The sequence below is a fragment of the Panthera uncia genome (assembly GCF_023721935.1).
Source record: "Panthera uncia isolate 11264 chromosome A1 unlocalized genomic scaffold, Puncia_PCG_1.0 HiC_scaffold_17, whole genome shotgun sequence".
NCBI classification, from domain to species: domain Eukaryota; kingdom Metazoa; phylum Chordata; class Mammalia; order Carnivora; family Felidae; genus Panthera; species Panthera uncia.
The window spans coordinates 2,238,977-2,311,065 of NW_026057577.1; the positions used below are offsets into that span (position 1 = coordinate 2,238,977).

The window sequence follows — 72,089 nt, forward strand, 5'->3', positions numbered from 1 at the left end:
TACTTCACAATCCTATTTCATGGCCCATAAATTCTTGAATAGATTTTCTGGTAATAGCCTATTCTTCTTCACACATGTTCTCTGCTGAAGTATCCCTACAAAAGACCATGATGGTCATAGGTTGGGCTAGGACAATGTTATTCCCATTCCCCCTCATTATACTCTCTTACCTTCATTTCTTGGTGGCTGTGATGAAAGTAGAATCAACTAAGGAAAACCAGCAACAACAACAAAGACCTCCAAATGTACTTCCCTCATTATTGTGGTGACCATACAGTATGGAACAGGATTGATCACTAACATGAAGCCCAAATCTCTCTATTCATCAGAGGGAGACAAACTGATTTTGTTCTATATGGTCATCAACCTTATGTTGAATCCTTTCATTTGTAGCTTGAGAAACAAGAAAGGGAAGGTAGTTGTGTGAAGTCTTGAGGAAAAAAAAATCTATACATACCTTTAATAAATAAAACAAAGGAAAGTACATATTTATATGGATTATTTGACCACTAGAAGCATTTTTGAAGTTCTAACTTGCACCTTTTATATCATGTGTTCTCTTAGTTTTTTTTTTTTTTTGGTTGTATTCAAATTTTCATATTTTTCAAATTATGTTTCAAATAATTATAATTTATGCTTAATAATTTAATAGTTAATAATTATTTATATTTAAATAATTACATTTTAACTGAGGTTAGTGACAATTAATTAATACTTTGAATAAATAATTTTAAGTAATTTTCCAAATGAAATGTAAATTGTTTAAAAACGATAATAGCATTGTTGAATATTTAGGTAATTTTACACAATATATTTTTTTCCAAATTTGAATGGATTTCTCAGAACTAATGACGATATGGGGCAAATTAGGAAAGCATATATATTTTTAATTTTTTTAAGGTTTATTTATTTTTGAGAGAAAGAGAGAGAGAGAGAGACAGAGTGTGAGCAGAGGAGCGGCAGAGAGAGAGGGAGACATAGAATCTGAAGCAGGCTCCAGGCTGGAGCCCATCACGGGGCTTGAACTCATGAACCGTGAGATCATGACCTGAGTTGATGTTGGATGCTTAACTGACTGAGCCACCCAAGTACCCCTATGAATGCATATATTGATCATACTAAAGAGGGCTTTTTTCCTCTCTACCATGAGCTTTACAGAAATTTTTAAATTTATGCTACTTTCCTTGTATGTGTGCATATACTGATTATTGTGAAACATAATGACAATAGTTATGGATTACAGCTATCTTCACCATAACTATGATTTTTTATGTAACAGAAATATTTCTTCAAATATCAGCTGTATGTTTCATAAGTTAATATTTTTGTAACCAGACACTGTTCTCTACCAAAATTTGTATTCACATTATGAAGCCTAAGAAAATTGTGTATACAACTATCAAATTTAAATTATAATGGGATTCACAATAAAGTCAGAAGTTATACTGGCAATAGAATGAAATTCCTGTGACTTTATTTTATGTACTCAATGAAAAAAAAAAGGAACATTATAAAAATTAATTTAACTTATTTTGTAGTAGATAACATCAGTATATCATTTAACTGCTCTAAAAACTCCATTCCTGAAATTTAAACTGATATATTAATAGATAAGGCATCATTTGCTATCCATGCATAAGGAAATATGGACTATAAATGAGGTAAGTTAATTAAAGAAAGTATTAATTTAAGTAAATCGTCATGCTTTATACAGTTGCATGTAAAATTTTACACACCTGGTAAAATATCATCTTTGGAGTATAGTAACAGTGGCTATATTGAAAAATCTAGTTCTGATTTCCACAAGGATACGATTATGGCAAACTTAATGGTTGATAAATATCAACAAACATGTTTGACAAATTATGTAATGCATACACACTCTTGAAAATCAGAAATTCATTACATATTTATTTAAAGTGTATGTTATGTTTTGAGCTATTGCTATGAAATATGTATTGCCAAAAACCCACATTACAAAGAATAATGTGTGTGTGTGTGTGTGTGTGTGTGTGTGTGTGTGCAGGTTTTTCAAAGACTAAATAAATGCCTAAACCCACTTAACAGAATCATATGTATTATTCAATATAATATGCACCAAGCAGGCATGAGTGCTCAGCCTCTATATACATGTGCAGATTATTATTTTTCTTTTTCTCCTCCTCCTCCTCCCTTCCTCCTTACCTATGTTTTCCTATCCTTTCTACTAAGTCCCCTAACTAGCAGCTGGATAACTTCTGTGATCTAACAAGTGTGGCATGAGCCATGACAATACTGGTTGAAACCCAGTATACTTGGGGTCACCATATTGAGTGCCTTATTTATAATCATTTTATAAATGTACCATACTTAGGACCTTATTTATAAATCATTGTATAAATATAAAATCACACTGATAAAGACAACTGTGTGCTATCATCAAATAATACTCTTAGATATTCTCCATCAATCAAGGGTCAATAAAAGATAGAACTAGTTCCTATCACCTTTTAAAATCTGACCATGTATAAAGATGGAAACCCAATTCCTGCATATTCTTCTCACATGCCACTGGCTAAACTAGTCTGTGAATGAAGTGGGAAATACTAAGTAAAGGTTTAGAAACTGATCTTGGCTTGCTTCACTGCTTACTTAGATGTGGTATTCATCCCTTGAGGTATCCACCACTAAATTACCAGCTGACATCATGTTTCATCTTCTTGAAGAACATTCATTATTATATGTTTCTGCACTGGTACCATTAGCTCAGTTTTTATGTTAAAAAAAAAAACTACCTTTATGAAATTTTTTCGTTTATTTCCTGAAAATTTGATAATATATTCCAGATGTCAAGATATTTTACACATATGTGTGTGTGTGTGTGTGTGTGTATATATATATATATCACCAAGTAGTTACTTAATATATTTCTCTGTATAGTACAAATAACACACACATCAGGCTCAACATTCAGAAAATTTTTTTTTCTTAATACTGAGTCCATAATAAAATTTTCCCAAGTGAGAGCAGAAAGTCATGATAGAAAGGAGATGTATTTTCTATTATCTCAATGTAAAACAATATAAATTAATAAAATATACTTTCCCACTTGTACTGCTTTCATCTCCACATTTTTCCCACTTGTCTGCATGAATAGAGAGGCGTTTCCCTCATGATGAATACTTTGAGCAACTATTGATGTGTCTGTTGTCCATCTGTATCTTCTTTGGAAAAAAAATGTCCATTCATGGCTTCTGCCCATTTTTTAATTGTATTATTCCTTTTTTTCAGGTGTTGAATTGTACAAGTTTTTTATATATTTTGGATAATAACTCTATCACATTCCTCATTTATAGTTATCTTCTCCCATTATGTAGTTGTCTTTTAGTTTTGTTGACTATTCCCTTCACTGTGCAGAAGCTTTTTATTTTGATGAAGTCCCAATAGTTTATTGTAGATTTTGTTTCCCTTGCTTCTGAATACATATCTAGTAAGAATTAGCTATCAGCAGATGTCAAAGAGGTTACTGCCTGCATTCTCCTCTATGATTTTAATGGTTTCATGCCTCACATTTAGGTCTTTCATACATTTAGAATTTATTTTTTATTATGGTGTAAGAAAGTGGTCCAGATTCATTCTTTTGCAGGTTGTTGTCCAATTTTCTCAACACCATTTGTTGAAAAGACTGCCTCTTTTCCGTTGGACATTCTTTCCTGCTTTGTCAAATATTAATTATCCATATAGTCATAGGCTCATTTACAGGTTTTCTATTTTGTTCCATTGATCCATGTGTCTGTTTTGTAAAAGTACCTTACCGTCTTTATGTCTAAAACTTTGTAATATAACTTGATGTTCAGAATTGTGATGCCTTCCACTTTACTTTTCTTTTTCAAGATTACTTTGGCTCCCTGGGGTCTTTTGTGGTTCCATAATTTTAGTATTTTAGGATTGTTAGAAATCTGTGAAAACTGCTGGTGGTATTTTGATAGAGGTTGCATTTAATGTGTAGATTGCTTTGGACAATATAGACATCTTAACAACATTCATTCTTCCAATCCATGAGCATGGATTTTTTTTTCGAATTCTTTGTGTTACCCTCAATCTTTCATCACTGTTTTATAATTTTCATGGTATAGATCTTTTACCTCTTTGGTTAGGTTTATTCCTATGTATCTCATGGTTTTGGTGTAATTGTAAATGGAAGGGATTTCATGATTCCTCTTTCTGCTGCTTCATCAGTGGTGTATAGAAATGTAACAGATTCCTGTACATTGATTTTGTATCCTGTGAGTTTACTGAATTTGTGTATCATTTCTAGCAATTTTTTGGTGAAGTCTTTTGTTCTTTTTATATAGAGTATCATGTCATCTGCAAATAGTTAAAAGTTTGACTTCTTCCTTCCCAATTTGGTTACCTTTTATTTATTTTTGTTGTCTGATTGTTGAGACAAGGATTTCCAGTACTATGTTTTAAATAACAGTGATAAGAATGGACGTCTCTGTCTTGTTTCTGACCATAGAGTAAAACCTCTCAGTTTTTCCCCATTGAGGATAATATTAGCTATGGGCTTTCCATATATGGCCTTTGTAAAGTTGTGGTACGTCCCCTTTAACCTATCTTGTTGAGGGCTTTAAACATGAATAGATGTTGTACTTTATCAAATTATTTTTCAGCATTTACTAAAAGGATTATAGGTTCTTATCTTTTCTTTTATTAATGTGGTATATCTCATTGATTTGCAAATATTGAAATACCCTTGCAGCTTGGGAATAAATCCCACTTGATTGTGGTGAATGATTCTTTTAATTTACTGTTGGATTCAATATCCTAGTATTTTGTTGAGAATTTTTGCATTCATGTTAATCAGACACATTGGCCTGTAGTTCTCTTTTTAGCGGAATTTTTGTCTTGTTTTGGGATCAAGGTAATACTGTCCTCACATAATGAGTTTGGAAGTTTTCTTTCCACTTATATTTTTTTTGTTAGTTTCAGAAGACTAGATATTAACACTTCTTTAAATAATTGGTAGAATTCCCCTGTGAAGCCATATGACCCTGGACTTTTGTTTGTTGGTAGGCTTTTGATTTAGTTTTTCAATTTCTTTGCTGTTTTTTTTGTCTGGTCAAGTTTTCTATTTCTTCCTGTTTCAGTCTTGGTAATTTACATTTATCTAGGAATTTATCCATTTTTTCCAGGTTGTCCATTTTGTTGGCATATAAGTTTTCATAATATTCTCTGATAATTGTGTCTCTGTGGTGTTTTTGTTAGTTCTCCTCTCTGATTTGTGATTTTATTTATTTTGGTCCTTTCTCTTTTCTCTTTGAGAAATATAGATAGAAGTCTATCAATTTTATTCATTTTTTTTTTCCAAAGAACGAGATCCTGGCTTCCTTGATCTGTTCTTTGTTCTTTTTGTTTTTGTTTTTGTTTTTTTGTTTTTGTTTGTTTTTTTTTTTTTTTAGTTTCTACATCATTGATTTCTGCTCTAATATTCATCATTACCCTTCTTCTACTGCCTTTAGGCTTTATTTGTTGTTTTTCTAGTTTCTTTAGGTGTAAGGTCAGGTTGTTTGAGATTTTTCTTGCTTCTTGAAGTATACCTGTATTGCTATATACTTCCCTCTTATGACCCTTTCTTAATCCCAAAGGTTTTGGGTGGTCAACTTTTCATTCTAATTTGTTTCCATGCATTCTAAAAATTTATTCTTTGATTTCATTGTAGACCCATTTATTCTTTAGTTGCACGTTGTTTAACCACCATATATTTGTGGTCTTTCTGAATATTTTCTTGTGGCAAGTTTCATAACATTGTGGTCCAAAAAATATGCATGGTATAATCTCAGTATTTTTGTACTTGGTGAGGCCTGATTAGTGACCTAGTATGTGATCTATTCTGAAAAATGTTCCATGGGTATTTGCAAAGAATTTGTATTCTGCTGCTTTTGGGTGAAATGTTCTGAATATATCTGTTAAGTCCATATGGTCAGTGTGTCTTTGAAAGCCACTTTCTCCTAGTTGATTTTCGCTTAGATGTTCTGTCCATTGTCATAAGTGTGGTGTTAAAGTCCTCTACTATTTTAATACTGTCAGTGAGTTCCTTTATGTTTGTGATTAACTTATTTATATATTTGGGCACTTCAAGTTGGGGCATAAATATTTATAACTGCTAGATCTTCTTATTGGATAGTCCCCTTTATTATGATACAGTGTCCTTCTTTATCTCTTATAGACTTGGTTTAAAATTGAGTTTGTATGATATAAATGTTGCTACTCTGGTTTTTATTTTATGACCATTTGCATGATAAATGTTTCTCTATCCCCTTAATTTCAATCTGCAGGTGTCTTTAGTATCTAAAATGAGTCTCTTATAGGTAGCCTACAGTTGTATCTTCTTTTTGTTTTTGTGTTTTTTTTCCCATTGTGCTACTCTATATCTTTTGATTGGAGCATTTAATCCATTTACATTCAGAGTAATTACTGACAGATATGTATTTAGTGCCATTTTAGTATTTGTTTTGTCATTGTTTTTGGAGATTTTCTCTTTTACTTTCTTGTGTTTGTTACTTTTGGTATTTCCTTTCCACTCAAAGAACCCCCTCTAATATTTCTTGTAGGGCTTGTTTAATGGTCATGAACTCCTTTAGTTTCATGAACTCCTTTAGTTTCTGGAAAACTTTATCTCTCCTTCTATTCTGAAAGATAGCCTTGCTGGATAGAGTATTCTTGGCTACAGATTTTTTCCCCATTCAGCACACTGAATATATCACACCACTGCCTTCCAGCCTGACATGTTTCTGTCGAGAGATCTGCAGCTAGCTTTGTGGGTCTTCCCTTGTCAGTTAAGGACTTATTTTGTCTTTCTGCTTTTAAGATTTTTTCTTTGTCACTATATTTTGTGATTTAATTACAATATATCTTGATGTTGGCCTGCTTTTGTTGATTTTGATGGGAATTCTCTGTGGATGCCTGTTTCATTTTATAGATTAGGTAAATTTTCAGTTATTATTTCCCCAAATAAATTTTCTTTTCCTTTTTCTCTCTTCTCCCTCTTTTGGGACTCCTTTGACATGAATTTTATGATGTTTTATGTAGTCATTGAGTTCCCCAAGTCTATTCTCCTGTTCCATAATTCTTCATTTTCTATTGTTCAGCTTCAATTATATTGTCTTCTATATCACTTATTGCACTGAGTCTGTTTTGAATCTGTTATTGCATTTTTCATTTGTTTTTTCTTAACTATTTTATCTCTGCAGTAAGAGCCTCCCTGAAGTATCCCATTATTTTTTGCAGACTGACAAGTATCCTTATGATTGCTACTTTAAATTATCCATCAGGCATATCACATATCTGTTTTACTTAGATATCTGTCCATGACCTCATCTTATTGTTTTCTTGGGATGAACTCCTATGTCTTGACATTTTGTCTAAGCCTCTGTCTTCTATGTGTTAAAAAAGCCTGTTGCATTTCCTGTTTCTGAGAGTAATGGCTTTATGACGAAGAGGTCTTATAATCTTCAGAGCCTAGTGCTTCAGTGAGTGTCTCTGGTGTTTGCTGTCTGCACTCTGCTGCTGTGTTTTGGTCAGTCATCTGCAGAGGTCAGTGTTTCGACCTTGGGCAGTGTGGTGAGTTTTAAATAGGTGTGCTGTGGTCTGCTTGTTGAGTATTGATGATACTTCCACTAGAACTAAAGCCTTACAGAACTCTCTGGTCACACATGTGTTGTGCATGAGAGTTTCTGCTAGTCTTCTAGGGAAGGATGCACTTCACTGGGACTTAGGCACATTTGCTGAGAAGAGCAGTAGCATCAGAGCACATGAGGGTGGGACTTGGTATAATCAGGTTAGAAAGCCAGTATTGGTGCTGTGTACTGAAGTTGATTTATGCTGGAAGGAGGGGAGGGAAATGCATAAGCCAGCTCCTTTGTCCAGGGTGAGGTATCTCAGCACTTGCTGTTCTTAGGGAAGCACTCCTAGCAGAGATAATAATCTCCCCCTCATGTGTCCCATGCATTTTTCAGATCTCCATTTTCATGTTGTTTGTCTATTGGCTGTTTACCTGGAAGGAGCAACACAGTGCTTGTTGGACTGTATCCCAGCCAAACCTGCTGATCCTTAAAACTCCAAACTCATTGGACATGTTGTGGCAAGGGCCAGTGCTGATCTTCTGGGGGAGGGTTTAATCAGGCTGGGACCAATGCAGGTTTGACCAAGAAGTGAATTTTCACCAGAGTACAGTGGCATGGGACCTCCAGCAAGCAAGCTAGGCATCAGTGTCAGGGTTAGCTGTTCTCAGCAGGTGTTTCTGAATCTATGCTGGGTGGAGGGAAATGGTGCCTGTGGGCTCCTTTGTCTCAGAAAGACATCTCTTTAAATGCCACCTCTCAAATATGTGCTCCAGGAATATGTGAACAATGTCTACCCTGGGAATCTTACACACTTCTCCTTGCCATCTTCCATAGGCTTTCTCTCCAGGAGTAGGGCAGCACCCTCAGGGCTCTATCCAAACCATGTTCACTAACCTTTAAAACTCCAGACTTTAAGCTCATCTGGTTGTCAGACCTCACAAAAATCAGCTCCTCTATTTTCCCAGTCAATGGCTTTGAGGAAATGTTCTCTTTGTGCATTCGGATGCAGACTCTATTCCCTCTTACCCTTCTCCACAACAGCGGTTCCTTCTGATCTGCACACTGGAAATCCATTTTCCCCCTAAAACACATCTCCACACTTCCTATGTCCTACAATGTGTCTTCTTCATTCCCTTTAGTTGTATGGTTTGTTCTGACAGTCTTCAGGTTGATTTCTGGGGTCTTTGGAATGATTTGATAATTATCTAGTTGTGTTAGTGGGAGGAGATGAGCCTAGGGTTCTCCTACCTGGCTGCCATCTTCTCTTCCTAATAAAAAGAATCTTAAATACAGAGAACAAACTGATGGTTACAAGAGGGGAGGTTGGTGGGGTTTGGGTGAAATAGATAAAGGGGATTAGGATTACAATTTTCTTGATGAACGTTGAGAAATGTATAGAATTGGTGAATCAGTATGTTGTACATATGTAACTAATACAACACTATATTTTAATTACATGTGAATAAAAATGAATAAGTAAATAAATAATCAATATCATTAATCATCCAGGATATCATATCAAGACTACAGTGAGAGGAAGATGGTGGTGTAGGAGGACACTGGGCTCAACTCATCCTGCTGATTGCTTAGATTCCACCCACATCTGCCTAAATAACCCAGAAAACTGCCAGAAGACTAGCAGAATGGACTCTTGCAGGCAAGCGTAGAAAAGAGGCCCATGGAAGAGGGTAGGAAAGGCGGAGAGGAGGTGTGTCCTACACAGACTGGCAGGAGGGAGCCAGAGCAGTGAAGAGGCAGCCCACTGGGCAAGGCAGAACCCCTGAAGTCTGGCTTGCAAAAACAGAGGGGCCAGACTCCATGAGTTCTGACAGCCAGTAGGACTTAACATCTGGAATGTTAAAAGTCAATAGCTCTGCTCTCGGAGTGCGGGGAGGGTGAGTGGACAACAGGAGGGAGAGTCGTTGAGCCCTAGAAGACAGAGGTCAGCTCGGCAGGGGAACAAAGGCCCTGAAAAGCTCCATCTCCCTCTCCCATCCCCGGTTGAAATTCCAAAGGGAACCAGTTCCTTTCACCTAACTTGCTTGCACCGCACAAACGCCCAATGCTGGGCTTCTGTGGATCCATCCCTCTGATGGGTCAGCCTCCCTCAAGGTGCTGCAGGGCCCCTCCCCCAGGGGACCACCTACAGCAAAGGGAGCTAAACCTGCCCCTTCTGCTTCTATGCACCTTGTGGATCCACCCTGGCTAATACACCAGATCCCATCAAAGCAGCACCAAAAGCCTTGCAGTCTGCAAGTAGCCCAGACAGGGGCCACACCACTCCACAGTGAGTCCTGCCTGTAGGAGAGGGGAAAATAAGGTACACACCAGTCTGCCTGTGGCCCAAGCAGTGGGCTGGGGGTAGACATCAGGTCTGTGGCTCCACCCACAAACACAAGTTACTCCTGACAGCACAGGGGAAGTACCCTGAAGTTTGGAGCCACCTCAGGGACTACCCAAAATGAAGAAACAGAAGAATGAGGAGAACCTCAAAATAAACTCCAGGAAGTAGCGACAACTAATGAATTGATCAAAAATGATTTAAGCAATATAATGGAACAAGAATTTGGAATAACAGTCATAAAATTAATCACTCTGCTTGAAAAAAGCATACAAGATATCAGAGAATTTATTGCTACAGATATCAAGGGACTAAGAAATAGTCATCAGGAGCTAAAATATGCTATAAATGAGGTGCAAAATAAAATGGAGGCGGCCATAGCACAGATTGAAGAGGCAGGGGAGAGAATAGGTGAATTAGAAGATGAAATTATGGAAAAAGAGGAAACTGAGAAAAAGAGAGTTAAAAAAATCCAGGAGTATGAGGGGAGAATTAGAGAACTAAGTGATGCAATCAAACTGAACAATATCCGTATCATAGAAATTCCAGAAGAGCCCCCAAATATATAAAACAATTAATCACAAACATAAGCAACCTTAGTGATAAGAATGTGGTAATGGTAGGGGACTTTAATACCCCACTTACAACAATAGATAGATCATCTAGTCACAAGATCAATAAAGAAACAAGGGCCCTGAATGATACATTGGATCAGATGGACTTGACAGGTATATTTAGAACTCTGCATCCCAAAGCAACAGAATATACTTTCCTCTCAACTCCACATGGAACATTCTCCAAGATAGATCACACACTGGGTCACAAAACAGCCCTTCATAAGAATAGAATAATTGAGATCATACCATGCACACTTTCAGACCACAATGCTATGAAACTTAAAATCAACCATAGGAAAAAGTTTGGAAAACCTCAAAATCATGGAAGCTAAAGATCACCCTATTTAAGAATGAATGGGTCAACCAGGCAATTAGAGAAGAAATTTAAAAATATATGAAAACAAATGAAAATGAAAATTCAACAATCCAATCACTTTGGGATGCAATGAAGGCAGTCCTGAGAGGAAAATACATTGCAATCCAGGTCTATCTCAAGAAACAAGAAAAATCCAAAATACAGAATCTAACAGCACACCTAAAGGAACTAGAAGCAGAACAGCAAAGACACCGCAAACACAGCAGAAGAAGAGAAATAACAAAGATCAGAGCAGAAATAAACAATATACAATCTAAAAAAACTGTAGAGCAGATCAATGAAACCAAGAGTTGGTTTTCTGAAAAATTAACAAAATTGATAAACCTCTGCCAGGCTTCTCAAAAAGAAAAGGGAGAAGACCCAAATAGATAAAATCATGAATGAAAATGGAATTATTACAACCAATCCCTCAGAAATACAAGCAAATATCAGGGAATGCTATGAAAAACTATATGCCAACACACTGGACAACCTGGTAGAAATGGACAAATTCCTAAGCACCCACACACTTCCAAAACTCAAACAGGAAGAAATAGAATACTTGAACAGACCCATAACCAGCAAAGAAATTGAATCAATTATCAAAAATCTCCCAACAAATAAGAGTCCAGGACCAGAAGGCTTTCCTGGGGAATTCTACAAGACAATTAAAGCACAGATAATACTTAACCTTCCGAAGATGTTCCAAAAAATAGAAAGGGAAGGAAAACTTCCAGACTCATTCTATGAAGCCATCATTACTTTGATTCCTAAACCAGACAGATACCCAGCAAAAAAGAGAACTACAGGCCAATATTCCTGATGAATATGGATGCAAAAATTCTCCATAAGATAGTAGCAAATCAAATTCAACAGCATATAAAAAGAATTATTCACCATGATTAAGTGGGATTCATTCCTGGGCTGCAGAGCTGGTTCAAAATTCACAAATCAATCAATATGATACATCACATTAATAAAAGAAAAGAACCATATGATCCTGTCAATCGATGCAGAAAAAGCATTTGAAAAAATTCAGCATCCTTTCTTAATAAAAACCCTCAAGAAAGTTGGGATAAAAGGAACATACTTAAACATCATAGAAAACATTTATGAAAAGCCCACAGCTAATATCATCCTCAATGGGGAAAAACTGAGAGCTTTCCCTCTGAGATCAGGTACACGACAGGGATGTCCACTCTCACCACTGTGGTTTAACATAGTGTTGGAAGTTCTAGCATCAGCAATCAGACAACAAAAGTAAATCAAAGGCATCAAAATTGGCAAAGATGAAATCAAGCATTCACTGGTTGCAAATGATATGATATTATACACGGAAAAGCAGATAGACTCCACCAAAAGTGTGCTAGAACTGATACATGAATTCAGCAAAGTTGCAGGATACAAAATCAATGTACAGAAATCAGTTGCATTCTTATACACTAATAATGAAGCAGCATAGAGACAAAGAAACTGATCCCATTCACAATGGCACCAAGAATTATAAAATACCTAGGAATAAACCTAACCAAACATGTAAAAGATCTGTATGCTGAAAACTATAGAAAGCTTATGAATGAAGTTGAAGAAGATATAAAGAAATGGAAAAACATTCCATGCTCATGGATTGGAAGAATAAATATTGTTACAATGTCAATACTACTCAAAGCTATCTACACATTCAATGAAATCCCAATCAAAATTGCACCAGCATTTTTCTCGAAGCTAGAACAAGCAATCCTAAAATTTGTATGGAATATCAAAAGACCCCGAATAGCCAAAGTAATATTGAAGAAGACCGATGCAGGAGGCATCACAATCCCAGACTAGAGCCTCTAGTACAAAGCTGTAATCATCAAGAGAGCATGGTATTGGCACAGAAACAGACACATAGACCAATGGAATAGAATACAGACTGCAGAATTGGACCCACAAAAGTATGGCCAACTAACCTTTGACAAATCAGGAAAGAATATCCAATGGAAAAAATGACAGTCTCTTTAACAAATGGTGCTGGGAGAACTGGACAGCAACATAGAGAAGAATGAAACTAGACCACTTTCTTACACCATTCACAAAAATAAACTCAGAATGGATAAAGGAACTGAATGTGAGACAGGAAACCATCAAAACACTAGAGGAGAAAACAAAAACAAAAACAAAAACAAAAACAAACAAAAAAAACAAAACAAAACAAAAAAAACAAAACCTCTCTCACCTCAGCCACAGCAATTGCTTACTTGACATATCTCCAAAGGCAAGGGAATTAAAAGCAATAATGAACTATTGGGACCTCATCAAGATAAAAAGTTTCTGCACTGCAAAGGAAACTATCAATAAAACGAAAAGGCAACCAATGGAATGGGAAAAGATATTTGCAAATGACATATCAGACAAAGGGCTAGTTCCAAAATCTATAAAGAACTCACCAAACTCCACACTCAAAACAAATAATCCAGTGAAGAAATGGGCAGAAAACATGAATAGACACTTCACTAAAGAAGACACCCGGATGGCCAACAGGCACATGAAAAGATGTTCAACGTTGCTCCGTGTCAGGGAAATACAAATCAAAACCACACTGAGATACCACCTCACACCAGTCAGAGTGGCTAAAGTGAACAAATCAGGAGACTATAGATACTGGAGAGGATGTGGAGAATTGGGAACCCTCTTGCATTGTTGGTGGGAATGCAAACTGGTGCAGCCACTCTGGAAAACAGTGTGGAGGTTCCTCAAAACATTAAAAATAGATCTACCCTATGACCCAACAGTAGCACTGCTAGGAATTTACCCAAGGGATACAGAAGTGGTGATGCATAGGGGTTCTTGTACCCCAATGTTTATAGCAGCACTTTCAACAATAGCCAAATTATGGAAAGCACGTAAATGTCCATCAACTGATGAATGGATAAAGAAATTGTGGTTTATATACACAATAAAATACTACTTGGCAATGAGAAAGAATGAAACATGGCCGTTTGTAGCAACGTGGATAGAACTGGAGAGTGTGATGCTAAGTGAAATAAGTCATACAGACAAAGACAGATACCATATTTTTTTTTTTACTCTTATGTGGATCCTGAGAAACTTAACAGAAGACCATGGGGGAGGGGAAGGAAAAAAAAAAGTTAGAGAAGGAGGGAGCCAAACCATAAGAGACTCTTAAAAAGTGAGAATAAACTGACGGTTGATGGGAGTGGGAGGGAGGGGAGGGTGGGTCATAGGCATTAAGGAGGGCACCTGCTGGGATGAGCACTGGATGTTGTATGGAACCGAATTTGACAATAAATTTCATTAAAAAAAATACTACCATGAGATATCACCTTATACCTTTTAGAATGAATCAAATCAAAAAGAAAAGAAATAACAGTTGGCAAGGCTGTGGAAGAAAAGCAGCCCTTGTGCACTATTGTGGGAATGTAAACTGGGGCAGCCACTGGTGGATTCAGTATGGAGGTTCTTCAAAAAATTCAAAATAGGAATACCATATGTTCCATTAATTCCACTGCTGTGTATTTACACAAAGAAAAGTCCTAATTCAAAAAGACAGAGTCACCCTATGTTTGTACAAGCATTATTTATAATACTCAAGAAGTAGGGGTGCTGGATGGCATAGCTGGTTGAGCATCTGACTCTAGATTTCAGCCCAGGTCATGATCCCAGGGTTGTGGGACTGAGTCCCACCTCAGGCTCTGCACTGAGCAGGGAGCTTGCTTAAGATCCTCTCTCTCTCTCTCTCTCTCTCTCACTCTCTTTCTCTCTCTCTCTCCCACCTTTTCCTCTCACTAATACACACTCTCTCTATAAAATAAAAAAATAGTCAAGATATAGAAGCAACCCAACTGTCGACTGATAGATAAATCATAAAGCAGATGTGTGTACATACAGTAGAATATTAGCCATAAAAAAGAATGAGAGCTTCCCATTTGAAAAACATGGATGGATCTAGTATGTATCCTACTAAGTGACTTAACTCAGAAGAGAGAGAGCAAATATCATATGATTCCATTTATATGTGAAATCTAACAAACAAAATAAATGAACAAAGAAACCAAGAAACAAAAGCCAGACTGCTAAAAATAGAGAACTGGTGGTTGCCACTGGGAAGGTGGGGGTGAGGAATGGATAAAATAGATAAAAAGGATTAAGATGTGCAATCTTCCAATCCAGAAGTACTGTACTTAACACAAGTAGGTCAGGGGGATGAAAAGTACGGCATAGGAAATGTAGTCAATGATACTGTATGAACACTGTATGGTGACAGACTATGACTACACGTATTGTGGTGAGCATTGTGTGATGTGGGAATCGTTGCATCAACATGTTGTATTCTTGAAATTCATACAACATTGTATGTTAATTATACTTCATTTAGAATAAATAAAATAATAATAAAAGATAAAAAATTAAAAAAAATCAACCTGGGACTAATTTAGGTTGAATTGCTTAGTATCTCTCTCCCATTGTATTTCAAGGCCAGTGTGTGGGCATGCTTTACTTCTTGTTCTTTTTTTTTTTTTAAGTTTATTTATTTATTTTGAGAGAGAAAGAGACAACATGAGTGGGTAAGGGCAGAGAGAGGGAGACAGAGAGACAATCCCAAGCAGGCTCCGCACTGCCAGCAGAGTCTGACACAGGGTTAGAACCCACAAAATCATAAGATCATAACCTGAACTGAAATCAAGAGTCAGACGTTTAAATGACTGAGCCACCCAGGTGCCCCACTCCTTGTTCTTAATGCTGCTGAGAATATTTTTCTCCCACTCCATTTTGGAAACATCTTTTAAGTTTCATATTAGGGAAGTACAAACTAAATCATCCCTCACTGAGACTATTCACTGAACTACCTAGTCTCCCTTATAGATGACACCTGTGTTTTTGTTTGTTTCTTTGTTTGTTTTATATCTAAGTCTGCCATTTGGTCTCACCAATTTGACAACACATCAGGTCTTTGACTCTTTCCTGTAATGTATTTTTTTTAATCTCACTTGTCCCTAACCATATTTTGCACTTTGTTGTCATCTATAATGGAACCATATGAAATTACAAATTTGGTTAGCCATACTATTAAGTATGACATTGTATCAGTCACTATAGCTCAAAAAGCTATGACAACAGCAATTTTTAATTTTAACTTGTATCTTATTGTTTGCTCTTTGCCATCTGAGACTCTAATATCTGTCACTCCTTTGCCCTTATCTCCAACTACCTGGACAGATCTAACCTGCCTTTCAACATATGTGTCAGATTCCAAACTACAGGCTTAGTGATCTTAAACCAAAGACAAACAGGTAGGACAAGGTCATAATAAGTTGATCATATCCTACTCCCTAGATACTAAATCTGATGCCAAATCCACCTATGACTTTAGTCAGTTGTCAATTCCAATTTTCAAAAGGACTATGAAATGCCTTTGACATATTCTTCAAAACCTATCCTCACTTTTTATAGTAAAAAAATCTGATGGCATTATCCTGGACTTAAAAACTGAAATGTAATCAAGATAAGTTCCCATGTGAGATCTTGCACATTGTCTGGCCTCTATTTCTTTAAATGCTTATCAGATTGCAATGATCCTGTCTTTTTCCCTTCTACAGTAAATGCTTTTCTTATTGAATCTTGATATGTCCAGTTTCCCTAGTTCCCTTCCATTTTAGTCTCAGACTATCAATGATACAGATTTTTGTCCACTAGTGGATGGACACTTCCCACAAGTGTTCAAAGTTACTCAGACAATAAATTTTACTATCTAACAAAAATACACATACCCCATTAACATCCCACCTTTTCTCACCTTTTCACAAATGCTTTTTTCAGGGTAATTTTGCTTTCATGCACAAATGCTTCTCTTTCTTTATAAAACCATTCCCTCCACCGTCATTGTATGGTGTGCACCCTCCTCAGGCCAAAAACTCCACCCTTTCCAGGAAAACACTAACTCTGTGTTGAGAACTTTTACAAAAAATTCTCAGTCCTCACTTTCCATACATAATGCCTCTTCCTTTTGAGACCTCTCTCATCCCTTAGAAGAGTCTGCTTAACCACCTTATAAATGTACTACTTCTGTGACTGTTCTTTCTTATTCCCCCCATCTTTTTTTGTTCCTCTCCCATAACTTAAAATTCATATGTTGAATTCCCTCTGTGCTTGCTCATTTATTTGTGTTATACTCTTTTGCTGAGAAATTTTCTTTATCCGCATATTTTCAAATACCATCTATATGTTAAAATCTTCCACATTTTTAATTTATTTTGGGGAAGAGAGAGAGAGAAAGAGAGAGGTCATGATTAGTGGAGGGAGGGAGGAAGGAAGGGAGGGAGAGAGAGTGAGGGAGGGAGAGAGGAGAGAGAGAGAGAGAGAGAGAGAGAGAGAGAGAATCCCAAGCAGGCTATGCACTGTCAGGGCAGAGCCCAACGTGGGGTTTGATCCCATGAACCATGAGATCATTATCTGAACTGAAATCAAGAGTCAGCCACCCAGACTGAGACACCCAGGCACCCACAATCTTCTAAAAATTTAACTGTAGATCAAGCCACAACTTTAAGCTCCAGATACAAGTATCCAATTGTATTTGATATCATTTTTTGAAGTCTCTCATATGTGTATAAATACTCTTTTTATCTCAATATGCAGAGCCCAGGACTTTCATTACCATAGATGTGCCCAACAATTAACACTAAAGGGAGTATTCTGGTTGAAATGAAAAGATCATAGACAGTAACTGTAGGTCATATGAAGCTATAAAGATCTCCAATAATGAAGAACATTGAACACAGTATTATAATTTTGGTTTTTAACTCTATTTCTTATTTATTCTGACTTAAAGTTTAAGCACATTAAAACAATGTTAAATCTATTTTAAATGGAAGTCAGCATCATGGTGGCATGAGGTGTCCCTCCTTTGCAACTTCCTCTTTATTAACAATAAATAAGACATTCATACATGATCAAAAGTGACTCTGTGGAAGTGGCTGGACCCAACACCAAACTCCAAGGGAGTCACCCGCATGAACATCTGCTTACAGATGTAGGCAGACAGATGTAAGTATGGGCATTGTAAAGAGCTGGATTCAGCAAACCTGCCCCACACCCTCTCAGGTGAAGTTGGGAAAAAACTAGAGTCTGCTGACTTGTACAGATACCCATGGACAAGAAAGAATTTATAGCCACACATCCTCACCAAGAGGACATGCCAAGAACCAAGAAAACTAAATGGAGAAATGTTGTCTTCAACAAATGGTGTTGGGAAAACTAGATAGCCATATATAGAGAAAAATGAATTTGTATTTCTACCTTATATCACTCACAAAAATTCATGTGACATGCGGGGCGCCTGGGTGGCTCAGTCAGTTGAGCGTCCGACTTCGGCTCAGGTCATGATCTCATGGTCCGTGAGTTCAAGCCCCGTGTCGGGCTCTGTGCTGACTGCTCAGAGCCTGCAGCCTGTTTCAGATTCTGTGTCTCCCTCTCTCTCTGACCCTCCCCCGTTCATGCTGTGTCTCTCTCTGTCTCAAAAATAAATAAACATTAAAAAAAAGTCATGTGACATGGATTAAAGATGAACATAAGACCTGAAACCTTAAAACTTCCACAAAAAAAAAAAAAAAAAAAACTAAAAAAAACATGAAAGAAGCTTCTTGACACTGATCTTGACAATGATTTTTTTTTGGATATGACACACAAAAATACAAGCAACAAATGTAAAAATCAACAAGTGGGGCTACAACAAACTAAAAAGCATTTGCACAGCAAAAGAAACAACAAAATAAACACATAACTTATGGAATGGGAGAAAATGTTTGCAATCCATATGTCAGATAAGGAGTTGAGACATATAAATAATCATACAACTGGACAACAACAAACAATCTGATCAAAAACTGAACAGGAACTGATACAGGAACCGAACAGAACTTTTTCCAAAGGAGATATCCAGATAGTCAACAGGTACTTGAAAAGATACTCAACATCACTAATTATCAGGGAAATGCAAATCAAAACCACAATGAGACATCACCTCATACCTGTTGGAATGACTACCATGAAGTAGACAAGACGTGGTCAGTGGTGAGGAGAATGTGGAGAAAATGGAACCCTTGTGTGCTATTGGTAAAATGTAAATTGGTTCACTTAGTATGGAAATCAGTTTGGAAGTTCCTAAAACAATTTAAAAAAAGAAAAAAGAAAAAGAAAAAGGAAAGGAACTACCATATGATCTAATAATCCTACTTCTGGGAATATAACCAAAGAAGATAGAGTCAGTATCTCAAAGAAAATTCTGCACTCTTACATTCAGTGAGGCATTATTCACAGGAGTTAAGATGTTAATGTTTTGTCAATGAATGAATGGATAAAGAATATGTGGTGTTTATGTACAATGGAATATTATTTGGGCACGAAAAGGAAGGCATTTGGGGCATCACTGATGTAACTCTAGGGCATTTTGCTAAGTGAGATAAGTCAGACAGAGTAAGACAAACAATGCATGACATCACTTACATATGAAATCTAAAAAAGCCGCACTCTTAAAAACTGAGAGTGGAATAGTGGTTAACAGGGGCAGGGCAGCAGTAGGGTAGGGACATGCTAAAGGATACAAACTTGTAACGAGTAGTAAGTTTTGGAAAACTAATGCACAAGCAGAAAAAAGGTAAGAATGAAGTATTGAAACCAAGATGAATAAAACAGAGAATGAAGAATAGAGAAGATCAAGGGAGCCAAAAGTGAAATGGGGACACTGGGGCCCAGATCTTAAGATCTCATCCTGCCCTATCGTGCACTTCCGCTAGGTGCGTCTGTGAGGATGATCCAGTGGGGGCTAGGGAACAGCACAGTCAGGACAACTCTCCTCACCAACCCCAAAGAGCCCCAAAGAGTCTGAAGAGTGGTTGGGCAGTTTGACAGATGTAGCCAGAGCCTCCGTTAGGTTCCATCTTTATATTTGTCATTGCTGGGTGACAGGGAGAGCCACGCTTCTGGGATTCACTGTGCACATCCCACGGGGAGTCACTACTTTTCTGCATAGAGTGTTTGCAGTAGGGCTCCACCGGGAGGCTGCTGTCCTCTACACCAGACTGTATGCGTGAATAAACAAAGCCGACCTTAAAGCAGGTTAGTAAATTCTGTTTTCCTTGTTTTCCTGAGGACCAGAGCCACAGAGGACACTTACAGAATGCTGGGAAGAACCGCTGAGACTTGTTAGCTACCGGGCATCGCAAATCCCAGATGGGTGCCCTCAAGCAGTTCTCCAAATACTTGCTCTTCACAAGGAGTAATTTGTTTAGCTTGTAAAAACTAAGGTTTTCTTTTTTTTTTCTTTTTTTAATTTTCATATAGACACTAGAAAGACCCTTAGGTCATCGTAACACACTATGTTCCTATCACACCTTATTGTCGGAAAACACTGCTTGCACGCCTTCACCTAACTGGTTTTCTGGTTCTCCCAGGTTTTGGTGTCTCCTTACCTTACCTGAGATGGTCAGAGAAGGCTGACATCAGCCACCTACTGCAGTTTTGGTGCACAATGAGATGAGACAGAAAGTAGCAGGAAACAGACAGAGACAGGAGCACCTTTCGGGCACCATATTTGTTCCCTCCGTTTTGGTAAAGCCCAGAAGGGTCGCTTTCTTGTTTGCGCTCAGTCTCACCCCACAGAACCCACAACAGTGGGGTCTGTGTGCACATGCGCTCCCGACTGTGGCGTCTGTGTGCACATCCGCTCCTGACCTATGGCTCTCAGAGGCTCCCAGGCTGTGGGTAGACAGTGACTGCGCTTGCGCACCTGCTGGCCTGACCTCAGAGGAGCAGTGTGGGCCGTATTTGCGCATGCGCAGCAGTCTAGTGCCCACAGAAGTAAGCGTGCAGGCCTTGCGCAGGTGGTGTCTGCGCATGCGTCCTCTCCATCCCTTTCAGCATGGCTCTGTCCTCTCCCTCATGGCTTGGCCGGGTTTGCGGCAGATTGATGTCCCTTTCTGAGGAGGTGGCTACTGGGATGAGGATACAGTGTTGCATGATAGCTACAGGTCACAATGGACAGGAAAATTGTAAAGGCAGCCTAGGGGGTGGGGAGGTGGAAGTTCCGGGGGGCATTCAGGTGGGCTTTTGTTCAGGAGGAGGGTGGGGACGCAGAGGACACGGCTCCCGGTGGCCGCTCCACCTCAGCTCTCAGACGTCGGTGTGGTCCTGGACTGGCGGTGCCCACGCGAAGGCCCTGAGGTCAGTCCACATCCCTCTACACGGGGGGGTTCCGAGGAAAGGGGCTGTGGGGTCTCCGGAGAGGGGGCACCCTGCGCAGCATAGTGAGATTGGTACAACAGAGTGGGACCATGACCTAGACCAGGGTTAGAGCCCTGAGGAGGAACCTGACCTGGACCTTAGGAAGTGCGGGGACAGCCTCATCATAATTGGATGGAGGAGTCTGCCCTGGATGGGGCGGGAATCCCCGAGGAGGTGAGGGCAGAGGAGTGTGGGAGAACCTGACACAGGGGAACCCCGAGCAGGACAGGGGAGGATCCAGACTGTGGTCAGGGTTGGGTTGATCCTGATCCAGAGCAAGGAGGAAGGGGACATAGGTCTACATGGAAAAGCCTTCCGAAGGGTGGAGTAAGTGAAAAGCTCACATAAAGTGGTTTGTCTTTGCTCAGATGGAAGTGATGGACACTTTTCTTGGGCGTGGTGAGTCCACAGTGAAAGTAGTGAGCTGTTTTAGGCCTGAGGTCTGTGAGAGAGTCAGGAGCCAGCAGGGACTGTGTGCACAGTTGTGTGTCATTCACTGCACAAGGTCGTGCAAGTCATTCACTGCACAAAGGCAGCTGGCTGAGGGGTGAGGGGAGGGGTCTGCAGTCTGGCCTGTGCTCTGGGCTGTGTGGTCGTCCTGGTGCTGGGGATGCCTTCCTCTGGCTCTTACACAGGCACCACATGCTGACAGACTGTATAGGGCTGGGGGCCGAATCTGCCCAAAGGACTCCTCTGTCTGAATCACAACGCTACAGGATGTGTGTGCTCATGAGCTCCTTGTGTGGGGAGGCTGGCTGCAGGAAACTGTCTAAGTTTAAGGGCAAGAAGTAACCTGCCTCCCTTTCCTTGGTGTGTTAGTGACAGGCAGCCATGGACAGCGACCTGAAGTTGCTGTGTGATGGCTCCCGAAGCTTCCAGATGTTGCACATGTTCAACAAGTCTGTGGGGAAGCTGCAGGGGCTGCTGTGCAAGGGGGAGTACGCCCTGCTGAAGCACCTGCTCATATTTGAGAGTGACTTTATACAGGTGAGGTGCTCCACCCCTTCCTCCTCCCTCCCTTTCATTCTTTTCTGCCCACAGCAATTTATTGAAGACCTGCTACATGCTGAGTGCACAGAGAGTCTTCAGTGGCATCTCCAGCAGGTAGAGGAGACATACAGTTGTTCTGTTTTGTTTTTTTTCACTTACTTATGTACACACCCAGTTTTACCAGGTGGCTGATCCCTCCCATACTTGCATCAGAGGTATTATTGTTTAGAGGAAAACAAAAACCAAACATGAATATGGTTTACTCTTCTGGACACACTTCCCTTGTTGCATTTCCATTTCTCCCCAGTTACCACTATCTCAAATTTGGTCATTATTCTCATGCAGGTTTTGTCCTTTCCTATATATTTACTTATTTTTTTAAGTTTACTTATTTATTTTGAGAGAGAAAGAGCAGGAGACAGGCAGAGAGAGAGAGAGAGAGAATCCAAGCAGGCTCCACGCTGTTAGTGCAGAGCCTGATGTGGGTCTCGAACTCACAACCGCAAGATCATGACCTGAGGTGAAACCAAGAGGTAGAAGCTTAACCGACTGAGCCTCCCAGATGCCTCTGTCCCCTTCTATATGCTTACTAAATGCTTTATGACTCTGGGAGGCACAGTGCAGTCTTCTCATCTCGTACATATGGATGTTCGACATGATTTCACACGGGCTGTGCCATTTGCAGCTTGCTTTTTCTCGTTCAGTGTGTCGTAGGAACTTGAGGCTCCACAGTTCTTCTTATTTTTCTGATTATCTCCAATATCCAAAGCAAAAAGCAATTTGGTGTCCATTTCCTGTGAGCCTCACAACAACCTTCCTATGCAGGCACAACAGACATCCCCATTTTGCTCAGGAGCAAACTGAGTTCCAGAGAGTAAAGTGAGTTTCTCAGACCATCAGGTGGCTGAGGCCCAGGTTTTCTGGATTTCAGCTCAAGGAATTTCTAGTCTGTACTGGTTTCTGGATGAAGGTGTGGGTCATGGCAGTACAAACCAGATGTTGGGTGTGAGCAACTACACACCTTGTGAGTGTGGGAGAGGAGGGGAAAGGAAACACATGAGGACCAGCCAGGGAGCTGCATGATTTATCATTGATTCTCAACCTCGACAAGTCCTTGGAATTACCCACAAAGTGTAGGAAACACTGTACCCAGTACCCACTCCCAAGATTCCTGTGGAATGACTAAGGCTCTCTGGGCAGCAGACGCGTCTGAGCTTCCAGTTGATTGAAATGTACAGGCAGGATTAGGGATCAGTAAACACATGCAGACACAAGACACAAATGATTAATCTTGCTCAACTATTTGACAGTTTGGCGTAAGTGGTTGCATTATGCCCCTTTATCCTTAAATTCTTCATGCATCTTCTCAGAACTTGGACTTTTGCTTATGCAACCATGATGCAATTTGTTGAAATTTGATATTGATAGAATGTGTGTTACATTTTCTCATTTGTCTGAATAATAGCTGTATTTCCTAATCCAGAATCATGGATTACACTTGATTGTCACACCTCTTTAATCCTTTAGTCCAGAATGATTCCTTTGCCTTTCATTGTCTTTTTTGCATTAGAATTTTTGAGGTGAAAAAGCTTTTTAAAAATAAAAATTAATAAAACGTTCATTTTGCACAAACTCTACACTTGATCTTAGCCAAAAGGCTGAGAAGCGATATTTTGGGGGGAAAATTCTAAGTTTGTTTACTTAGACACTTACTGAGAAGTGCTCGAGTTATGTCCAGTGTCTTATTATTGAAATTATGGTGATGAACAACTTTGTGTGTGTGCAAGTAAATGTAGAATACATTTTCAGAAGTTGAATTGCTGGGTCTTAAGCTGTGCATGTTTTTGTTATTTTAATAGTGATCACATGCACTTCTAGGTAGGAAAATAACACATGCACCTTGAGGAAGGGGGGTTTGGCTCCTATGACAGGTCATATTGCAGAGGGAGATGTGAATCAGTTCTGTTGATACAGGGCTTGAACTACCTGTGAGGGAACGCTACCATCCCTTTGAGTTCTTGCCACAGGCCAATAACTGCGGTGGCCACTTTATTTAGGAGCAGAGCAGAGGAGTGCAGGTGCAAGAGAATGTAAGATAAGGCCCTTTTCCTGTTTCTTCCAACAACAGATCAACAAAAGAGGAGAAGTGATTGATGTGCACAACAGCGTGCAAATGGTGACAGTGGGCATTGCATACACTAGCCAAAACCTAACAATACCTGATATCTTGTTGCTGGCACAGCCAGCTGTGAGCTATGCAGTCAGTGCCAGAAATGACCAAGATACCCAGGGAAAGGGCTTCAAGTCCACAAAGAGCTTGGAGCTGACCAGGTGAGTCCAGGAATTTTAGTGCCTCCCTGTAAGATGTATCCAGAAGGAACACGACCATCAGGCACATGATTCCCCATAACACAGAGCCCTCCGTGGCCAGACCAGTAGCGGTGGGGTGGATTCAGAGGAGGAGAAATCAGACACAGCTATAGGATCCACAAGGCTTTGTTGGGAAAGTGGTTGTTGATTATGTAAGAAGTGTTATGGGAATAAGACTGGAAGAAAAGCTGGGAAAAAATAGTAGGAGGCCTTGCATGGCAGTGAGGGGTTAATTCCTACAGTTTTGGGAGGTGGTCAGGAGACATCAAGGTTTTTGTTTTTTTTTTTTAACATTTATCTATTTTTGAGAGATAGAGAGTGTGTGTGAGCAAATGGGGGAGGGGCAGAGAGAGAGGGAGACACAGAATCTGAAGCAGGTTCCAGGCTCTGAGCTGTCAGCACAGAGCCCAACATGGGGCTCTAACTCATGAACCATGAGATCATCACCTGAGCCGAAGTCTGATGTTTAACCAACTGAACCACCTTGACGCCCCAGGAGCCATCAAGCTTTAGTCAGGAGTGTGATGAGTTAAATGATGTACCCTGAATTCAGACTGCACCTGTCAGTGCTAAGGAGGTGGATATGAGGGCTGAGATCAAGTGGACAGGACTCATGGAATGCTTCAAGAGAGGATTAAATTCTGACTAGCCCTAGAGATCACCTTACTCCTCCTTCTCATCTGCCCCAACCTAATCCTCCACTTTGCTCCCCAACAGGCTGCTTCCATTGAAGTTTGTGAAGATATCCATCTACAATTACAAAAAAAAAAAAAAGTTCCACTTGAAGCTTGTCACTGGACGCTCTTTTTACCTACAATTGTGCATCCCCCAGATGCAAAGGAAGATCTGTTTGCATGCTGGGAAGACTTAGTGTACCTGCGGAGGCCACCAGTAAAGGCTTACAGTGGGACCCTGGCCCAGCCGGCGGGTGACATCATCTCCATTCCTGTGCTGGAGGGGGAGAACAAGAAGAACCCAGCAGTAAGTCTCTGCAGAGACTCTTGGAGAAGGGCCAGGGTGATTTGGAAGAGCTTCTAAGTCTCCTCCAGGCTTCTCTCTGAGGCTCAGCGGGAGAAGGCAGTTCATTTGGAAGGATTCAGGCCAAATAAGGCACGGTGTATAGACTTTCCTACCTTGGAAAGGTTCCAAGTACTTCTGAATATCTGTGGTCCCATAGATGTCACCTCCTCTAATCTCATACCCAGTGTTGTAATGCCCTCAACAGCATCCCCGCTGTCCAGTGCATTCTGGAATGATGACCATGACAGCCCAGGCAATCTGATCTGCTGTGGGATACTTTCAAATAGTAGAAAGTCTTTCCTTGATTTCTGTATACATCTGTGGCCTGGCAGCATGCCCTGTGTATATGTGCACATTTTGTTCTTAAGCATAAGACTGTAAAATGGCATAGCTCTTGACCAGCAGCCTCACTTTTAGGAATCTGTTTTGCAGAAATGCTAAGACGTGTATGAGATAAAAGTGTGAGGATGGTCGCTGGTGAATGGTAGTGGTTCTTTTCTGGCAGTGGAACTATGCGCAAAAAGTGGGGTGAGTGCTGTGGGGGTGCAAGAGCAGGGATTACTGCATCTGCTGGACTTGATGACTTCAAAGTCTCTCCTAATTATAAACTCTTGAGTGGTTTGCTTCAGGAAGGCAAGTGACAGTCCCTTCCAGTCTCACTTATGCTCTTCTCTGCTTCCCTGTTTTCTCCACTTGGCACAGGCCATGAATCTCCACAGAGAAGGGGACCAAGATCGGCTCAGCATCCAGAGCCTTCCCATGGTTGCTGATGTGTCTGCAGCCACGTCTGTTGCTTACACTGGTGGGGAAGGAGTCGAGCAGCATGGTTCCCACACATGCTGTGTGCTGAGGAATACACAGTCTTTTCTGATCCCAGCACCCACAGGGCCTGACTGCTTGGCAGCTCCAGGGGCACCGGTAACTCTCAGGGGCAGCAGTGTGGTTTCAGGAGGGCAGACCATCAGCAGACCTGTTACAGAGACCACTGAAGGCTCGAAAGTGGAAGCCTTCATGTCAGCCCTTCAGAGGGAAGGCAATGTGAGCAGAGTCTCCCAGCTCCAGGCGGAAGCCTCAGGGCAGAGACAGGAAAAGGAACAAACTCCCACCCAAAGGCCTGACCATCTCGGTAGGGTTGGGGAGGACAGTTCTTCCCTATCGTCACGTAGAACTACTTGGGGAGAGAAAACAGAGGAGCAGAGCAGCCTGCAGGGCCAAGGACACGGCTCCCCCTTCCCTGAATATTCCAGGCTCAGCTCCACCCTGAATGGGTCCTGGTGGGTGCCCATATATCCCTCCCTTCTTGCTTTCTGTTGGCTTTACCTCATTCACTCATTTTCAGATGCCTAGGACTCAGGTGTGCAAGGTGAATCAGGGTGAGGGAAAGGATAGCCTAAGTAGCTCATGGTACAGGAGAAGGAACTGGACCCTCCTTTTCTCACTGCAGAGAATCCCAAATGCTAAAATCACGGATAGCACAGGAAATGACCACCACAATCAGAAAACATATTGTGAGTTTGGTGTGGACTGGCTATGCCCCTCTCTGAACTGTGAACTCTGAGAGTGAGGGGACATGCATGGAGGTCACCTCCACTGTGCAGTGAGTAGATAGCTCCTCAGGAAGAAAACTAAAATTCCCCTCCTCCTCCTCCTCCTCCTCCTTCTTCTTCTTCTTCTTCTTCTTCTTCTTCTTCTTCTTCTCCCTTTCCCTCTCTGTCTCTCTCTCCCACTCCTCCTTCCCTCGTCTTCTTCCTTCTCCTTCCTCCTCCTCCTTCCTCCTCCTCCTCCGCTGCTTTTCTTCTTCTTCTTCTTCTTCTTCTTCTTCTTCTTCTTCTTCTTCTTCTTCTCCCTTTCCCTCTCTGTCTCCCTCTCCCACTCCTCCTTCCCTCATCTTCTTCCTTCTCCTTCCTCCTCCTCCTTCCTCCTCCTCCTCCTCCGCTGCTTTTCTTCTTCTTCTTCTTCTTCTTCTTCTTCTTCTTCTTCTTCTTTCTTCGTCTTCTTCTCCTCCTCCTCCTCCTTCTTTGTCTTCTTTCATCTTCTTCCATTCTTTCTCCTCCTCCTTCTCCTCCTCCTCCTTCTTCTTCTTCTTTGTCTTCTTTCATCTTTGTGGGGGGCTGGGCCCCGGTGCCAGGCTGAGACTGGGTCGAGCAATGTTCCCTGTTGACTCAGCCAACCCAGTGGTTCCCCCTCCCATTCATGTGGGAGGCCGGGCCCCGGCGCCAGGCTGAGACCAGGTCGAACAACTTTCCCTGTTGACTTAGCCAACCCGGTGGTTCCCCCTCCCATTCCCTCACTTTCAAGGGCATACGAAAGCCTTGTCAAGGCTGAGAAAGGTAATTCCTGAAGCCTGTGGTCTGCATGTGTTGGCAGTAATGCTACCTCCCTTTTTCTACCCCGAGTCAGATAGAAACAAACATGGGAATTGTGTTTTGCTAGCAATCTTATCAACAAGGTCTTGTTGTGACCTGTTTAGAAAATTCATCAGGAACACAGAACTAAATGTTTTGGTTGGCAGCAATTATATGAAACCTGTTTATTCTTAGAATGGCCTGACCCATAAGAGTCTGGATATAAAAGATTGTGTACAGCAACAATAAAGCCGTCACTTGGGCCATCAGCCCAGGGGAACTTCCTGTTCCCAAACTTTCTTCTCTCTCTTTTTTCTTACATTCCCCTACCCTCAGGACCCTGATCTCGGTGTTTGTCGCTCCCATCGCGACAAGTGGCGCCCGAACAGGGACCTGAGACAACAAGAAGGAAAGCGAAAGCGGACCGCGCGGCATCTAAATCAGGGGAACTGTGCCAGCAGCACAGAAGACGGGAGTAAAACTATGGGACAGAAACAGTCTATGGAACAGGGATATTTTATAACTGCCTTGCAGGCTCTTATGAAGGAGAAGGGAATTAAGGTTTCTCAGTCAGCCCTTAGGGAATTTTTTGACATAGTGCATGATTATTGCTCATGGTTTCCAGACGGGGGTACAGTTGATTTAAAGGATTGGCAGCGAGTTGGTCAGGAACTTAAGAATCAAATAAAGATTTATGGAGCTGCAGTTCCAGGGACTTTGTGGTCTACTTGGACCCGTATTAAAAAGTCTTTGATCCTGGAGGTCCTTGATCTGCAGGATTCTATTGAAATAGTTTCTCTTAGCTCGGAAGTAGCCCAACCCTTAGTGACTTCAGATGCTCCTCTCCCTCCAGAAACTACTTTCAATGCCCTTTTGGGACAGTCACAGGTGCCTTCACCTTTACCTCCTCTCCCCCTCCTAGAACAGTTATCTATGCAAGATCCAGAAAATAATGATGACTCTCGTTTTGGGGATCAGGGAGATGATGGGCCATATTTGGAAGATCAGAGGAAGCCTGCCTTCTTGACCCCTCTGGTCCAGAAGTTACCTTTAAAACGACCTTCTTTTCAGGCACAAGATAGAGGCTTACCTCGGCTGGCTTTCCCTATTACTCAGAATCAACAGTCCACTGAACCTTACCCTGTTATGGGAGCTATTCCTTTGCAGTGGACTCTGTATCAAGCAACACAGTATGGGGAAGACACCTCTGCTTTTCACGCTTACCCTGTTATTCAACAGGGGGGACAGAGAGTGTACTCCACCCTAAGTTTTAAATTTCTGAAAGATTTGAAATCCTCTACAGCCCAGTATGGTCCAACAGCTCCCTTTACCCTGTCTACGCTTGATAATTTGAGCAGGGAGGCATTATGCCCAGGAGATTGGAAGGTCATTGCTCAGGCTTGTTTGAGTGTGGGAGATAACCTCTTGTGGAAAGCAGAATTTGCAGAGAATGCTGAAAAACAGGCTATGTATAATAAAAGAACTAACATACCAGTGGATTTCAACATGCTCACAGGTACAGGACAATATTATGATGTGGGCCTCCAACTGAATTATCCTGAATTTGAGTATAATCAAATTAATATCTGTGCCATTGCAGCTTGGAAAAAACTCCCCTCTACAGGGGGCAGAACTGAGGAATTGTCTAAAATTAGGCAAGGACCAGATGAGAAGTACCAGGATTTTGTTGGGCACCTTTTGACTGCAGTCAGTCGTATCATTACTGATGGTGAGGCAGGTACCATTATTGTAAAACAACTGGCTTATGAAAATGCTAATTCTGCTTGTCAGGCAGCCATTCGTCCTTGGAAAAATCAGGGTACTTTGGAGGATTATGTCAGACTATGTGCTGAGATTGGACCATCTTATATTCAGGGCATTACCTTGGCAGCCGCCTTAAGGGGAATGGACCCCTTACAGGTGCATGCCCAGCTTCAGGGTAAAAACGTAAGAACTAATCCAAGGAAGTTGGGTGGAATAGTGTGTTTCAAATGTGGCCAAAAGGGCCATATGATGGCCCAATGTCATAGTACAGAAATAATTCCAACCACCCCCGGTTTGCCAAGTGGCCCTAACATTAATAATAAGCCAGCAATTATTTGTCCCAGATGTAGACGGGGGTATCACTGGGTCAATGAATGCCGCTCTAAAACTGATTGTAATGGCAAACCTCTTCAGGGAAACTGGAAGCAGGGCCAGATGCAGGCCCTTCAAACAATTGCGGCAATGTTCCCACAGGCACCTTCCCACCCATTGTGTCCAACACTGGAGACCTCCCAGGTATTAGCCAACTACACCGTGGTACCCCTGCCAGTGCAGGACTAGATCTTACCCCAGCTCAGCCCGTTTACCTAGAAGGAGGTCAGCCCCCCAAAGCCATCCCCACAGGGATATGGGGGCCTCTACCCAGGAATACTTGGGGGTTATTATTGGGAAGATCCAGCTGGACTCTTAAGAGATTGATGATCTATCCTGGATTTATTGATGAAGATTACACTGGAGAAATAAACATTTTGGCCAGCTTAACTATGGGAACTTTGGTGCTTGAGCCCAAGACTCCCATAGCACAATTGATCTTGATACCCCGGATATCTTCCAATAATAAGGCTGTTAAACCTTACCGGGGAAATCAGGGGTTCGGCTCCACAGATCTTTATTGGGCTAAAGTGATCTCTGTAGAAAAGCCTATGCTTACATTGCATATCCAAGGAGTCCCTTTTGAGGGACTAGTGGATACAGGTGCAGATGTCTCAGTTATTGCTCAAAAAAATTGGCCTGTCACATGGCCTACTCAAATGACTAATATTGCAATTAAAGGTGTTGGTTATGCCTCTGTTCCGTTGCAAAGCTCTGATTATTTACATTGGAGACTGCCTGATGGTATGACTGGAACTTTTCAGCCTTTTGTTTTGAATATAGATCTTAATCTCTGGGGCAGGGACATATTAACTGCAATGAATTTGACTCTGGAGACTAAGGCAGTCCTGATTCAAAAACAGACTAATCTTGCTATGCACCTTATGAAGGAAATGGGCTATATTGAGGGGAAAGGCTTAGGGAAGGAGTTGCAGGGGAATCCTGAGCCATATGTCCCCGAGCCTAAAAGAGACCATTTCGGTTTGGGTTTTTCCTAGGGCCATTGGAAACTCCCCACGCTATGCCTCTCCAGTTGATGACTTCCACTCCAGTGTGGGTTGACCAATGGCCCTTACCTACTGTTAACAGGGAGGCTGCTGCTCACCTCATAGAGGAACACCTGCAATTAGGTCATTTAGTTCCCTCCACCAGTCCCTGGAACACCCCAATCTTTGTGATTAGAAAAAAGTCAAATAAATGGAGGTTGCTGCAAGATTTGAGAGCAATTAATGCTGTCATGAAGCCCATGGGGGCTTTGCAACCCAGTCTCCCTTCCCCATCGGCCATTCCTTTACCATATCAATTACTAGTTTTGGACTTAAAAGATTTTTTTTTTACCATTCTGTTGGCCCCTGGCGATGGAGAACATTTTGCATTCTCCCTGCCTTCCACTAACTTACAGGAACCTGCTAAGCAGTATCAGTGGAAGGTCTTACCGCAAGGCATGGCTAACAGTCCAACTTTATGTCAAGAATTTGTGTCCAGAGCAATTACCCCTTTTAGACAGAGTTTTCCCCATGTATATTGTATCCATTATATGGATGACTTACTTTTGGCTGCTGAAACTGAGGAATTATTACAGGAGGCTTTTATTTCTCTTCAAAGATGCCTTAAAGCATATAATTTGATTGTTGCCCCTGAGAAAGTTCAAAGGGAAGCACCTTTTGAATACCTAGGGTATCTCATCTCCAAATCAACTGTCCGACCTCAGAAAGTATCAGCTAGAACCGGACATTTGACTACTCTAAATGATTTTCAGAAGTTATTAGGAGATATAAACGGATTAGAAATACACTAGGGGTCACCACAGAACAATTACTTCCTTTGTTTAATATTCTAAAGGAGATAGTTCTCCAGCATCCCTGTGAAGTCTCACTCAAGAAGCTAAAGAAGCTATAAGACATATAGAACAGGCCATTCAACAGGCCCAAGTCACTAGAATTGACCCTTCTCAGCCTTTGTATCTAATAATATTAAAACCTCAGGTCATCCCCTTTGCAATTCTGTGGCAATCTCATGGTCCACTTGAATGGCTACATTTAGCCTTACACTCTCTGCATGTCATTAATCCTTTGCTATCTATGGTTTGTCTTCTTATCATTAGAGGAAGATCCCGAGCTGTTCAGCTCTTTGGACACGACCCAGAATTTATTGCATGTGCCTTTCTGACACAGAAGCTGGTGGACACTGCTTTTGCCCAGTCTATCGAATGGCAACTTGCCTTGGCTAATTTTACAGGTCAAATTAAATTTCATTTACCTTCTGATTCTTTAATACAAGGTTTCAGTGTTATAGATATTTTGCCCTATAATCCTATTGTTTGTCAGCTGATTGAAGATGCTGCTTCCATTTTTGTGGATGCTAGTAAAGAGGGTAAAATTGCAGTGTATTATGTCACTTCTCAACATAAAAATTTGATCACTTTAAATTATACGACTAAATCTGTCCAAAGGGCCGAGCTTTATGCTGTACAGGTAGCCCTAAAACTTACCCAGAATCTATAAATGTCTATTCTGACAGTCAATATGTTGTCAAAGCCGTGTTGCAGCTTCCCACTGCCTTTATACTGACAGCAGATGAGGAACTTTATCATCTATTTCATGCTATACAAAAACTTCTTAATTTACGGCACAGTCCAAATTATATTTCCCACATTCGAGCTCATACCGATCTGCCTGGTCCCCTAGTTGCTGGGAATTGGATAGCCGATGCAGCAACCCATTTATTGCAAGCTCTGCCCATTACCACTCCTTTGGAAACAGCCAAAAGGAGTCATGATAATTTTCATCAGAATGCTGCAGCCCTTCGATGAGAATTCAAAATATCTCGTGAAGCAGCCAGACAAATTGTTAAACAGTGCGGCATCTGTCCGCAATTCTTCCCACAGCCAGTCTATACCATTAATCCCCGAGGTCTTTGGCCCAATGACTTGTGGCAAATGGACGTCACCCAATATTTACCCTTTGGGAAATTGCAATATATACATGTGTCTGTAGATACTTGCTCTGGCTATATACATGCTTCAGCCCACTCAGGAGAAGCATTTGTTGATGTTCAAAATCACCTATTTTCTGCCTTTGCAGCAATGGGCAAACCTCATAAAATAAAAACGGACAATGGTAGTGCTTATACTTCTAAATCTTTTACAGAATTTTGCTGCCGACTTGGAATTGAGCATACAACTAGTATTGCTTATAATTCCACAGGACAAGCTATTGTTGAGCGAGCTCATCTGACTCTAAAACAATATCTGCAAAAACTTAAAGAGGGGGAGATATTAAAGGGAAAGATAAATTATTCCCCACATGTACATCTTACTCTTGTGTTGTATGTTTTAAATTTTTTAAATGTCAATGAAGCAGGGATGACTGCCGCAGAGCGTCGCTGGGGAAGGAATCAAGAACCTCTCTTGATGGCAAGATGGAAAGATATGCCGGAAGGCATTTGGCGAGGGCCAGACTGAGTCCTTTGAAAAGGGCGAGGGTATGCTTGTGTTTTTCCACAGGATGAGGAAGCGCCACGCTGGGTCCCACTTCGGCTCCTCAGAGACATTACGGTTGTGCCGAAAAATGGCCAAATTGACAGTGACGGAGCCCCCCCAGAAGCGACAATGGCGGAGTCATAAGGCGGGTACACCCACTTGGGGACAGATAAAGAACCTGCTGACCCAGGCCACTGATGTAGTGATGGCCTCAGGTAGAGAGGTAAAGGCCACACATGTCTTCTTGGCATGCCTGTGCATTCTCACTACAACCGGGGAGTCTGCCCTCTATTGGGCATACATGGTAGGTCCTCCTACAGTACAACCTGTAACATGGAGAGACCCCACACCCAAAGTATACACCAATCTCACCTTTATGGAAGGGGAAGATGCAGGGTTTTTGCCCACTGTGTCGGCCTCTATAAATTGGACGGCACTCTCTGCAGGAGTACCCATCTGCCTGCAAAGGGAGTCTACGCCGTACAAACTTGCTTATGAGTGTTTGGGTACGAAACCAGTAGGGCGGTCTATTACTTATACTATGTGGCAAAATGGCAAGCGTCCTTCTGAATGGGTACCCCACTCTGTTGCCGCTTATTGGCAAAAGAGAGAATTATTAGGAGAAGGGATGTTTTTTGGACAGCGTGATCCCCCTCAGAATCTTCCTATATGTCCCTCAGTTGGTCAAGGCCTTACTGGGGACTCACCTTGGGGTAAATGTGCCCAATCCTCTTCATTGAGGATGACTCCTAAAGGCATAAACTATACCATTACAGATTATTCCCGAAAGGCCTGGTTAGCTCAGTCGGTAGAGCATGGGACTCTTAATCCCAGGGTTGTGGGTCCACCTCCTAACGAGGTACAGGTACACCACAAGATTATCCCACAAACCATTTTGCATTCCCCTGAAGGAAGAATTCATTCTGATCTTTGGAAGTTATATGCTACCTTTGATAAAATATATACTAATGACAGCTTTAGTTTTCCAGAATATTATGTTTCTCCAGTTCTGCAATTGCATGCCTGTGCTCCTCCACCCTATTATCTGATTGTTGGAGATGGGACCATTACTCCAGTGAAAGAAGATGGTCATCAGTTATACCGGCTGACTTGTCCTGCTTGTGAACGGCTACACAGGACCAGATGATTTCTTGGACTCCTAATTGCTGGACTCATAGCAGCAGTGACTGTAATTGCCTCTGCAACTGTATCTGTAATATTCTTACATGAAAGTGCCCAAACGGCATCCCATGTAAATGAATTGGCTCATAATGTATCCAAGGTGTTTGCCACTCAAGAACGAATAGACCGTAAATTGGAAGCCCAATTAGAGGCACTACAAGAAGCATTAATGTATCTTGGTGATCAGTTTGCTGTTTTGCGTACGAGACTTTCTTTGTCATGATGCATATAAGCATATCTGTGTTACCCCTTTAGAGTATACCAATGTGACATGGGGACAAGTGCATCGTCATTTACAAGTGGTTTGGCATGATGCTAACACTAGCTTAGACTTCTTACAGCTACAAGAAGAGATAAATGCCTTTGCAAGTAGCTCACTCAGTTTCCCTGACCCTGGAGATCTCGCTGAAACCATACTGCACCAACTTAATGGGTTTAATCCATTTAATATTCTTCAGCTTTCCTTTTGGATCTTTATTGGAATTGTTTCCATAATATCTGTTATACTTGTCTTGCTGTGTTATTTCTGGAGATGGGGCCTTACTGCCTTTACCATATACCAAGCCAGGATGCACATGTTGTAATTACAAACAATAGGGGGACATGTGGGGGGCTGGGCCCTGGTGCCAGGCTGAGACCGGGCCGAGCAATGTTCCCTGTTGACTCAGCCAACCCAGTGGTTCCCCCTCCCATTCATGTGGGAGGCCGGGCCCCGGCGCCAGGCTGAGACCAGGTCGAACAACGTTCCCTGTTGACTTAGCCAACCCGGTGGTTCCCCCTCCCATTCCCTCACTTTCAAGGGCATACGAAAGCCTTGTCAAGGCTGAGAAAGGTAATTCCTGAAGCCTGTGGTCTGCATGTGTTGGCAGTAATGCTACCTCCTTTTTTCTACCCCGAGTCAGATAGAAACAAACATGGGAATTGTGTTTTGCTAGCAATCTTATCAACAAGGTCTTATTGTGACCTGTTTAGAAAATTCACCAGGAACACAGAACTAAATGTTTTGGTTGGCAGCGATTATGTGAAACCTGTTTATTCTTAGAATGGCCTGACCCATAAGAGTCTGGATATAAAAGATTGTGTACAGCAACAATAAAGCCATCACTTGGGCCATCAGCCCAGGGGACCCTCCTGTTCCCAAACTTTCTTCTCTCTCTTTTTTCTTGCATTCCCCTACCCTCAGGACCCTGACCTCGGTGTTTGTCACGCTGGTCGCGACACATCTTCTTCCATCTTCTTTCTTCTTCTTCTTCTTCTTCTTCTTCTTCTTCTTCTTCTTCTTTCTTCCTTCTTCTTTCTTCTTTCTTCTGTGTTTGTTTATTTTTCAGAGAGAGCAAATGGGTGCAAGTGGGGCAGGGACAGAGAGAGAGAGAATCCCAAGCAGGCTCTGCACCATCAGTGCAGAACTCAATGGGAGGCTCAAACTCATGAACCATGAGATCATGACCTGAACCAAAACCAAGAGTCGGGCGCTTAACTGACTGAGCCACCCAGGTGCCCCATTTTCTGCATGTATTAATTTGGATCCACTGTTAGGATCCCTTTTTTGTTTCTATTCAACTGTTTATTTATGATGTGTCTGTATATTCTATGGGTTATAATTATGTTATTTTTTTACTACTCTAAGACCAATAAAAACTCCTTCACGTTGTATCCTGTTTCTTCAACAAGCCCCAACTTTTCTTTTTAGAACTTTCTGGCACTTCCAGATATCCCAGCTCATATTTTCCTACAGCATCCTTGCAATCAACTGCTTCTCCAAGGAGTCTCACCCTTTTTTTCTTTTTTTAATGTGTATTCATTTTTGAGAGAGACAGAGTACGAGCAGGGGAGGGGCAGAGAGAGAGAGGGAGACACAGAATCCGAAGCAGACTCCAGGCTCCAAGCTGTCAGCACAGAGCCCGACGTGGGGCTCAAACTCACCGAACTGCAAGATCACAACCTGAGCTGAAGTCAGATGCTTAGCTGACTGAGTTACATAAGCGCCTCCTGCTCTGGCTCTTTTCTATTGAAAAATGGTGTTTATGTATCAAGATCTTGTCACTACGTTGTACTTGTTTTGACTAGGTTTGTTCTATTTTGTCTTTCAGGTTATCTCAGAAACTGAGGAGTAGCTGGTCTAAAACCATGTCAGGTAGGGGACCATCGTCAGAGGTTTGGTCTTTATCCCTGCAACTCTTGTTCATCTCTTCCTAGTCTGGAGGGAACACACGTTAGCCATTCATGAAAGTCAGAGATAATCAACTAGCATGGAGATCACATGCCATCACAAGTCACCCACACATTTCAAAGATGGGGAAACATAATTTTTCTGAAGTGGGTCAATTTATTCATTTCTTGAAGCACTGAAATGCCTCCTACATGCCTTGCCCTGTTACAATAGCTGGTATATATAAAAAAGCAAGGCAGAGTGGGGAGTGCATCCACATATAGATATTTACACGTATCTATGTATCTAGAGCTTACACAGTCTCAAAGTGTGGAGCCAGCTGGGTGAGTTTAGGAAGCTCACAGCTCAGTGTCCTTGGAGCAGCAGGGGATACATGGGGGAAAATGTGCCCAGGCAGTTGGAGTGCTGGACCTACAGAGACATGTGGGGCACAGAAGTGATTTGACCACACCTGTACTTTTAATGGTCCCTGCATACGTGAGCTCAGGAAAGATGGAATCTGAGAAGCCATTAGGACTGTGGCCATGCAGGGAGAGATGGTAAAAGGCCCAAACAACAGGCACCTGGAACAGTTGTGGTCATGGACCCTATAGAACATATGAATGATTAGGCAAGGGAATGAGGGCTGATCGAGGATGTGAAATGACACACAGGTTTTCCACATGATGAGTGGATGGTAGTGCTGCTCATAGAGGTGGGAAGAATCAAGGGGATGAGCAAATGCACTGCTAGTGAACTAGTCTGGACAGATCTGACTTGGTCTTGGTATATCAAAGTGTTCCAGTTTAATAGGACCAGATCATTACTGTTTAGGTACATCACTGGCTTTGTGCCTGTTGTGTGTCAGAGTCTTTGCTCTGAACAAGATAGGGTGAGGTGTGCAACCTAGTGAGTAAAGCCTGTAAGGGGTTCACAGTCTCTGTAGGGAGATAAGCTGTATTGAGGGTATAAAACTGAAGCATGAGTCAGAATTGGAACAATGCTTCCCCAGTACCACATGCTAAAGGGAAAGAGGAAACATGTTCAGGAGACACTCACTGGTCAAGTGTGGCTCAAGTTCAGTGAAGGAGCAGTTGCCAACGAGATGTTTAAAATGAGTGGGTCCAGATTGCCACAGGCTTCAAATACCATGTGCACAAGTTCGTATTTGATTGTGGGCTTTTTTTTTTTTAATTTTTAATTTTTAATATTTTATTTCTTTTAAGTTTATTTATTTATTTTGAGAGAGACAGAGAAAGAAAATGCAGGAGTGGCAGAGAGAGAGAGAAAGAATCCTAAGGAGGCTCTGCACGGTCAGCACAGAACCCAATGTGGGGCTCAAACTCACGGCGAGATGATGACCTTTAGCCAAACCAAGAGTCAGTTGCTTAACTGACTGAGCCACCCAGGTACCCTGATTGTGGGCTTTTTGTTAACACAAGGAATGATAATGTTCAGTGGTAGAATCCATGAGTGAATTAAGTGAGGGTCACAATAAAAATAACTTCCTTTCCTCATTGTCAGTGGGGTTACCTTCACTGTTTCTCATCCTGACTCACTTTCAGTTCTTCAGAGTCCTCCCAATAGTTGTTTCTTCAGAGCTTCAGAGCTCTTCCTAATGCACAGACAGCAGAAACCAGTTCCTGACAGCAAGAGCTTCAGTGAGATAAGCTCTTTACTAAGAAATAATAATATTGGTGAGGTAGGGACAGTGTGGAGGGGAAGAGCATGGAGGCAGTCAGGCAGTCAGCAGGGTGTGGTGAGGGCTTGCCATCTGTGACCGCGGAGGAGGTAACCATGTAAGTCCATCATAAGGGTCATGAGAGCAAGCTATTTCCAGATAGCTTCCTTTGTGCATTGCATAATTAAGACTTGCCTTTTCACCATAAAACACTATTGTTTTTTTTAATTTACATGTTCCACAGCATAGTAATGACCTCAAAAGATTTTGTGACATCCCCTAAGCTGGCGCCTGAGACCCCAGTTCCCTGCCTGGCACAGTCCCACTCACACCTTTCCTCCTAGAGCCCACAGTAGAGCTGCTCCTCGCCCTCACCACTGTCTGTCTTTGGGTCCTCAGGCTGTCCTCAAGGTCACATCCTGTCAGCCAAGGAGCACCTCCTTCTCCCTCCTCATTCTTTTTCCTCTGAAGGTCAACTGACAGAAATGTTACATCTGTTGGATTAATAAAGAAAGGATACTCATGGTGGAGGAGAAAGAGTAGAGACCCATGTTTCAGTAATTAGAGTAAGAAAAGCCATCATCTAGAGTTAAGCAATTCCACATCTAGGTCAGTACCCGCAGGAAACTCACACACGTGTTCCAGAAGAAAACCATGAGAATTATGGAGCAAAGCACAGAAAATCTCTCCCATGTTCATCAACTGGAGAATTGATGAATTGTGGTTATGTATGTGCCTTGGGATAGTACACAACACTGGCAGCTGTGCACATCAGCATGGGTGAGTCTCACTGCTGAATGACAGAAGCAGGTCAAACATAGAACCCTATTTCTAGAATGGTTTGAAAATGAGACCAAACAAGACATGGTTACATATTTGGTAGTTTCTCTTGAGAAAAGTATGCCTGTGGTGGAAAAGAGATGTCATGTTGAAAATATGCACAAAATATTCAACAATGTTGGAAATTTTCCTATTTCATGAATAAGGTTTTGGATATACAAGTATGAAATTTTCACATTTTAACATTTCTGAAGGCAGAATGATCCCTAAGTGACATTGTTGTCATTGTCACAGAAATAACCAATTTATTTTAGCAACTTTTCATATATTTACAAGAGTGACATGTGTCAAAAATTAGCCTGAAGTATTAATGACTTAATGAGTATCAAATACAGATTTGTAAGGACAAGTCATTGTGTCCATTTAGTTGGCATTGGTTATCTCTCTTGAACCACTGGCCTTGTAGTTCAAGTGAAATACGGATTTTTTATTTAATCCATACATGTATGACACATGGAGTGTCTCACATATGTGATGTATTTTGTGATAAATAATCTATGGTCTTCATATCTCCATCTGTATACAGATACAAAGATCTGTAATTTAGGACTCCTCAACAGGGGCATGGGAGGGATTGTGGAACAGACTTCTAGTTGACTACTTCATGTCCATTCTTCCTTTCCTTACTAAAGACCTTAATCTAATTGGGAAGAGTTCCCGCCCCCACCCCTCATAGCACTGATTTCTTACTGCCTGAGGACAATTAGAGAAGAAAATGGGGCTTATTAACATTGTTAGTAAGTGCCCCGCTTGTTGAGATGAACCTTTTAATTTTTCATCACTTTTTAAGAATATATTTTCATGGGGCACCTACGTGGCTCAATTGGTTGGGCGTCTGACTCTCGGTCTTGTCTCAGGTCATAATTTCATGGGTTTGTGAGTTTGAGTCCCACATCAGGCTACACACTGTCAGTGAGGAGCCCTCTCTCTGTCCCTCCCCTGCTTGTGTGCTCTATCAGAATAAATAAATGAACTTCAAAACAAACTTAAAATATATACATATATTGAATACACACACACACACACATATCTGTGTATATATATATATATATATATATGTATATGTATGCTAACTTTTCTTATTAGAGATGTTAAGATTTTACATTTTATTTGCCAGACAGTGTGGCATTGTATTGTGGTCAACTGAATTCTATGGGACTCAAGTGTTTGAACACATCCTATGGAGAATGATGATCTTTGAGTTTGCATCTCACCTGGCTAGGTTCAGCCATAGGTCCTACTGTCACCTGTGGTTTTTGCTTTCTACGTCGGTATTTCCAGTGTGATTGCTATCTGTCCCCATTCAGTGTGCATGGTTTGGAGTCTATGGAAGTCTACCACATACTTTTGTTTTCAAAGATTTGGATATGCTCTTTACTTTTAGATTCAGGCTTCTACAGTCTGGATACAAGTCTAGTTTATACACAGATTCATAGGATTGCTTATTATCTCAGCTACCTCCCCACCATTTTCGTATTCCTAGGGGTCTTTTCCTGGTCTTCTTACTAGAAACTGGAACTTTTGTTACGTTGTTCTGATGTGCACTTCCCATGACTGTGCCTGTTTCCCTCCCAGGCAATGAGAGGATGTGGAACAAAAGACCAACAGGAATGCTTGCTTCCCATACTTGTAGGATTACAGATCCCGTAGTCAGAGAGGAGTGTTCTGCTTCCATCCTATTATATATGCCCATCTGGTCACTGTGGGTACTGGTGCTACAGGATTAGAGAGCTCTTTCTGTGAGCTATCAATATGAAGTTCTAGGTTTCAGGTTTCCTTTGACTACAGGCTAAGAGAAACCAGAAGAATAATTTTGTAAAAATTAGAAAGGACATTTTTTTTTGTTAGGTAGTACTTCAATATATATTTTCCTCAAGTATTTCATTATGTATCTATAAAATCTAGGGGCGCCTGGGTGTCTCAGTCGGTTGAGCATCTGACTTCAGCTCAGGTCATGATCTTGCAGCCTGTGAGTTCAAGCCCCGCGTTGGGCTCTGTGAAGACAGCTCAGAGCCTGGAGCCTCCTTCGGATTCTGTGTCTCCCTCTCTCTCTGCCCCTCCCCAGCTCATGCTCTCTCTGTCAAAAATAAATAAACGTTAAAAAAATTTAAAAAAATAAAATAAAATCTATAGTTTTATACTTCCACTACCATAATATTGTTGCCAATAAAGTTAACAATCATGGCTTAATAATTCAGTAACTATTTAAATTTCCTTAATCATCTCATGATATTTTCAGTAGGTTCATGCTAAATAAGACTCAGACTAGATCCATGCCTTGTGTTTGGCTCATATGTCATTTAATTTTATGGCAAAAAATTGTGGTCTATGTTTGTAAATAATCTATGAAGAATTGAAAAAAAATATGCATTCAGCCATTGCCTTGTGGAGTGTTTTCTGAGTGTCAAAGTTTTGTGTAAGTCTAAGGTATCCTCACTGATGTTCATCTTTTTAGTTCTATCAATTACTAAGAGATTTAAATATTTGACTATAATCCTAGATATGTTGGCTTTGCCTTCCAGGTCTACCAGGTTTTTTTTTTTTTTTTTTTTTTTATTTTTCCCATGTATTTTGAAGCATATCTATTTGGTGAATAAACATTTAAGATTTTTTTTGATACATTGGCTCTTTTATCATTTTTAAATGGCCATCTTTATTCCTGATGATATTATACATTCTGAAATCTGATTTGCCAGATATGAATAAAGAGCCACTCCACCTATTTGGATATTATTATTAGCATAGTGCTTTTCCCTCCTTTTATTTTTAATGTTTGTTTCTATATAGTGAGTTTTTTATAGTGTTTCTTTTTTTAATATTTTAATGTTTATTTATTTTTGAGAGAGAGAGAGAGAGAGGGAACTGGGGAGGGGGAGGGGCAGAGAGAGACGGAGACACAGAATCTGAAGCAGGCTTCAAGCTCTGAGCTGTTAGCACAGAGCCCAACGCCGGGCTTGAACTCACAAACCGTGAAATCATGACCTGGGCCAAAGTTGGACGCCCAACCTACTGAGCCACCCAGGTGCCCTATAGTGAGTTTCTTATACACAGAACATAGTCATGTTTATATGTGTCTAATTTGACAAATTTTGTGTTTTAATTGCGTCACTTGGGCTACATATAATCAACGTTACTAGTGATATGTTTGCATTTAATTGTACCACATTTCTGTTTATTTTCTATTTGGCCCAGGTGTTCTGTGCTGTCTTTTTCCTATTATTTTGGCTTTGTTTTTGATTAAATAGTTTTGGGTGATTACATTTTATTGCCTGATAGATTCTTAACCAAGTGTTTACAGTATATATAGTTAATTCATCATAATCTAACTTCAAGTAATACTATGTTCAGGTAAAGTTAAAAAACATGCAGTAGTTTACTTCTGTTTACCCCTCTTCTGGATTTTGCACTATACTTGACATACATTTTACTTTTACTTAAATTAGAAAAACCACACCACTATGTTATTCATTTTCTGTTAGTCATTCCATTGTTTCTTAAAGAGATTTGAATGTTAAAATATAGTTTTCTCTACTTTTATCATTTTTCATTCTTTCCACTCTTTTTGTAGATCCTGATCTTTGTTATAGTTTCCTCACAATTAGAGAACAACTTATTTTTTTCTCAAATTGACCTTAGTGGCATTTATTAAATATTCTAGTCAAGGACAGCAAAATGTACATTCACTTCATGTGTACATAAAACATTTAACAAAATAGGTCTGTTTTTTCTTAAGAGTTTATTTAAATTCCAGTCAGTTAACATACAGTGTAATGTTTCAGCTGTAGGGTATTGTGATTCAACAATTTCATACATTACCTGGTGCTCATCACAACAGGTGACTCCTTAATCTCCATCACCTATTCACTCTGTCACTTCACCCACCTATCCTCTGGTAATGATTAGTTGTTTTTTTGTTTGTTTTTTTTTTCTCTATAGAGTCTGTTTCTTGATTTGTCTCTTTTTTTCCCTTTTGTTCATTTGTTTCTTAAATTCCACATATGAGTGAAATTACATGATACTTGTCTTTCTCTAACTGACTTCACTTAGCATAATAATCTCTAGCTCTACCCATGTCCTTGCAAATGGTAAGAATTTATTCTTTTTGATGGGTTAGTAAATATTCCATTGTAGATGTATATACCATATCTTCTTTATCCATTCATCAAAACAAGAGTACTTGGGCTGTTTCCATAATTTGGCTATTGTTGATAATACTGCTATAAACATTGATGTAAATGTATCCCTTTGAATTAGTATTTTTGTATCCTTTGGATAAATATCTAATAGTGCAATTGCTGGATCTTAAGGTAGTTCTATTTTTAATTTTTTTGAGGAACTTCCATACTCTTTTCCTCAGTAGCTGCTCTAGTTTGCATTCCCTCCAGCAGTGAAAAAGGGTCCTCCCACCCACTTTGGAGAACATCTTTTAAAATTTCTTTTATTTTGGATGTAATGAATTCTTTTAACATTTGTATGTCTGAATAAGTCTCTGTATTATATATACGTTTGAATATATTTTGCTAGATGAAGAATTCCATATTTATTTTAAAATATTAGTACTTTAAAGAAATTTCTGTATTTTATTTGTACTGTTTCCATTGAGAAGTCTGCTGTGATCTCACTCATATGTGGAACTTAAGAAACAAAACAAATGATCATAGGGGAAAGAAGAGAGAGGCAACCAAGAAACAGATCCGTAATTATAGAGAACAAATTGAGGATTCTCAGAGGGGAGGTGGGTGGAGGATGGGATAAATAGGTGACGGGCATTAAGGACTGCACTTGTGATGAGCACGGTGTTCTATGGAATTGTTGAATCACTGTATTGAACACTTGAAACTACTATAATACTGTATGTTAACTAACTGGCATTGAAATTTAAAAAAAAAACAACTCTTTTTCTGTTAGCCTACTTAAGTTAATAACACACAATCCCATTATAGGATTAGTAGTTTCTAAATGTAACTGTATATTTACTTTTACCTGTGTTCTGTACTTTGATATGTTTTCATGTCTCTGATAATTGTCCTTTTATTTCACCCTGAAGAACTACAGCAGCATTTTTTGCGAGGCACATCTAATGGTGATGAATTTCCCTCAGCTTTTGTTTGTTAAATTATTTATTTGTCTTTTGTATCTGAAGGATAACTTTGCCAGATAGAGCACTTTTGTTTTTGTTTTTGTTTTTTGCTTTGTTTATTTGTTTGTTTGTTTTTCAGGAAATTGTTTTCTTTTAGCACTTTGAATATGCCATTCCATTGTCTCCTGGTCTTGAGGGTTTCTGTTGAGAAATCCACTGATAGCCTCAGGGGTTTACTTTGTAGGTTTCAATATATTTTTCTCTGGGTGCTTTTTGGATTCTCTTTGTCTTTGATATTTGACTGTATCATCATGATATGCTTTAGAGAAAGTTGTTTTGAATTGATATAATAGAATGATCTATTAGCTTTGTGAAACTGGATGTCCAATTGTCTCCAGGTTTGCTAAGTTCTAAGCTATTATTTCTTTGAATAAACTTTCTGCTCCCCTCTGTTCTCCTTCTGCAACTCCAGTGATGCTATTTGTACATTTGCTAGTGGTCTGTACATCTGTATCATTTATTCACTGCTTTTTTTTTCTTTCCTGTTTTTTCTTTTTCATTTTCTCCTCTGATTGGGTAATTTCACAGTTCTTATTCTGTAGCTCACTAATTCTGTCTTTCATATTGCCTAGTCTATTTTAAATGCCCTCTATTCCATCGTTTGCCTAATTTATTGTAATCTTCAGCTGCAGAATTTGTTTCTCTCTTATGAGTTCTCTCTTTGTTAAATTCCTAATCTGTCCTCTACGTATTATTTTCCTAATTTCATTGAATTCTCTTTTTTGTTTTCTTGAAGCTCTTCAGTTTCCTCAAAATAGCTATTTTAAACTCTTTATCAAATAGACAGAAAAATCTTCTGTCTTTGATTTTAAATATTTGAGGTTTATTGTTATCTTTCAGGGGTGACAGGTTTCCTTGATTCTTCATGTTCCTTGGAGTTTTTACATTTGAAGTAGCAGACATCTCAGATCTTTACTAGGCAGTGGGATACACTGTTTGTTGGTCCTGTTATATATGTGGCTTTCTCCAACTTTCTGTGGATGTATTGCTTCACACTGCTTGCTCCCTCTTGTGGCAGAATTCATAAGATTTTATGTCTTTCCTGGTTCTTATTATTAACAGGCCCAGTATCTGAAAACCTCTTTCTTGTATTTTGCAGTGTGGCACCATAGGTAAAGCTTGTGGTTTCTAAATGATGGAGAATGTTCTCACTACAGCACCTGGGAGCACACACACAGGAAGTCTGCCTCCAGTGAAGGAAGGTGTAAATTTAACACTTGGGGCATCAAGGGTGCTTAAGGCCTCCTTGTGGACCCTTATGTGAGGTTTACTCAGAGGCTCACATATAAGCTTTCTTCTGAAGTGCTGTGTCCAGTCAGCAGGACTGTATCCTTTAATGAACTTTAGCGTTCTTATCTGCATCTTTATCTGTTCCTTCTCCCAGTCATCTCCATGACTGGATTCAGTAGGTTGTGTGCTGCTGTAGAGAACCAGGCTTCTCCAGCAGTGTCTTGCACAGCTAGGGTAACCAGGACTCATGCCCACTGTGGGAGAGGTCATCTTTGGCCAGTTTGGCCCCATGCTCTGTTGTTCAGGGAAGGAGCAGTACTGACAGAGTTTCTCATATGCTGTCCAGTATATTCAAACCTCTTCTTTTTTTTTTTTCCTTTGAAGTATTTTTTAAGTTTATTTACTTTGAGAGAGAGAGAGAGAGAGAGAGAGAGAGTAGAGGAGGGACAGAGAGAGAGGGAGACACTGAATCTGAAGCAGGTTCCAGGCTCTGAGCTGTCAGCACAGAGCCCAACACAGGGCTCAAACCCATGGACTGTCAGATCATGACCTCACTGAAGTTGGACACTTAACCAACTTAACCACCCAGGTGCCCCAGCAAACTCATTTCTTACTTGCTCCCTCTGGATACTCTAACATTCCCTCGGCAAGGCTGGACTTCTGCAGAGTCTCTTTCTTTGGAGGTGGACTGCCTAAGTCAGCACTCTGCAGGTTTTCCCTAGCTGCAGCCAGGGGTTTTGGGGCTGGGTTTGTCAGCTCATATTATTCTTCAGCCCATACTGAAGTCTGTCCTCAAATTACCGTATGCACAGTGGGTGAAAATTCTTACATGTCCCTTGGCATGTGTCCCTGGACCCCACAGCTCCCAGAGGGGCACTCTTGTTTGTGGATAAAGGTCCCCTTAGTTGCTAAAAAGGGGGACAAAAAGAGGGACATCTGTGCCACTGGGATGGTGATCTCATCAACCATTCCTTATGTGTAGGATTGCTACTGACAGATTTTCACAGCTTACTGTCTGTATTCCTGAATGATAACTTTGCTGAATGTAGAATTCCTGATTTACCGGTTTTTCTTTCAGCACTTGAGAAATGTGCCACTTCCTTCTGACTTCCATAGTTTCAGATGAAAAATCTACTTTCATTTAGACGTGTTTTCTTGTACAGGAACTGTCATTTCTTTCTGTCTGCTTTTACTACTTTTTTTCTTATCAGTGGTTTCTAAAACTTTTATGATGTTATATCTTGTCATACATTTCTTTGGGTTATTCCTATTTGAGGTTCACTAATTTTTTTTTTTTTTATTTTTGAGAGAAAGCAAGAGCATGAGTGGGGGGAGGGGCAGAGGAAGAGACAGAGGGAAAGAGAGAGAATCTTAAGCAGGCTACATGCTCAGCATTGGACCCAACATGGGGCTTAGTCTCATGACCCTGATATTATGATCTGAGACAAAATCGAGTTGGATGTTCAAACAACTGAGCCATCGAGGGGCCCCTATTGTTTTTTTTTTTTTTTTTTTAATATGTAAGTTTATGTCTTTCACTAAATTAGGGGACTTTTAACAATTATTTAAGTGTTCTCTCCATCCCACATTCTGTGTCCTCTTCTTCTTCTGTAATACCAACCCGATTACTTTATTTTTGTGCCACAGATTGATGAGCTCTGTTCATTTAACTTTTGTTCTATTTTCTCTCTGTTGTTCAGATTGAGTAAATTATATTGATCTGCCATAATATTCACTAATCTTAACTTCAGTCATCATGATTCTATGGAGACTATTATAGAATATTTTAATTTCAGTTATTGTTGTTTACTTCTATAATTTTTATTTGGCTCTTTTTTTATATCTTCTATTTCATTACTGAAGTTCACTTTTTCATTTTTACTGTTATTTATAATTTATTATTGGCATGTTTTTATAATATCTGTTTTAATTATTTTTTCAGATAATTTCAACAGATGATTCGTCTTAGTATTCAAATTGGTTGATTGACCTTTCTTATATCTTTGATTTTTCTGTTTCCTGGTATGAAGAGTGGTTTCCAGTTGTATACTGGGCTTTTGGGCTTATGTTAGAGCCTGTTCTAGTCTTCTATTCTAGCTGATATTTGTACCATATTTAAGTATAGCATCCAAAGCCTACTTTGGATTCCTGCCATTGCTATTTGGTAATATTATATGGTATTTGAGGGATGATGGACTTGCGGGATGGAGGATATTTCTGCTGCTCTCATCTCCAGGTACTCTGTGCTTATGAGTTTGTACTCTTTCTCTGCTGTTCTCCCTGAAGGAGAGAAGTGGTGACTTGTATTCCTTTCTGTTACCCAGAAGAGGGCAAAAGCCACAGGGTCTAGGTGGAGAGTTAGGAGACCCTAGTCCTGATTCCTTGCTGGTATGGGTGGAAGGCCACTGGTTCCCTTGCCTGGATCATATTCTGTTGTTAGGTGGAGATGCAGATGTGTCTTCGTATGTATGTCTCCCTGCCTTTGACTGGAGGGCCAAAGACACTGGTGCCTTCCTGCTTTCTCTTGCCACTGGATGTAGAAAGGGGGGGTGTCAGGTTAAGCACCAGGAGAGGGAACATAGGTGAGAAGAGAGGTCCACCTGTTGCCTCCTGGTGTGGGTTGGTGATGAGGTCAGGTGATGACTGGGTTCTATAGTCAGCAGGTTTGGGACAGGGAATGGGTTAATACCACTAGCTGTGCTGGCAGCACTGATGCAGGTGGATGAAACCAGGCACTGCCACAAGTCATGGGTCTTCCTGCTAAGGTCTGTGGTTAGCTGACCTACACTAGATGTGAGTGGGTGGTGCTTCCAGATTAGGTTGGGCTAAGTCATATGCTGCCATCCAGTTGACTTTCTCCTGTATCTGTGAGTTGACTTTAGACCGTTGTCTGTTATGAACTGGGCTGAAGAAACTTATCTGTGAAAGCTTTGTCCTGCATTTCTCTAGTTACTTCTGAGTCCAGCAGACTTACCTGGGGTTGTCCATAAGAGTGATAGAGGCAGAAACAAGCAAGTGTGCTTGCTTAGGTAATTTCCAATCCTCTACATAACTTCCACTAACTCCCAGTGGCCCAAGTAAGTGACATGGCTGAGTCCAGGGAAGGAAATCTGGGCCAACCAAATGAAAGTCAACTATATATTTTTTTAAATATTTTAAAATACTTCTTTTTTAAATTTATTTATTTACTTTAAGAAAGAGAGAGTGACAGGGAGAGAGTGAGAGAGTGTGTGTGGGGGGGGGGAAGGGGCAGAGAGAGGGAGAGAGAGAGAATCTCAAGCAGACTCCATGTTGTCACTGCAGAGCCTTACATGGGGCTCAATCCCATGGCTGTGAGATCATGATCTGAACAGAAACCAACAGTCAGCTGCCTGAGCCATTTGGGTGTGTGTCAACTATATTTTTAAAGATATATGCCTAATGAAAAAATTTTGAAAAAAATTAAAAGAATGCTGATTACAAAGTTAAGATATGCGGTCATTAAATGAGTGATTGCTTTATAATATTTTGTAAAACTTCACATTATTTCGTAGAAGTTTTCAGTGTATGTTTTACTTTTAGGAATACAAAATACTAGGGTTAATTTCAGGAGGATCTACCAAGTGGATCTGTGAAATATAGTGTATTTTTATTGTTTTAGAATCTGAGGAGGGTTAATATTACAACCAGGTCATATATTGATCTAAGAGGACAGGTAGAAGGAAGGGAATTACCTGTGTAACTTATGCACATGTGTTTTGTTCCTTAGACTTGGAAGGTCACTGTCAGTTTCCTTGTCGGTTGTCAGGAAATTAGAAAATGTACCAAACATTCAGTTACTGGTTGTAGTTCCCTCAGAAAGATGAACCAGGAGCTATGCCTTGGGCAAAAGAATCAATCCCTTAACAAAAGTTACAGTTACTTAAAGTTTGCAGTCTTTCATTATATTGGAGAACATGTTTTTCCCTAGGAAAATAAATATCATAGGACAGTGATGTCACAATTTATCTGCATCAGTATTAGGAATTATGTACTAAATTTTATTCAGTGGTGAATTATTTATCTATATTAGACAATTTAAAGTCAATAAAGGCTCATTTAATGAGCATAGAATTATGAAGACCAACCCATGGTCTCCTGGGTGTTTGTGACCATGAGTTCGCCCATTTCTTGGTTATTAACTTGGCAACTAAAGTAACATATTGATGTAGATGAGTCTACAATAAGTTTACTTGGATGAGAAGAAGAGGGGTTAAAAAACTGCTGCCATGTTTTGAGGACAGTTAAAACCAGGTCATGGAAGTAATATTGACCCAGTTGGCAGGTGTTGAATATGAGTATTTCCCGCAGTGTGTTTGAGGTCACAGCTGTCATTGCCTTATACAGACACAGTGGCAGAAAAAGAGACTACAAGCCCAGGTTTCCAGTGTTCAGGATCCTTATCTCACCTCTGAGAGAGAGAGAGAGAGAGAGAGAGAGAAAGCAGGGGAGGGGCAGAGAAAGAGGGAGAGGGAGAATCCCAAGCAGGCTTTACACTCTCAAGAACAGACCCCAACATAAATTGGGGTCTGAAGTGAAATTAAGGGTCAGACGCTTAACTTAGTAAGCCAGGCATCCCGAGGTTTTTTAAATGAACATTTTGTCATATACTGATTATAAACCTTCCCCTTCTCTCTAAATGTAGTATCTACCTTGATGGTTAACATGATACAGTAGTTTTGTAGTCATACTCATTTTTAATTAAAGAAAAAAAATTATTGAGATGATTTTTTAAAGAAATAATACAAAGAATCCCTTGTACATTTAGCCCAGTGTCCCCGAGTGTTATTTGGAAAAACTATAGTATCACAACCAGAATATTGACATTAATAAAATTCATCAATGATATTCAAGTTTCAACAGGTTTTTATATATATTAAATTCTATATATTTTTATGCATTTATTCTTGAATACCCACAACCATAGACAAGATAACGTTAGTACCACCAACATTTGGATGTACTGTGTTGCCATTTTATAAACATATCCACTCAACATCATCCTAACAATGTCACTAAGTCCCTGCAGTCACTAATCTGATCATTTCTAAAATGTCATTTCGAAATTCTTATTCACGTACAGAATCTTACAGTGTGTAAACTTTTGGGATTGGCTTTTTACTCAGCATAAATTCCATGAAAACCATCAAATTTTGTGTTTATTAATAGTTTATTTTTACTGATGAACGTTATTCCATAGTATGTATTATAATATTTATTTAACATTTCATCTGTTGAAAGATATACAGTCTATTCTACTTATGAGACTATTATAAACAAAACTTCTTTGAACATTCTTTTACAGGTTTTAGTTGGGACCTAAATTTTCATATCTTTGAGACAAATACTAAGGAGTGAAATTGCCTGATCAGTCTAAGAAACTTCCAGACTATTTTCCAGGATGGATTGATCATTTTATATTCCAACCAGAACTGTATGAATGATCAAGATTCTCTGCACCTATCCTCACTCTGTGTTGTCAATCGTTTTTAGTTTAGCAATTCTAACTGATCTGTAGTAATATCTCAATGTATTTTTAATTTGCATTTCCCTTAGGCTGAAGGTAGTTGAACATCTTTTCACATGTTTATTTTCCATCTCCATATTCTCTTTAAAGTGAAGTGTATGTTCATGTTTTGTCTGTTTTCTAGAGTTACATGGTTTATCAGATACATTGCAAATGTTTTCTTCCACCTACACTTTTTTTTATTATCATCATAACGTATTTTATGTAAAAATTTTTGAGGGGAATCCAATATGGCAGAGAAATAGGGGGACCTGAAGTTCCTTAGTTCCTCAAACACAGCAATGTTGAGGCCAAAGGACTTTGAATTCCAAGAGTCTTGGCTGCAGAGAGACAGAGATGTCTCCAGGGGCCCATGGGGACAACTTGGAGGCCATAGGTACCTGATTGTGAACTGAGAGAGACAGAACAGGTGACCTAGGCACAGAGGGGAGGGATCCCCTTCTGTGGAGAGACAAAGGGAAGTTAAAGAGAGGCTGTGGAAGTGTAGGACTGTATCCCATGGACCAGGACAGAGAAAGATCCATTCTCTAACTGCGGGGCTTTCTCCGGAACTGGGGCCGGCTGCCATGTTCGTGCAACTCGGGAGGAGGGAAGCCAGCCCTGGGGTCCGTAACTAGTTCAGATGCATAGTCCACAGTGGGAGAAAGCAATCCCCTCCCCTGAGTGCAGTGGGAAGAAGGTATATAGTGATTACAAGGACAAAGGACACTCCCTGTGCCCGCCATCCAGAGGCCATTTATGGGCAGGTGGATCAGCACTTCCTTGGAACCAGTGCATGCAGAGCAGGACCCTTTAAGACACTGGGGTTTGAATTCCAGCCGAGCACCAAGGAGGCACAGGAGTTGGCAGAATGGGACAAACTGCCTCATTCACACCCGTGGCACTGTGAGGATGGCCTGAACACAGTGGTTTGGGACACCCAATCCAGGAAGGATAGAAACTAGGGTGTTCCCAATTTCTCCCCATCACCAACAAGGTAGGGCTTCAGGGAGCATCCAACGGGCCCACTGTGGAGGCTGTAACTGTCTACACCAAACCATGTCCCTCCACACCTGGTAACTGCTTATCTACTGGAGCAGGATTGACCCTGAGGAACCAGACAGCCCCTCCTCCAGACCAGCACTGTACCGGTTCCAAGGCACCCAGTGGTTTCACATATCTTGATTTAATTCTTGGACAATTTTTATTATATGTATACTTTTTTCTTCCTTTTATCCTTATTTCTTCCCTCCTTCAGTCTGGTTATTCTGATTGTTGGTTTGTTTAAGCAGACATATATAATCTAGTCTCTTTACACCTGTTCTATATCTTCTTTATTTTTCTCTCTGTCTCTGGATTAAGCCATATAGTTTCTCTACCTGGTCTATTTTATTTATTTTATTTTATTTTATTTTATTTTATTTTTCCCCACCCTATCATTTCTGTCTTTGTATGAGATAAGGCTCTTCCATCACCACCACCCCTACCTTTTATTTTTAAAAAATTTTTCCCCAAGGCTATTTCAAAAAAACAAATCAAAGCACACATGGTGGAAGGTCCAAAACATTACTACAAGTAGGAAGATAAAGCAACCAAAGTCACAAAAGCAGAAAGAAAGCAATGCTCTCCAAAAATCACCTCCTGAAGGACCAGGTCCTAGACAGTGTGTGACCCCTCTTTAATATAGTAGGGCTTTCATGTGCAGGGCACATAAAAGGATTTTAACACACATAAGGAACAGAAAACTAGGGAAAGTGATGAAACAGAATAATTCTCCTCAAAAGAAATTCCAGGAAGAAATGACAGCTAAAAAATTGCTCAAATCAGATGTAAACAATATATCTGATCAAGAATTTAACATTAATAGTCATAAGAGTAGTCACTGGGCTTGACAAAAAGCATATAAGAAACCAGAAAATCTATTGCTGAAGAGATCAAGGAACTAAAAAAAGCAGTCATGATGAATGAAGAAATGTAAATGAGGTGCAAAATAAACTAGATGCAGTCATGGTGAGGATTTAAGAGGCAGAGGGGAGAATACATGAAATAGAAGATAAAATTTTGGAAAAAGATGAAGCAGAAAAAGAGATAAAAAAAACTCTAGACCACGAGGGGAAAATTAGAACACTTAAGTGATTCACTGAAACGGAATAATATCCATATGATAGGAGTTCCAGAAGAATAAGAGAAAGGGGTCAAAGTTTTACTTGAACAAATCATAGCTGAGAAGTTCCCAGATCTGGGGAAGGAAACTGACATTGAAATCCAGGAGGCACAGAAAACTCCCTTCAGAGATAACTTGAATTGATCTTCTGCACAACATATCATAGTGAAACTGGAAAAATACAAAGATAAAAAGATAATTCTGAAAGCAGCTAGGGAAAAATGATCCTTAACATACAAGGGTAGACACATAAGGGTAGTAGTAGCAGACATATCCACTGAAACTTGGCGGGCCAATGTGAGTGGCAGGAAATATTCAATGTGCTGAAAATGAAAAAAAAAAAAAAAGATTCCGCCAAGAATCCTTTATCCAGCAAGGCTGTCATTCAGAATGGAAAGACAGATAAAGGTTCCCCCCACACTCCCCCCAAAAAAAAGAAACTGAAGGAGTTCATCACCACTAAACCAGCCCTACAAGATATCATAAGGAGGACTCTGGGAGTGGAATGTGCAAAGACTACAAAGGACCAGTAGAATGTGCAAAGACTACAAAGGACCAGAGTTATCACGACAAGCAGGAATCCTATAGATAGCATAATGACAATACATTTATCTCTCAGTAATAACACTGAATGTAAATGGACTAAACACTCCAATCAAAAGACATAGGGTAACAGAATGGATTAAAAAAAACAACAAAAAAAAACAAGACCCATCTATTTGCTGTCTACAAGAGACCCATTTTAGACCTGAGGACACCTTCAGATCGAAAGTGAGGAGATAGAGAACCTCACTGTGACTGCATCTATCTACTGGAAGTCAAGAAAAATATTGAGTAGCCACACTGATAACAGACAAACTAGATTTTAAATAAAGGCTATAACAAGAGATGAAGAAGAGCATTATATCATCATTTATCACCCCATCATCATTATCATCATTATCATCATCCCATATCATGGGGTGTATCCATCAAGAAGAACTAACAATTATAAATGTTTTTGCACTCAATTTGGAGGAACCCAAATATATAAAACAATAATCACAAATATAGGCAATCATATTGGTAAGGATGTGGTCATTGCAGGGGACTTTAATATTCCACTTACAACAATGGACAGATCATCTAGACAGAAAATCAACAAGGAAACAATGGCCCAGAATGATACACTGGACAAGATGGACTTGACAGATATATTCAGAGCTTTTCATCCCAAAGCAGAATATACATTCTTCTTGAGTGCACATGGAACATTCTCTAAGATAGATCACATACTGTGTCACAAAAAAGCTCTCAATAAATATAAAAGAATTGACATCATATCATGCACATTTCAGATAACAATGCTATGAAACTTGAAACAAACTACAGGCAAAAGTTTGGAATACCTCCAAATGCATAGAGGTTAAAGAACATCCTACTAAAGAAAGAATGGGTCAACCAGACAAATAAGAAATTAAAATATACATGTAAACAAATGAAAATGGAAATACAACAGTCCAAACCCTTTGGGATACAGCGAAGGCAGTCCTAAGAGGAGAATACATTGCAATTCAGGCCTATCTCAAAAAACAAGAAAAATCCCAAATACAGAATCTAAAAGTACATCTAAAGGAACTATAAGCAGAGCAGCAAAGAAACCCCAAGGCCGTAAGAGAAATTTTAAAGACTAGAGCAAAAATAAACAATATAGAATCAAAACAAAACTAAATAACAACAACAAAAAAACAGATCCATGAAACTAAGAGCTGATTTTTTAAAAATTAACCAAAATTGATAACCGACTAGCCAGACTTCTCAAAAAGAAAAGATAGAGGGCCAGAATAGGTAAAATCACGAATGAAATTGGACTTATCACAACCAACCCTTCAGAAATACAAACAATTTTCAGAGAATATGAAAAAAATATATGCCAACAAAGTGGACAACCTGGAAGAAATGGACACATCCGTAGACACCCACATACTATCAAAGCTTAAATGAGGAGAAAGAGAATATTTGAACAGACACATAAATAGTGAAGAAATTGAATCAGTCATCAAAAATCTCCCAACAAATAAAGAGTCCTGGACCGGATGGCCTCTCAGGGGAATTCTACCAGACATTTAAAGTGGAGTTAATACCTATCCTTCTCAAGCTGTTCCAAAAAATAGAAATGGAAGGAATGCTTTTGGACTCATTCTATGAAGCCAGCATTACTTTGTTTCCCAAACTAGACAGAGACCCCACAAAAAAGGAGAATTACAGGACAATGTCTCTGATGGAAATGGATGTAAAAATTCTCAACAAGATACTGGCAAATAAAATTAAACAGAATATAAAAAGAATTATTCACCATGGTCAAGTGGCATCTATTCCTAAGCGACAGGACTGGTTCAATATTCACAAATCAAACAATGTGATACATCACATTAATAAAATAAATAATATAAATCATATGATCTTGTCAATAGATGCAGAAAGAGCATTTGACAAAATACAGCATCTTTTCTTAATTAAAAACACTCAAGAAAGTCTGAATAGAAGGAGCATACGTAATCATAAACACCATATATGAAAATCCCACAGCTAATATCATCCTCAATGGGGAAAAACTGAGAGCTTTTCCCCTGAAATCAGGAACATGACGGGGATGGCCACTCTCACTAGTGTCATTTAACATAGTGTTGGAAGTCCTAGCCTAAGCAATCAGACAACAAAGTTAAACAAAAGGCATAACAATTGGCAAAGAAGAAGTCAGACTCTCACTATTCAAAGACTATGTGATAACTCTATGTAGAAAATCTGAAAGACTCCACCAAAAATTTGCTAGTACTGATACTTCTCGGGATATGAAATCAAAATACAGAAATATGTTGCATTTCTATACACCAATAATGAAGAGCAGAAATCAAGAAATTGATCTTGGTGTACAATTGCACCAAGAGCCATAAAATACCTAGAAATAAACCTAACCAAATATGTAAAAGATCTGTATGCTGAAAACTATAGAAAGCTTATGAAGGAAATTGAAGAAGGCACAAAGAAATAGAAAAACATTCCATGCTTATGGATTGGAAGAATAAATAAATTAAAATGTCAATACTACCCAAAGCAATCTACACATTCAATGCAATCCTCTTCATACCAGCATTCTTCTCAAAGTTAGAACAAACAATCCTAAAATTTGTATGGAATCATAAAAGACACCAAATAGCCAAAGTAATGTTGAAAAAAAAATGCCAAGTGGGAGGCATCACAATCCCAGGCTTTAGCCTCTACTACAAAGCTGTAATCATCAAGACAGCATGGTATTGGCACAAAAACAGACACATAAACCAATGGAATAGAATAGAGACCCCAGAATTGGACCCACAAACGTATGGCCAACTAATCTGTGACAAAGCAGGAAAAAGTGTCCAATGGAAAAAAGACATTCTCTTTAGCAAATAGTGCTTGGAGAACTCGACAGCAACATGCAATGAATGAATGAAACTAGACCACTCTCTTACGCCATACACAGAAATAACTCAAAATGGCTGAAAGACCTAAAAGTGAGATAGGAAACCATCAAAACCCTAGAGGAGAAAGCAGGAAACAACCTCTTTGACCTCAGCTGCCCCAATTTCTTGCTTGACATGTCTCCAAAGGCAAGTGAATTAAAAGCAAAAATGAACTCTTGGGACCTCATCAAGATCAAAAGCTTCTGCACTGCAAAGGAAACAATCAACAAAACTAAAAAAAACAACTGACATAATGGGAAAATATATTTGCAAATGACATATCAGATAAAGGGTTAGTATCCAAAATCTATAAAGAACTCACCAAACTGAACACCCAAGAAACAAATAATCCCATGAGAAAATGGGCAGAAGACATGAATAGACACTTTTGCAAAGAAGACATCCAGATAGCCAATAGACACATGAAAAGATACTCAATGTCACTCATCATTAGGAAAATACAAATCAAAGCGACACTGAGATACCACCTCATACCAGTCAGAGTGGCTAAAATTAACAAGTCAGGAAATAACAGATGCTGGCAAGGATGTGGAGAATTGGGAACCTTCTTGCACTGTTGGTGGGAATGCAAACTGGTGCAGCCTCACTGGAAAACAGTGTGGAGGTTCTCAAAAAATTAAAAATAGATCTACCCTACAACCGAGCAATAGCACTACTGGGGATTTATCCAATGGATACCAGAGTGCTGATTCATAGGGGCACATGTACCCCAAAGTTTGTAGCAGTGCTTTCAACAATAGCCAAATTACGGAAAGAGCCTAACTGTCCATCAACTAATGAATGGTTTATATATACCATGAAATACTACTTGGCAATGAGAAACAATGAAATCCTGCCATTTTCAGCAAAGTGGATGGAACTGGAGGGTATTATGCTAACTGAAATAAGTCAGTCAGAGAAAGACAGATATCAGATGTTTTCACTCATGTGGAACTTGAGAACCTTAAGACTGTGGGGAAAAGGAAGGGAAAAAAATTAGTTACAAACAGAGAGGGAGACAGGCAAACGATAAAAAACTGTTAAATACAGAGAACAAACTGTGGGTTCATGGGTGGGGGGAGAGGGAAAGATGGATGATGGGCATTGAGGAGGGCACTTGGGGTGAGCACTGGTGTTGTATGTTAGCAATGAATCACGGAAATCTACCCGCAAAACCAAGAACACACTCTAGACACTGTATGTTTACAAACTTGACAATAAATTACATTTTAAAAATAATAATAAAAAATAAAACTTTTTTTTTTTACTGTCGACGAGGTCCAGTATATAAATTTTACCTTTCATGGATTGTGCCTTCAGTGTCATGTCTAAGAATTCTGCCAACCATAGATCCTGATGATTTCCTTTTTTTCCCTGTAAAACATTTTTTAAGTTTTTGTTTTAGTTCCAGTTAGTTAACATACAGTATAATATTAGTATACTAATACTATCACTAAACTGTGATTCAAAGGGGTACATAGTGATTCAAAAGGGGTACATACACCCCAATGTTATAGCGGCATTATCTATAATAGCTAAATTGTGGAAACAGCCCAAATGTCTTCTAAACAGTTTATAGTTATATTTTATACTTTGTTCCATGATCAATTTTGAATTAACTTTATATCTAGTGTGAACTTCAGGTTGATGTTTATTGTATTTGCCTGTGCATGCCCAATTCCTTTGTCACTATTTGTTATGAAAGCTAAACTTCATCCATTGATTGATTGGCACATTGCCTAATACTCATCTGGGCATAATCTTGTGGGTCTGTTTCTACATTTTGTCCCATTAATTTATGTTGTTGTCTGTGGTAGGCAGAATAATGGTTCTGCCAAAATACTCACATCTGAGTTTATGAAACCTTAAATAAGTCATGTCACATGACAGTTGTTAGTTGAAGCATCAGATGGATTTAAGTTGCTAGTCAGTGTACTTTAAAATAAAAGGATTAACCTGGATTATCTGGCTAAACATAATCACAAGGGTTCTTAAATGGGAAAGATGGAGGCAGAAATGTCAGAATCAGAGAAATGGTAGTGTGCAAAAGAATTGACCAGTCATTGCAGGTTTTGAGTTGAAAGGGGACATGAGGCAAGAAATGTGAGCATTATGTAGATGCTTGAAAAAGGCAAGAATATGGATTATCCCCTAGACTCCAGAAAGGAGTGTATACATGGTGACACCTTGATTTATGCCCAGTGAAACAAATTATAGATTACTGTCTAAAAGAAATTCAAGTTAATGAGTTAGGTCACTATTTTTTTTTTGGTAGAAAAGAAAAACAAAGTATGGAAAAATAAGATAAAAACAAACTTCTTATTTGAAGGTTGGAAACTGATAAGCATTAAAGAGAAACTAAAAGAAAGTACAAATTACCATAAGGTTTTCTAAAACCATCAGCATGCTACAGATCCCACAAATACTGAAAAGATAATATGATACAGGGTGAACTTTATGTCAAAACAATGACAACTGATGAAATTGACATATTCCTTGAAAAAAATCATAACAGATACAACAAAAATATTAATTTGGTAGATATCTTTAAAATATCAGCAGGGTGCTTGGGTGACACAGTCAGTTAAGTGTCCAACTCTTGATATTGGCTTCAGTCATGATCTCACAATTCATAAAATCAAGCCCCATGCTGTCAACACAGAGCCTGTTTGGGATTCTCTCTCCCTCTCTCTCTGCCCTTCCCTCACTGTCTCTTAAAATAAATAAATAAACGTTTTAGAAAAATCTACAAAGAAATTTACACATCTCCACATTCTCATGAGTAATTTTTTATGAATATTTATGTAGATATATTTTTATTCCATAAACCATTTCAGAAAATATAGAAAAAGAAGTCTGCCCTATTCATTTTGTTAGCTCAAAAGAGGGGCGCCTGGGTGGCTCAGTCAGTTAGGCATATGACTTCAGCTTGGGTCACAATCTCACGGTTCATGGGTTCGAGCCTTACATTGGGCTCTGTGCTGACAGCTCAGAGTCTGGAGCCTACTTCAGATTCTGTGTCTCCCTCTCTCGTTGCCCCTCCCCCACTCAATCTCGGTCTCTCTGTGTCTCTCAAAAGTGAATAAATGTTAAAATATTAGCTCAAAAGACCAAAATATAATAATAATTATACAAATTATTATATAATTTTACATAGCTATATGTAAATAAGTATTTTATAAGTATTGTATTATTGTAGATATTTATAATGCTTTTTTAAATAACATTTAATAACTAAGAATCATAATATCAACAATCAAAAACAATGTCTATCAATAATCTAGGGAAAAGTATTTAAAATGTAAGTAACAATGATTGTACTCTGTATTGGAAAGCATAATACATCATACATCGATATTTGATCAAGGAACGAAAGTTTTCTTATATCTTCAAAGGTCAATTAATTTATTATTTACCAGAATTAATAAGGGAAAACCATATGATCAACTCATTTGATGCAGAAAAATATTTACCAAAATTCAAAATCTGTTCAGGATAAGAAACATAATAAATAGGAATAAAAATGTCCTTGATATCACAGTCATGCTAATAGTGGACCTCTTGGTGGGGGGGGGGGGAAGGTAACATTGTATTTGTTAGCATCGAAATCTTTATTTATGGAATAGTTTTGGCAGGATGTGCTTGACTGTCTAGGATTCTTTAGAGGATACAACATTTGAATTTCTCTATGTAGGGACTAAGTCTCCCTGTAAAATATCATCATAATTTAATCATAATATGTCTAAAAAAGACATATTTTTAACCAAAACGTTGTATTCAATGTAAGTGCTATGACTGTACATTACACAGATCATAGAAACATCATATGTTAAATTGAGTTAAAGGGATGTGTGATATGTGTCTGAAAAATTGCACTGGAGAGCTTAGACTTCATCAATGACAACTGTTTTGTTTTTGTTTACTTTGAGAGAGTGTGAGCATGGGAGGGGCAGAGAGAGATTAACTCCACACTGTCAGTACAGAGCCCAACATGGGGCTTGAACTCACGAATCATGAGATCACGACCTGAGCTGAAATCAAGAGTCGGACACTTAACTGACTGAGCCACCCAGGCGCCCTGACATTTAATTGTTTTTATGTTTGAAATTATACACAAACTTGATGCTAAGGGCGATGTTTGGGTTTTGTAAGCATAATTTGAGAATTCAGTCATTAGTTTTATCTCATACACACCTTAAAGATTATATAACGGTAGGCAAAGAAGAAAAACCTGTAGGACAAAAGAAGAAAAAATAAGGTAGATTAAAACTTGGAATATGGAGGGTCATCAGCAAGCCGAAAAACTAAGAAGCTCCTTCCCCACAAAAGACAGCAAGTTAACAAACATATAGGCACCAGAGTAATTTTGAGAACTCTAGAGACAAGTTGAAAAGCCATAGCACACAGGCCAATGTAAAACTATGAAGGGATTCAAACACAAGTGCAGGAAGTTTCACATATTTGCATGCATACTTGGGACACTCCCTTGTCCCCAGTGAGCAGTGAAACTGGGAGGAATCTCCCATACCAGAGTAACTGCCTTGGGATTGAAAAAAGGAAGGGACTGTATGTTCAATATTCTACCTGTCTGGAGACAGCCTGAAGGACTGGATAATCTATAGCTTCATTTAGAGTGCTTATGACCTGTGGCCAAATTTGGAAACCACTGAAAACATTTTATAGCTGCAGTTCTGCGAGCAGACACCAGTGGGAACAAGAGATCAGAAAATGTTTCCCTAGTTAAGATGAGGTAAAACCAGTGTTAAAAAAAAAAAGGAAGTGATGAGTGTTTATCCAAATGCCCAAATCTCATGAATAGATCACAATAAATAAAAGTAACAGGGAAACAAGGCCCACCCAAAGGAAAAAAAAAAAAAAAAACACAAAAAAAACAACAGACACCAATCCTATGGAAAAGCACATTTATAATATTCCTGAAAAAGAATTTAAAATAATTGTTGTAAAGAAGCTTAATAAACTAAAAGAGAACACATCGAGATAAACAAATCAAGAATATATTGCATGAGTAAAATGAGGAATATCAACCAAGAGATAGAAACTATAAAAAAGAACCAAACTGGGGGGCCTGGGTGGCTCAGATGGTTGAGCATCTGACTTCGACTCAGGTTATGATCTCATGTTTCATGGGTTTGAACCCTGCATCAGGCTCTGTGCTGACAGCTTAGAGCCTGGAGCTTGCTTCAGATTTTGTGTCTCCCTCTCTCTCTGTCCTTCCCCTGATCACACTTTGTCTCTCACTCAAAAATAAACGTGAAAAAAATTAAAGAAAAAAAAGTATCAGACTAATTCTGAAGTTGAAAAATATGGTAACTGAGCTGAAACTGCCCATGAAGACAGGTCATTTGAAACCCATGAGTCAGAGAAAGAAAAATATGGTTTCAATCATATATGAAGTTTAAGAAATAAATGATTAAGGGGAAAAAGAGAGACAATCCAAGAAACAAACACTTCACTATAAAGAACTGATGGTTGCCAGAGGGGAGGTTGTCAGAGGAGATGGGGGGGGAGGTTGGGGGGAATGGATGAAATCAGTGATGGGGATTAAGGAGTGCACTTGCTGTGATGAGCATTGGGTGATATATGGAACTACTGAATCACTGTAATGTACACCTGAAACCAACAAAACACTGTATGTTAATTATACCGGAATTAAAAACTTAAAAATAAATTAAATGGAATCAGAGGAGCAAAAATAGAAGGAAGAAAAGTTAGAGGTTACGGGATATATGGGATACCATAAAGGGAACTCCTATATGCATTATTAACATCCCAGAATGGAAAGAAAGAGGGGAAAGGGTAGAGAGTATATTTGGCAAATAATAGCCAAAATATTCTCAAGGAGGAAAGAAATCGTCATAAAAGTTAAAATATAATGGAAGTCCAGTTTATCAATTATTTCATCCATGGATCATGCCTTTGATGTTCTATCTAAAATGTCATTGCCATAATCAGAGGATACTAAGAAAGAGGAACACTCTTATGTTGTTCGTAGGAGTGCAAACTGGTGCAGACACTGGAAAACAGTATGGACATTCCTCAAAAAGTTAAAAATAGAACTACCTTATGATATAGCAATTGCACGACTAGATATTTACCAAAGAATACAAAAATACTAATTTGTTTTTTTGTTGTTCTTTTGGTTTTTGTTTTTGTATTTTACATGTTTATTCTGACAAAGAAGGTTGTAACACACATAATCTTCTCTTGCCTACACGATATTTTTTTATAAGGTAAGTAATGGGCATATATTTTCATTTTGAATCCAGGGAAGCCAAACCACTTGCCTGAAATTAAAGGAAATCAAAAGAATGGCTGGAAAAAAAGGGAAAGCGTGGTCTCACTGTACGTCCAATTCTGTTTGCATTTAGACCATGCTGCTTCTGGTCTGGTTTAATCAAAATAATAAAATCAGTCAATAGGCCACTAGCTGGGCTTTAAACACTATTTTAGTAGAATAAAGAAAGCACATAATCATCTCTGTTTTTGACAGTGTTCCCAAACGACAAAAGAAACTCAAAGCTTTGGTTCCTTTGCTATTTGAAACATGACTGTTTAAAGATCATGCCTGAGTTGCTAAGCCATAGAAGAAATGTGACAGAAAGCAATGATGGACTCTACAAAACCCACAGAAGAGATCCGTGGTGTGCAGGCATCAGAGGTGAGCTGGTGAAGTCCCCCTCAGATGCCACCTGGGTGATGACCACGAGTGGTGCAAAGCTGAAGGCTGGCTTCTGCCATTAGATCCCCATAGGGTATCTTTTGAAAACAATCTGGGCTTCAATGGCACTTCTGAAACCAGACTTTTTTTTTTTTCTTTTCACAGAATTAATTTATCCTCAATATCATGAATCACAAAAACACATTTTTGCTTGAACACAGGCATGAAATATAATTCACTTTCTTTGTTGTATCCAGAAATGCCCTTCACACATAGAGTAAATTGTGCTCGTTTGACAATTGTGTCCAAAAATACTAATTTGAAGGGATACATGCACCACAATGTTTGTAGACGCATTGTCAACAATAACCAAATAGCCTAAATTTCCATCAACTAATGAATGGATAAAGAAGTTGTGGTATATATACACAACAGAATAATACTCAGTCATAAAAATTTATGAAATCTTGCTATTTGCAAAGATGTGTATGGAGCTAAGAGTATTATGCTAAGTGAAATAAGTCAATCAGAGAAAAAAAATACTAAAAATAGTATATTATTTCACGCATATGTGGAATTTAAGAAAAGAAGCCATTATGGGGGGGAGGGGAAGAAAGGCAAACCAAGAAACCAATTCTTTTTTTTATTTTGCAATTTTATTTTATGTTTATAAATTTTTGAGAGAGAGACACAGCATGAGCAGGGGGAGGGCAGAGAGAGAGGGAGACACAGAATCCGAAGCAGGTTCCAGGCTCCGAGCTGTCAGCACAGAGCCCCATGTGGGGCTCAAACTCAAAACCACAAGATCATGACCTGAGCCGAAGTTGTTCACTTAACAACTGAGCCACCCAGGCGCCCCCCAATTCTTAAATATAGGGAGCAAACTGATGGTTACCAGAGGGGAGGTGGGTGAGGGAGATGGGCTAAATGGGCAATGGGGATTAAGGAGAGAACTTGTAATGAGCACTGGGTGTTTGAAGTGTTGAGTCACTAAATTGTACACCTGAAACTATTATTACACTGTAAGTTAACCAGATGTAATTTAAATAAAAACTAAAATTAAAATTTCATTACCATATTCAATGTGATCTAGGATTTTCCCTATGTTATCTACTGGGAGTTTAATAGTTTTCCACTTTCTATTTAGGTCTGTGACCCATTTTAAGCAAATTGTTTTTAAGGATGTAAAGTCTGTGTCTGGAATCTTTTTTTTTTTTTTTTTCCCTCTATTGCATGTGGATATCCAGTTGTTACAGCACCATTTGTCATAAAGGTTATCTTTGCTCCATTGTATTTCCTTTGTTTCTTTGTCAAAGATCAGTTGATTATATATGATGGCCTATTTTCTGATCTCTCTCTCGTTTCTTCCACAGATCTATTTATCTCTTCCATTCAAATACCATGCAGTTTTGATTCATATAACTTTATAGTAAGTCTTGAAGTCAGGTAGTGCTAGTCCTCCAACTTTGTTCCTTTGACAATTTTTTACTCACGTGATTTTGTTTTGTTTGTTTGTTTTAGTTATTGAGTTGTAGGACTTCTTTATATTTTCTGGATATTATCCCCTTATCAAATATATGTTGTTCAAATATCTTATACCATCCCATAGTTTGCCTTTTCACTCTGGGAGTTTTCTTCACTGTGAAGAAAAATTCTAGTCTAATGTGTCTTTGTCTATTTGTGCTTTTTTCCTTGTCCTTTTTGGTGTCATACCCAAGAAATTTTGATAAATCCAATGCCATGAAGCTTTCATCCTGTTTGTTTCTATATTTATATTGATGGGTCTTAAGTTTAGGTCTTTAGCTCATTTTGAGTTAATTTTTGTGTGTGTTGTAAGAAAAGTTTCCAACCAATTTCTTTTATATTTTTCATTCTATCCAGTTTTAACAATGCTGTTTATTGAAGAGACCATTTTCCCATTGAGTAGCCTTGATATGCTTGCTGAAGATCATATGATCATATACATCAGGGTTCATTTCTGGGCTCTTTTTTTAATCCTGTAGGTCTGTGTGCCTTTATGCAGCTTGTAATGCTGTTTGTTTGTTTGTTTGTTTGTTTGTTTTCCCTGTAGCTTTGAATGTTGTGAAATAAGGAAAGGAGCATCCTCTTAGTTCTTATTTGACTCATTTTTATCACTTGTTTGCCTCTGAAATATTGGGGGTAGCAGTTTGCCCTGTGTCCTCCCATCTCTTACAGATACAAGAAAAAGTTTTTTGCTTCTGTTTTTGTTTGTTTGGGGGAGGTTGTTTGCTTTTTGTCTGTTTAGCTATTTACTTGTTATTAGAATGCAATGACAACTTCTAAATTCCTTACATGCATAACCAGAAACTAGAAATCCGTGGGTTATTTTAAAATTAGGATGGATTCAAGATACTTTCCAAAACTATCAGAACAAGGTAAAGTAAACTTGAAAATATCCAAAGATGAATAAAAATATTTAATAAAATTTTCCACTTTTCATGGTATGATTTATAGCAAACCATAAATAGAAGTGGATTTTCAAATTTAATACAGTAAGTGACCCCCAAAGCCTTCAGGAAACTCTATGCTTGATTGTAAATCTTTGAAAGTTTTTTTTTTTTTTTATACTAGCTATTATCTCTATTTCTCTTCTGTATTGTATTTAGGCTTTCATTTAGTACTGCATTCTCTTTAGCATTTGTTATTGTGACTTATATTAAGAAATGTATATTTGAGGGCACCTGGGTGTCTCAGTCATTTAAATGGCTGACTCTTGATTTTGGCTCAAGTCATGATCTCATGGTTCCTGAGTTCAAGTCTCGCATCGGGTTCTGCACTGTGCAGAGCCTGCTTGTGATTCTCTCTCTGTCTCTTTCTGCCCCATCCATTAATTCTCTCAAAAGAAATAAATCAACTTAAAAAATAATGAAATGAATATTTGATTTTATCTTAGTTCCTGGAACAGAACTTCTAAAAACCTTGAAATTTCCCAAGTGATAACAGTGATAAAGATGACAGAGCATTTTTTTTTGTTTTTCATAACAAACCCCTCTGAAGCACAGTTGAATTTATGTTAATGAAGTGATATTTGGAAAGCTCCTAGTTAATCACAGGATAGGGGCTGGTTGCTAGAAGAACCAAAAATTGCCTAAAGTGTTGAAACTTTGAGTCCTGCACTGACCTCCCTGGAGAAGAGAAGGGATGGAGGCTGGGATAATTATGGCCAGTGGCTTAATGAACCATGCCTAGGTATTGAAGCCATCATAAAAATACCTGAAGTGTGAGATTTAGAGAACTTTTAGGCTGGTGAACAAGAACATAGCCATGTGTTGGGAGAGTGACACACCCCAAACTCCATGGGGATAGAAACTATTGTGCTTGGGACCCATTCAGACCTAGTTCTATATGTCTCTTCAGCTGGCAGTTGATTTGTCTCTTTCAAAATATACTTGTAATAGACAGTAGTAGTAAATTCCTGAGTTCTGTGAGCCTTTCTAGTAAATTATCAAACCTGATGTTTAAATTGTAGTTACTCCCAATTTGTAGCCAAATCAGACAGAAATTAGAAATCTGAGATGGAATAGTTATGATTGGCCTCTGAGATAAGGTAGGGTAGTCTGTGGAGCTGAGCCTTTAACCCTTGTGATCTGAAGCTAACTCCAATTAGTGTCAGAATTGAATTGTTAATCTATTCAGTGACTACAACTTTACTTGTCTTGTATATGTAATGACTCTCATCCTTCTACTTTGACATAAATTCCAAATTTATATATTTCCCTGCATAAATCAAATTCAGATTTGCTGCACCCTAGGCACCCAAAACTCAGCATCCACAGAATAGATCTAGGTTTCTGTAATTTTTTTAACTGAATTTGTTATCCATTTGTCCATTCATCCACTCACAATATAGTTATTGATTTGATACTGCAAGTCAGAAAATGGGCTTAGTATTTGAGATGCAACATAAGGAACACAAACATGGTCCCTGATATTATAATATGGTTTAATTAGCTGAATAAAAGTATAATACAAATAATAATAAGTGTTATAAGCATTGTAAAACAAAATGCAACGGTTCCATATACAGGGTGGTCTACATAGCTGAGAAACTGGTAATGTGTTCATATAAAAATGATTAAACAAATTACAAGAATGCACAGATTTTGAATTGGGGAAGGTGGAAGGATGCAGTAAGAATATTCCAGGAAGTGAAAATATTAGTTGTGCTAACCATAACTTAAAAAATAGTCTGAGAATATGAAAAAATTTAAAAAGTTCAAAAAAGTTGTAATATTGACATCAGGGGAAAGGAGAGAAAATGCGAACAGGAAATGGGAAAAAAGGGGGTTAGGAAAAGTATCATGCGGATTAGTAAAATTTGGTTCTTTATTCTAAAGGCAAAAACAGGTGGGGTGCCTGGGTGGCTCAATTGGTTTAAACTTCTGACTTCAGCTAGGTCATGATCTCATGGTTCATGGGTCTGAGCTCTGCATCAGGCTATGTGCTGACAGCTTAGAGCCTGGAGCCTATCTTTGGATTCTGTGTCTCCCTCTCTCTCTCTGCCCCTGCCATGCTTGCACTGTCTTTCTCTCTTTCTCTCAAAAATAAATAAAACATTAAAAAAATTTAAAGGCAAAAACAGGCTATTTGAGAATATTAAGTATCAAATTCCAATGCAAGGAAAAAGATGTCTTCTGGAATTTATTTGAATATGATGATGCCTGCCTGAATGATGATGTCTGCTGGTTGGATTATTCATATATGAAGTTTCTGTTTTAATAAGCAATTTGTTGCTCATTTGTAAACCAAACATATTTTTAATTGGTATTTTCTCTCAAAATTATCATCCCAATTGTTTTTATGTCCAAATTATATCTTTAAATACTATGTAAAAGCATGCAACTTTATTTCTCATGTATCTCTTTTTCATCCTTGAGTAACTTCTATGCCTCTGATGGCATGGATTAGATGTATTTCTTCAGTGAATCTAAATATGTATCAATCAATAAGTGTTGTTAATGTTTTTTTTTCTTTTTAAATACTGTATATTAGGTAAATCCATATTTTATAGTTTTCTGACAGTTTTTAATTTATTAACTATGTAAAATAGTTACCACAATTCAGTTTGATAATCAATAATCAGTTTGATATCAAAAATAAAACAATCTATCTCCTATGGTTTTTGTAAAGTTAAAAAGATTCAATTTTTAGAAAAATACTAATACATAGTATTAAATGTAGATGGTGATGGGGTGGCTGGGTGGCTCAGTTGGTTAAGCATCTGACTCTTGATTTCAACTCAGGTCATGATCTCACAGCTTGTGAGATCCAGCCTCACGTCAGGCTCTGCACTGACAGCGAGGAGCTTGCTTGGAATTCTCTGTCTTCCTCTCTCCCTGCTCCTCCCTTGCTCATTCTCTCTCTCTCAAAATAAATAAATAAAAATTTTAAAATGTAGATGGTGATGGTCATAATGTGGATGAGGATGGTGGTGATGATGATAACAAAGATGAATGTACATCTCATTATTTAATGATTATAAATATTATACTGCAATAAACAGATTGATTCTAGGCAAAAGCATTTGTGATGAGTATGTTGTTTTGTTTTTATTTTTGTTTTTAAGGCTTAAACTATTTCTTTTTTTAAATGAAATTTATTGTCATATTGGTTTCCATACAACACCCAGTGCTCATCCCAACAGGTGCCCTCCTCAATACCCATCACCCACCCTCCCCTCCCTCCCACCCCCCATCAGCCCTCAGTTTTTTCTCAGTTTTTAAGAGTCTCTTATGCTTTGGCTCTCTCCCACTCTAACCTCTTTTTTTTTCCTTCCCCTCCCTCATGGCTTCCTGTTAAGTTTCTCAGGATCCACGTAAGAGCGAAAACATATGGCATCTGTCTTTCTCTGTATGGCTAATTTCACCTAGCATAACACTGTCCAGTTCCATCCACGTTGCTACAAAGGGCCATATTTCATTCTTTCTCATTGCCACGTAGTACTCCATTGTGTATATAAACCACAATTTCTTTACCCATTCATCAGTTGATGGACATTTAGGCTCTTTCCATAATTTGGCTATTGTTGAGAATGCTGCTATAAACATTGGGGTACAAGTGCCCCTATGCATCAGTACTCCTGTATTCCTTGGATAAATTCCTAGCAGTGCTATTGCTGGGTCATAGGGTAGGTCTATTTTTAATTTTCTGAGGAACCTCCACACTGCTTTCCAGAGCGGCTACACCAATTTGCGTTCCCACCAACAGTGCAGGAGGGTTCCCGTTTCTCCACATCCTCGCCAGCATCTATAGTCTCCTGATTTCTTCATTTTGGCCACTCTGACTGGCGTGAGGTGATATCTGAGTGTGGTTTTGATTAGGCTTAAACTATTTCTTATAAAAGTTGTTTTCACAAGTTCTTTCTAATTTGGGAAACTTTTATTTTAATTAGAATTGTCATAAATTATTCTCTAGAGACTATTGTTTCAGTAGAAGCCTTGCCCTTAGGGAACCAGCAGTAATGAACTCAGGCTTCCCTCCTGTTTATGAGTTCCAATAATCTGCAGATGTGATCAGTGGCACTCCATAGTTTTGAATCATTCATTCTTACACAGAGTCCTTATAAAGTCTTCTATAGTCACGGCTATATACTCTCCTCCATTGTTTCTTTACATTCTGAGGCTTTCAGCCTGAATGATATCCAAATCAAGAAGTTATAAAGGAGTAATACTCTGAAACCATGCACTTACACATTCATAAAAATTCTGAGGTACACCTTCAGCAGGTAAGTAAATAATTGACAATGTTCTACTCTTTCAATTCATGGTCTTTATTTGGAATTTTTTTCTCTCTTTTATTTTCCCCATCACTGATTTTCTTCTTTTTCCTCCACTTTTCACTCATTGACAACCTAATGCAAAATTTTGGAATTAACTGAAAGGATTGTTATTTTCCCAAGTTGAGAGTTTAGTGTTTGCCTTACATTGCTAGTGCCTCAAGGCATCCGTAGCAGAACACAGGAAAGTCTCTTTCAAATAATACACATTCCTCCACAATTACTTTTTTTTTCCTTTTCCTCCAAATTCATCAATATTTATTTTCTATGATTTTAAAAAGCTAGACTGAGCCCTTCATACTGTATCACTGAATTAACGAATTTAGTCCCTATTAACTAAAATACTGAATTTGTGTTATCGTATTCAGAATAATCATTATAAACAATCATGATGAAAACTCCCAACTTTGATCCAAATTTGTTTTACTCTTTTATAAAGTGAATGATATACCTATAAGTGAGAAATTTATCTGTGTTCTCACTTGTTTCCCCATTGTTAAGTAAATATATAAGAGTAAGTCAGTGAAAATATAAATAAGTATTTTGGTCAAAAAAATGAGCAAAACCTAAATTAAAACACACAAGGTCTTATTTCTAACATTGATCCTTCTATGATATAAATTTTAGCTAACCATTACAGCATTCACCCATCACATCTACTGAAAAGTAACCATGGAAATTCCCACTTATCTAAAATTAGCCATTCCAACACCTACCAATATCAAATTTGTGTTTCTTATAACCTGAAATTTGAAATCACTCTCTAATCCAAAACTTTCTTTAACAAAACTCCACTCCAAGAATATTCCTGTTTCTTTTTTCTTCACTTTTTATTCTTCATTTATAATACGAACTGTACTTAAACTTTTGCTTCTTCTCTTAGTAAAATTCAGAAGTTCAGTTTCTCTACCCTTCTCCCCAAATGTTTGCTCTGTTTGAATTAATTCCAAGATAAATATAATCGGCATTGATAAAGTCATATGTTTGATTCTTTTCCTTATTTTAAAAAGAACTGTGAGCATCTTATGCACTATGAGAAGTGATTTTAAAGTTTATTTATTTACTTTTAGAGTGAGAGAGTGAGCAAGTGAGCATGAGTGGAAGAAGGAAAGAGAGAGAGAGGGACAAGGAGAGAGTCCCAGGCAGTCTCCAAGCTGTCATCACAGAGTCCAATGCAGGACTTGAACCCACAAACCATGAAATCATGACCTAAGCCAAGACCAAGATTTGGACACTTAACAAACAGCCCCTCAGCTCCCCTGAGATATGATTCTATATGATGATTACATGAGGCTGACTTTACATTAATGATCAATTTAACAGTAATAGAGGTTGGTACCTATAACTAAAGAGTCATGAACCTATTATTGATCATGTCTAGTTGGTTTTTTTTAGCTTTTTTTTTCTCACTGATAATAAAATATCTTTTCAAAGTTATTTTTGTATATGCATATTAATATAGAATTAGACTTGATTGCAAGTCTGTCTGCCAGCATTCTTTTACATCTGAATGGATTAAAGTCACTGTGATGTGTCTATCCCAAAGGGCACTACTCATATGTTCACATGGCTCATGAACAGCTAACTTCACTGTTAGAGTCCATACACTGAGCACAGACTCACAGGTCTTTCAAAAGAACAGTTGTGCCAATCTTAATGTAGAAGTGTATTCCACAGTTCATCTC

At 39.1% G+C, this 72,089-nt stretch overlaps 2 protein-coding genes and 1 pseudogene across 2 annotated transcripts; 2 read left to right on the top strand and 1 right to left on the bottom strand.

Annotated features, from left to right (window-relative positions):
* The first annotated feature begins 21,001 nt into the window (after window positions 1-21,001).
* LOC125935348 (Golgi associated RAB2 interactor protein 6-like) lies at window positions 21,002-25,607 on the top strand. The gene is given in 5 exon segments (XM_049648961.1): window positions 21,002-21,135; window positions 22,015-22,182; window positions 24,314-24,516; window positions 25,273-25,376; window positions 25,379-25,607. Coding segments are annotated over 4 exon segments (678 nt in total). The 5' UTR covers window positions 21,002-21,135; window positions 22,015-22,026; the 3' UTR covers window positions 25,594-25,607.
* On the bottom strand, window positions 23,761-23,855 carry LOC125935921 (uncharacterized; annotated as a pseudogene).
* Window positions 25,608-26,280: 673 nt separating the features above from the next.
* LOC125935081 (endogenous retrovirus group K member 6 Gag polyprotein-like) lies at window positions 26,281-30,245 on the top strand. The gene is made up of 2 exons (XM_049648788.1): window positions 26,281-26,613; window positions 28,257-30,245. Exons 1-2 carry the CDS (start codon window positions 26,281-26,283, stop codon window positions 30,243-30,245), a joined length of 2,322 nt encoding a protein of 773 aa, XP_049504745.1.
* Window positions 30,246-72,089: the final 41,844 nt, after the last annotated feature.

Excerpts from the sequence above, each read along its gene's own strand:
- LOC125935081 (XM_049648788.1), top strand. The coding sequence starts at position 26,281 with ATGAATCTCCACAGAGAAGGGGACCAAGATCGGCTCAGCATCCAGAGC. Across the intron at positions 26,614-28,256 it reads CCCTTCAGAGGGAAGGCAAT|GACCCTGATCTCGGTGTTTG; the intron begins GTGAGCAGAGTC and ends CCCTACCCTCAG.